This window comes from Rhinatrema bivittatum, chromosome 12 (assembly GCF_901001135.1).
Source record: "Rhinatrema bivittatum chromosome 12, aRhiBiv1.1, whole genome shotgun sequence".
Classification (NCBI taxonomy): domain Eukaryota; kingdom Metazoa; phylum Chordata; class Amphibia; order Gymnophiona; family Rhinatrematidae; genus Rhinatrema; species Rhinatrema bivittatum.
The window spans coordinates 13,608,444-13,680,201 of record NC_042626.1 but is presented as its reverse complement, the minus strand read 5'-3'; the positions used below and the strand labels follow the sequence as shown (position 1 = coordinate 13,680,201).

The 71,758-nt window shown below is 47.5% G+C and overlaps 2 protein-coding genes across 4 annotated transcripts in view; both read right to left on the bottom strand.

The window, feature by feature from the left end:
* The window catches only part of SMPD2 (sphingomyelin phosphodiesterase 2), a 15,418-nt gene extending 9,326 nt beyond the window's left edge, over nt 1-6,092 (bottom strand). The window contains exons 1-5 of one of the 3 annotated variants that reach the window (XM_029572854.1): nt 5,764-6,092; nt 5,512-5,600; nt 4,343-4,465; nt 3,646-3,742; nt 302-378 (exon numbers count right to left, since the gene is read on the bottom strand). In XM_029572854.1, the coding sequence (XP_029428714.1) occupies nt 302-378; nt 3,646-3,742; nt 4,343-4,392 (224 nt within the window). In that variant the 5' untranslated portion in view covers nt 4,393-4,465; nt 5,512-5,600; nt 5,764-6,092. The remainder of the gene's footprint in view (nt 1-301; nt 379-3,645; nt 3,743-4,342; nt 4,466-5,511; nt 5,601-5,763) is intronic. The other 2 variants (XM_029572852.1, XM_029572853.1) reach the window with 2 other exon arrangements.
* Nucleotides 6,093-14,052: 7,960 nt separating this feature from the next.
* Nucleotides 14,053-67,167, bottom strand: TEAD3 (TEA domain transcription factor 3). Its single transcript, XM_029573579.1, has 13 exons — nt 66,984-67,167; nt 34,341-34,405; nt 32,989-33,051; nt 32,795-32,857; nt 29,252-29,263; nt 28,075-28,218; nt 27,227-27,270; nt 26,500-26,561; nt 25,611-25,744; nt 23,827-24,000; nt 20,989-21,129; nt 20,750-20,902; nt 14,053-20,412 (listed from the first exon to the last, which is right to left on the bottom strand). The coding sequence occupies exons 1-13, from the start codon at nt 67,165-67,167 to the stop codon at nt 20,299-20,301; spliced, it is 1,353 nt and encodes a 450-aa protein (XP_029429439.1). The 3' UTR covers nt 14,053-20,298.
* Between the last annotated feature and the right edge of the window lie 4,591 nt (nt 67,168-71,758).

The following is a 71,758-nucleotide window of genomic DNA, read 5'->3' as shown; positions in this document are numbered from 1 at the left end:
GATTTTGCCTCCTCCAAGATGTCAGTGCTGTAAGTGACCGCCTCTCGTTTGCCTGGCCCGGTTAGGGTACTCAATAAGGAAATCAGATTAAAACCAGGACTGGCTCAGCACCCTCCCCCTGGACAGGGAGCGATCTGGTCACCACACGTATCCAGCGTTCCCGCCCACTCCAGCTCTGCACAAATTCACAGAAGTGGGTTGAGGGTCCAGATGGACCCGCACCACGATCTGGGTTTAAAGCTACCGGTCTGGTCGCCAGCGCTGGGGCCGGGATACATCAGCAGTGCCAGCTTGGTCGTACCTCTTGAAAAAGTGGGAGAAGGGGTGGCTGTTGGAAAGCTTCCTTTTTAGGCTGAAATAATCTCTCTCACTCCATATCTGGGAAAGAAAGAAGGAAAACACATTTAAAAGTGACTAATGGAGGGATTCCATCCCTCTGGCCTGCGCAGCCAGTTTTGTTAGGGATCTGCATTAGTTTCCTCCGATTCGGCAGTTTGCTTATGTCGCCAACTTTACAGTACACACGGGAAAATGGAACAGGCGGAAGCGAATGCACATCCCTAATTTTATCAACAAACAAAACTAATAATAAAATTAAGAGGTTCTGACTTATCCAGCTAAGTGACAGCATCTGAATATCCAGCCACTTAGGTGGATAACTACATATTTGGCTTAAGTGGTGGGCAGGATGGTAGTTGTTCTGGGAGGAGCTGCTCGTCCGGCTAACTCAGCCAGATCAGTAGCGATATTTAGACTTATTCCGCTAACTTAGCCGGATAAGTCAGACCTGCTCTTCAGCTGGATAAATGTATCTGGTGAACAAAAAAATCATCTGGGTTAATTCAACAGCATGGCCAATGCCGCTGAATATCTTGGCTAAGTTAGCTGGATGTGTTTATCCGGCTCACTGCCCTAACCAGCTAGGTTTTGAAAATCGCAAGCCATTTATGTCACAAACTCAATCTATAAATAATAAAAGTGGAGTAGCAGGAGCTCCAACAATGCGTTTCCAATAATTTAGTAGACTTCCCCTTTAAGTGGAAGCTCCTCCTACTTCAACACGTCCAATCATGCACCACCAATTTCTTTTGGATGCACTCCCCCTGGTTCTGCTCCATCTGACAGAAGCCTTTTTTAAAGGTGAAGGCACCCTTAGAGCACCCGCCTCCAGCAAATTACTGGCCACGCCCACCGTTACAGACCCGTTAGCCGGGGCGCTCCTGCGTTAACGTGCGTCACTGGGCAAGTCACTTCCCCCTCCACTGCTTCAGGGGCAGACTGTGAGCCCTCTGGAGACAGGGAAATAACCTGCAGCATCTGAACATGATCCGCTCCGAAGTGGCGAATACATAGATCAAACAACAGCATTTCCCAGTCTGAATATTAAGGTATGTGGATGAAGCGTGACCCAAGGAGCAGGTTACTCAAGACCAATCCACTAAAATTTTGCAGAAGGTAAGCGGAAGGAGCAGGCCATGCTGGTGAAACTGGGGCGCTCCAGCCGGAGCACCGTTCTGGTCCGTGAAGAACTGGGATTGCTTCAGTACTAGAGTCAAGGTTTGGAGGGACTCCTACAACAAACCCAGCGCCGGCAGGATTCTGCCCCCACACGCGGGGCTCTGGTGAGCTCCTCGTGGGCCTTGTTATGCCAAGATTTCGAACCAAAGCTAATGGGGGTTTGCTATAACAACGGGTGTGAAGACTTATGCAATCAAGACTCTGGTTTTTCATTCTTAAAGCAATCACTTTTGCAAAACTTCTAGAATTATTCTTTCAGCATGAAAGTGTAGAGGATGTTGGGTAGTGAAAAACTCCTGCTTTAATGAATTTTGGATTTGTATTTCTGAGGGAGCAGAATTTGAAAACCATACAAGGGTGTGAAGGCTTTTGCAAAGCAGTGCACTAACTATTTTAGATTAAAGTATTTACTGATGCGTTAGACTAATGATGCTGAGGTAGGTTTATTATTGGACTTTTTTTTTTCTTTGTAAACTGTTCTGGGTTGTCCTATGGGTTCAAGGTAGACACTGAAATTAACGAAACATGAGAGAAAAAAAGTCCACGTGATATTTTTAAACATTTTTTTGCAATGAATTTTAGAGCTCATGGTTTATGCACGAGCTGGACATTACGAGAGAGAAAAGAACCGTATGATTCACGGGAAAGGCAAAGCTGCAATTTAGAGAGGGTGGGAGGGCAGTGCCACAGTGAAAAAAATCATACCAGTTCTGTACAAGAGACAAAATTTGTCAAGGAAGATGTCTGCAATTTATAGGGCCAGCCAACAAGAGTCAGGACTCTACAAAGGAAAACATAGAATGTGGGCCAGCTTATCTTAGATTGCTACTTTACCCAAGGATCCCCGGCATCAGGGTCAGCCCGGCAAGCAAGTTCTGATGTTTACCTAACGCCTTTGTCACTCCCACATCTCGGAACGGAGCCCTGCAGTTTAAGTTCCGCACACCCCCGCCCCCCTGGGCTGGTTTTGAAATAAGAATTCTAAACATAAATCGCCGAAATGTAATCTGATAAACCTAACAATATCTGTAAAAATAGCAAGCAGCTGCTCGGGGTAGACCAAACAGAGACTATCACAATGCCCCTGCACAGATCCATGGTGGGACCGCACCTCGGAGCACCGCGCTCGCTTCTGCTCCCTCCATCTCAGGAAAGATGGTGAAAGGGGACGGAACGGCCAAGCAGCTTTACAAGAGGCAAATAGGGCATGGTACTGAGACCAGGGGATGCCCCGTGACAGCAATAGGTGGCAGATTTTAAACTAATCTGATAAAGCATTTCTTTCCTCAACGCACAATCTAGGAAGTGGTTGCTGGAGCATGTGGTCAAGGCATCTCGCATTGCAGAGTTTAATGAAGTCCCTGGAGGCAAAGCCCTTACACAATTATTAGCCGGATAGACTTGGAGGAAAGCCACTGCTTATCCCTGCAAAACGGATGACGGGGTGCTTCCTAGAGATCGGGATTGACCGCTGATGGCGATAGGACGCTGGGCTAGATGGACCCGCGGTCTGACCCAGCACAGCGATTCTTATGCTCTTCTATGGAAATGAAATTACAATCTTGCATTTCTGCACTGGCCCTAGCTTGTTAGGTTTTAGAATCTGAACTCCGCAGCTCACCAACCTGAACATAAGAAATTGCCATGCTGGGTCAGACCAAGGGTCCATCAAGCCCAGCATCCTGTTTCCAACAGAGGCCAAAACCAGGCCACAAGAACCTGGCAATTACCCAAACACTAAGAAGATCCCTTGCTACTGATGCAATTAATAGCAGTGGCTATTCCCTAAGTAAACTTGATTAATAGCCATTAATGGACTTCTCCTCCAAGAACTTATCCAAACCTTTTTTGAACCCAGCTACACTAACCACATCCCCTGGCAACAAATTCCAGAGCTTTATTGTGCGTTGAGTGAAAAAGAATTTTCTCCGATTAGTCTTAAATGTGCTACTTGCTAACTTCATGGAATGCCCCCTAGTCCTTCTATTATCCGAAAGTGTAAATAACAGATTCACATCTACTCGTTCAAGACCTCTCATGATCTTAAAGACCTCTATCATATCCCCCCTGAACCTGCTTTCATCATCAGCCGCCCCTAGCCCATCACCTGCCCCTGCAGGTTCTTACCTCCTGCAAAAGGACAAGGTCGAAGTTTTCCCGGCTCAGGAAATCTCCAATCAGCTCGATACGCTCCTCACGCAGCTTGCTCATATAACGGATCGCCCTGGCACGCAGAAACAGAAGGAAATAGCGTAAAATAGGGACTTTCTGGCTCATCCTCGGATAACTGCCCTAATGGGACACCCCCCATGCTGCATGGCGTTTGGGAAGAGGTGGGGGGGAGAGCAAGCTCCTCCTGTCTCTGGCCAGTATGAACTGGATAAATTACTAATTTTCCCATTCACAAAATGCTTCTATTTAATTCTGCTGGGAGACTGGCAGTGTCAGGTTACATGGTTGCCAGAGGAATTAAGGCACCACAGCTGCATTCAGTCCTTCTTGGACAGATGTTAACACGGCTCTCAACCACATCACCCCAAGATAGGCTCAACCTTCTCCCATACTGAAACCATGACCCTTTCCTACTGACACGGTTTCAGGATACAGAGACCTCCACGCACGCACAGGATGCCTGAATGACTGCTATGCAACGCCCAATAATCCGCCACCGTCCTCCGAGAGCAGGACAAGGATCAGAGACGGCCTGGGACAACAGTCGCATTCAGACTAGCGCAAGGTGGGAAAAGTGATCTCAAAAAGCTTGTGCACTAGGACATCGTTTTATGTTGGCTCCCGGCGAGCAGAGCGTGAACTCTGAACTCACCAGCAGTTCAAATCAAACACTCGCAGCTGGAGAGCGGGCTCAGTCTCCATAGCGAAGGGGTGTGCCAGCAGCTGTTCCTCCACCTCAACTTACGAGGATGCGAGAAGAGATCTTGCTGCAATCCTGAAGAGGGAGAAGTGTCGGTCAGAGCTTAATGTCCCCATTACAAGTCCCATGTGCCCTCACATGGAATACAGGATGGCAGAGAAAGACCCAACTGGCCCATCCCATGGAATACAGGATGGAATACAGGATGGCAGAGAAAGACCCAACTGGCCCATCCAGTCTGCCTAGCATAGCTGCAGAGGAAGACGGAGAGCACGGTTTTAGTCTTCCATTAAATGCACCACATCAGAGAATCTGAGGAGGGAGCGCAACCTGTTTTTTTTTTAGGTTTGGGGGAAGTTTTCAAATAAAATGGAGAAATTAATATGCTCCAATTGTACCCAAATGACTATAAGCTATCAGGGAGTGCCTTGGCCAAGCAGCTTGCTAGTCTTACTCATCACCTTCCCCGTCGCCCTCCCCCCTTCAGGTGCCCTTTCAGCAAAGCAGAATAGGACAACAGAGTCCACCCCAAGGCCACCCATTGCTGAGGCAACACTGCAAAAGCGCGCTCTTCTGCAGTCTCCACTGTAGACGCAGCAACTCTGACCGGTTTAAGGAAGCATAAAGCAATAAAACCAGAAGTGATGATGGTGCACGAGGCTTCACAGCAGCTCAGAATCAAGGTTTGATAACATGGGGCCTGTGGCTTTGACAAGCAGCAGTGCAAGAATGAAAAAACAAAAAGAAACCCAAAATATAGATAACAGAGCACTCACTTAAAAACAAACATCATATTTCAGCTCTTTCTCTTTGATTCTCAATTTCTCTTCTCTTATTTAACGGATCCTATCCTCATGAAGCTTACTAAACTGCGCACTCATCAGAGCCAATGCAGGAAAAATTAGGAATACAGCACGGACAGCTAAGGGTCTGGACCCCTTGAGACCACTTTTCAGAACTCGCCCCTTATTAAAACAAAAGTTATAAATAGAATAGGTGTAATACAAAAAGAGAAAGGCATGCAAAGTAATAGATAAAAAAAAAAATAAAGCAATACAATCATTTTATTTTGCAAAATATAAAAATCAATAAACATGAAAGTGCCATCTGGAAGACTCTACCTCAGCGCCTTCTCCTCCAGGTGACAAAGATTCCTCTTGCACCAGGACCCTTTAGACTGGTAGACAGCACTGGTAATGCGGGTGCTGCTCTAGAAGGTAAACACGGATATTTTCAGCAGAATGAACGGATCAGGCAGGAGATTCCTGCCCCTAAGAGCTTACAAGAAGTGGACTAAAGAGGAGGGCGAGGATGAGGCGTGATGGTGGGGGGTCATAGAGGACCGAGTTTGCACGCTACAGCCTGCTCGTTACCTCTTTAACGCCCACCAGGGCCTCTCGTGACTCGCGGCGTCAGGCTCCTGCTGCCTCCGGTACACCCAGTGCCGGGCTGCCCCTTGCTTGCGAGCCGCCCTTCTCGCGTCCGCACCGGCACTCCGGGAGCCAGCGCGCTGCACGCCGGAACCTGTAGTTCATCCCCGCCCACAGACGGTTGCGGAGGAAGGGCCCGTCGGAGTGCGGAAAACGACAAGCCCCGGCATGCAAAGCGCCAGCCGGCTCCTGGGCTCTGATAGGAAGAAGTGGGTAGGAGGAAGGTGCCAGCAGGCAGCGCGCTGTGCGACTGGTTCTGAGGCTGCACAGGGGCCCGTCTCTCCTCCCCTACACGAATATCCTGCTTGCATATTACTAACCTATTTGCATATTCATTTATCTGCTTCTCTAGTATTCCTAAATCGTGAGCAGAGCCCCATGCATCTGCCAATGAGAGGCTGGGCGATGACTGATAAACTGCACGGCAGCTTTGCTGGGCAGGGTGTGGCACATCTGGGCAACAATGCATGCACCAAACCTAACTAATGATTATCAGAAACGGGGATTTCCGGATGCTACTGACAAAAAAAAAAAAAAAGTTTCATTCATTAACGGTGGTAGAAACCAATGCAGTTGGGATTATTACCTGCCAGCGTTACTCATAGCGCGTGCAGATCTGTTATGAGATAGTAGCAGACAATCCACTTGCTGGTATTGCCTCATTTGAGCATAATAACAGGGTTGCCTTAACCCTGCTGTAAAAGACATGAGTAAAAACATGCTCTGAACTTCAGGGTTGGTTTTCTTTACTCGTACCCAAAAAAAAAAAAAAGTTAACTCTGGATGCAGTAAGCTAAGGGTATGTTAATGTATTGGTAATTTTTTTTAAAAGGCCAGCTTACTCAAAAATGGGCACAGAAAGACATGTATAAAATGTGGTTTATGCTTATAAACCTTGTTTTTCACTCAAATTGGTATAAACCATGTTTATGTGCACAAATTCAGGCCGATTTAATAAAAGCCTGTTAAAAACGGTCACTCATTTAGCTGCCTGCTGCCAGGAATGTGCTAGGGGCATACATTTGTCCCTAGCGCCTCCTTGGCAGCACGACCCATTTAAATACTCAATTGCGCGCCCAGGAGAAGTGGCTGGGCATGCGTTAGGAAAGCACAGATGTATTGCTTCGGCCCTTTTGTTAAATCAAGAGAAAAGCTGTGCAGACCCACATGCTATGTGCCCACAGCAGAACACACCTTACACCAGGACCTTGTATAAAGAGCAGTAAAGATGAAAGAACACGTCTTGCCTTTTTATTGGACTAGTTTAAGATATTTGTGAGCAGGTTATTAGGTCTCACTCATTTTGCATTACCTGATAAAGGGAGCATTAGTGCTCCACATCTGCTCACAAATGCATTAAATTAATCCAATAAAAAGGCATCACCTCAAATGTAGTTGTTGACCTTTCAATCTCCATTCTATTGACATAATAGGGAACTTTTGATGTCAACCCATCCTGAAATGGTCATCGATTTTTGGGCTGGGGGGCATTGAGAGGATGCACACATACTTTGTCTTCTCTCTAACACACTCACACATGCTCACTTACACCCTCACTCCTCTCATTTCCCACACATATGCAATCTCCCACACCCATTCACCTACTCTCCCTCACATACACATATTCACATACCCACTCATGTATACTTCCTCACACACACACATGGTTACTCACATACACTCCTTCACACAATCTCCCACACACCCATTCATCTACACTCCCTCACACACATGCCCCCTCATGTATACTTATTTATTTTTCTATACCGACATTGTTTTTCTATACCGACATTTTCTATACCAACATTCGACATTCACCTACTCTCCCTCACATATGCACACTCACATACCCATTCATGTATACTTCCTCACCCATACACATGGTTACTCACATACACTCCTTCACTCACTCTCTCTCACACACACTCACAATCTCCCACACACCCATTCACCTACGCTCCCTCACACACACACACACACACACACACACTCACTCAAGTATATTTCCTCCCATACAGATGGTTACTCAATACACTCCTTCACTCACTCCTTTACTCACTCTCTCCCACACACACTCACAATCTCCCACACACCCATTCACCTACGCTCTCTCACACACACACACACTCATGTATACTTCCTCCCACACACATGGTTACTCACATACACTCCTTCACTCACTCTCTCACACACACAATCTCCCACACACCCTTTCACCTACTCTCCCTCACATACACACACCCACATGCCCACTCATGTATACTTCCTCCCACACACATGGTTACTCACATACACTCCTTCACTCACTCACACACACAATCTCCCACACACCCTTTCACCTACTCTCCCTCACATACACACACCCACATGCCCACTCATGTATACTTCCTCCCACACACATGGTTACTCACATACACTCCTTCACTCACTCACACACACACATCTCTTTCTCGCAAACATACTCACTCATTCTCTCTCTCTCTTGCCCCAAACTCACAAGGAGCAGCAGCTTCCTCCATGGGGTCCGCAAGGCCAATAGAACTCTTCCTCCAGCCACGTAAACAGATGGAATTCTTCTTCCTGATTATGCGGCCAATGCTCCTCTCCTTTCTGCCTGCACAGGGCTCGCACAGACACTTCTCTGCCACACCCAGAGTTTTCTAGTGTTAACCTGGCAAGGCCTTTAGAATTCCAGAGTCTCTGGGACAAATCGGGAAAACTCCCAGGTAATTGTATGTCTATTGATATGACTAATAGTGCCCAAAGACCTTTTATGTTAAAACAATCTATAATAAAGTTCTTTTAAATCTGTGCAATGTTTTATCTAGATTACACATTGTGTAATGTACATGCTATAAAACGTAACATTAGAAATAAAGAGGATCGGTGGATTGAAACTCTGTTATACTGATAAAGGAGATACAGGTTAACCATTAAAAAACAAAACATATATCTGGTGATACCTTTTTACTAGCTTTCAGGAGCTAATACTCCCTTCCTCTGGTCAGAAGGGAATGTTAGATCCCGAAAGCTAGTCAAGAAATGTGTTGTCAGTCCAATAAAAAAGTATCACCTGATAACAAATAAAAGCAAAAAAATATGTATAACTTTTATCTCCGTGTATTCAAGTGGACTAACATGGCAACTTTATACAATGATAAAGAGCAGGATGTTCCCAGATCATGTAACAACTTCCACAGAAATCAGGTCCCCTGAAGCTTGATCTGTTCCTAGCATGTTATTTTCTGTACCTAGGAACTCCCTGGATTTTGCCGGGAGACTCCAGGAATTTGTATAACTTGCCAGCTCTGGCAGGGTTCTCCCTGTTTATTGCTTCAGTCCCTCCCTCCTGTTGTGGGTTGGGGGAGCATTGAGAGGAATGCACACTGTCTTCTCTCTAACACACTCACACAAGCTCACTTGCATCCTAGGAGTAGCCTAGTGGTTAGAGCAGTGGACCACGACCCGGGGAAACCAGGGTTCAAATTCCACTGCCTCTCCTTGTGATCTTGGGCACGTCACTTTACCTTCCATTGCCTCAGGTACAAAATTCGATTGTAAACCCTGTGGGGATAGACAAATACCTATAGTACTTGAATGTAATCCGCTTTGAAGTGCTGAAAAGCAGAATATAAATAACAAATATAAATCCCCCACATGCTGACTCTTGACAGGCAAGAAGAGGTGGTGAGGCAGTGATGGATGCATTAGAAAACAATTGCTCTGCTTCCCTGTCCAGCGTGGGCAGGCAGCATGTAGGGGGCAACAGGAGGTAGGGACTGGAGCAGACGCAGCCCAGCCTGCAGCACTCTGCGATCCCAGGACTAGGGGCAGAGCTGGGGAGGGGGCAGGCAGGCAACATATAGGGGCAACAGGACATAGGGACTGGAGCAGACGCAGCCCAGCCTGCAGCACTCTGCGATCCCAGGACTAGGGGCAGAGCTGGGAAGGGGGCAGGCAGGCAGCATGTAGGGGGCAACAGGAGGTAGGGACTGGAGCAGACGCAGCCCAGCCTGCAGCACTCTGCGATCCCAGGACTAGGGGCAGAGCTGGGGAGGGGGCAGGCAGGCAGCATGTAGGGGGCAACAGGAGGTAGGGACTGGAGCAGACGCAGCCCAGCCTGCAGCACTCTGCGATCCCAGGACTAGGGGCAGAGCTGGGAAGGGGGCAGGCAGGCAGCATGTAGGGGGCAACAGGAGGTAGGGACTGGAGCAGACGCAGCCCAGCCTGCAGCACTCTGCGATCCCAGGACTAGGGGCAGAGCTGGGGAGGGGGCAGGCAGGCAGCATGTAGGGGGCAACAGGAGGTAGGGACTGGAGCAGACGCAGCCCAGCCTGCAGCACTCTGCGATCCCAGGACTAGGGGCAGAGCTGGGGAGGGGGCAGGAAGGAAGTCTGGGAGCTGTCGCTTTAGGGGACTTATTAAGGGGGGAGGGGATAGGAGAGTGCTGGGGTCATCCCTGTGGGAGGAGAGGAAGGCAGGAATTAGAAGGGAAAATGATGGAAAAGAAAAAAGTTGCCCTGCTCCACTAATCAACAGCAATCTCAGGGCGAGCACAGCTGAGAAGCTCCCAGGTATGGTTTGCTGGGCACTGCCAGTGTCCCCAGGCTAAGTTCATTAGAAAGTAAGCACACCTAGTGACTCCACTCTTCCTTTTCTTTACTTAATATGTAAGGAGACAGCACGATTACCATATGCTAATCTAACTATTTCCAGCAATGCACAACCTTATATCATTTTGGGTAATTCATAGTGGAGAGCATCATCGCATTAGGTAGTACTCAGGTTCTAACTGGAGCTTGCACTCCTGTGTGCAAAATGTGGTCCCACATAAGGTCAAACTATGATTTAGTCCAATTACAGCTTAGTTAACTATGTTTCTCTGCATCTTATGAATAATAATACCATGCTTAGGTACAGTCTGCATTGTTTACAGCTGGCAGTAAGCAAATTCTATGAGATCTGCACCGTAGCTTTGGCTTGGAAAAAGTACAAATAGGCCAAAGGCCAGCTTTCTAAAATCATGGTGATTCACAGTGAATTTTCCTCCGACCTTTCACGAAAGTCAAGTTCTAAATGCTTTTGAAAAGCGTTTTCACTTTAGACAGCTATTTAATACATTAGCACAGCATTTTCCCTTTAGAAGACCAACCTGCAAACATTCCACCCTTTGTTCAAAAGGCAGAGAGAGATGTGCTGAATAATCATTCATGTTCAAACGGCTCAGAGAAGTGGAAAAGCAGCTTTCCCGTTTTTCGAAAGCTGCATTGGACAGGACCAAGGCTCTTACGTTGCGCGCTGTTCTGTCCTTGGAGGAAGCGCACCCCCTTGAAACCGGTTGATGTGCGTTTTCTGTGGCAGACCCCGCCCTCTGCCATGCTCTGACCAGTGGCAGGCTGCAAGTATTTATTTATTTATAATTACATTTATTTATTGCACCCAGCATGATGTGATCGTTTCATGAATGCCGGTATATAAAAACCTTACATAAATAAAAATAAATAAGTACATCTGCATTACTTTACAGGCCCTTTCAGAAGGATTCAGGATGCTGTACTGGTTGGATTAAAAAGTTCATAGTGCTGGGAGCTTCAGCCAGAATTGCATATTTTTATTGTTTGAGACTAATTATTTATCATCATGTAATTCGCCTGGCACAGCTGGTACGATTAGAGGCAGAAAATAAATCCATTTACATAACGTAAAATAAATAAACTTTACTATGCCCGACAGTCTCATGACAAATAAAACACGCTACATGAATTCCTTTTTTTTTTTTTTCAAAGCTCTGCCCTTTGCAATACTGACTCAATATTTTAAAAGAACACCCACCCTGCGTAACTAAGGCACTTTACTGCTAAATTGTTTTAAGGCAATTCTTTAAGCCAAGTCCCTTGAACTTGTGCCCTTTTTGGCACCTTACAGACTGACCAGGCGTGAGCTTTCCAGGGCAAGAGACCACTTCGGCAGTCCGACTTTCCTCTGCTCTTCGCCAGATGTCCTGTATTTCTTTATATCGAGTTTAATTTAAATGTTTTCTTGGTCAAGCCTGAGGCGGACATGCTTTCTCTCCTCTGTGCTCGTGTAATGTACCTCATCTTTCTCCTGGGTGTCGGGTAGGAGCTCCCTTTCCTTAAATCCGGCTGGAGGGGCTCCATGTTGGTAAACTCCCAAGAAGTGGGATTCTCAAAAATGGCTCTCAACAGTATTTTGCTAATAATTAGGAGACCTGTGGGCATGAGGGAAGTAGCCTGGATACTTAGGGAAAAATCCCTCAAGAATGTTGCACTGGTGTTGAAGCAGATTTGGTAAGGTGTTTGAGCGAGATGGCCCCACAAAATAAAATAGATGTTTGGCTTGAAATCCATGGGCAGAGTCCAAAGGCGGTATTTTTCAATGTGTTTCCTTCTTTTCAATCTTGATTTCAACTTTTTCAAATCAAAAATGGATTAAAAAGAAAAGCCTCAGGGCTGGCTCGGAGCTCAGTGGCAGTGCTGTGCACTAGGAATGTGCATTCGTTTTTGGGAAATAATGCACACCATTTCCCAAAAATGTAAAAGAAAAAAAAATTAGAAAAATAGAACATTAAAACAAAAAAAATGAACAAAAATCCCCCCCAAAATGAATTAGCAAAATGGAAAAAAAATGAGTGTACACATCCCTGTGTACTGCTTGCAGAGGGATCTGGGTTCAATTCCCAGTCCAGGGCTTTGCTCCACAGGTCAGCTGAGTCCAGTTTTGCTGAGGAGGCCCTGGGAAGAGGGCCTCATGATTGCAGGGTTCTGAAAGGAGCTCTAGCGCAAGACTGCGCTGACGCTGGTAGGGATAACATATGGAGGAACAAATTCTACCATTTGTTCATTTGGGAGAAGGAGAACACCTTTGTGTTCAGTTATACAATCTGTTAAAGAAAAGTCAAATTGGTTGAGGGTTGGGCCATGAATCTGGGTCAATACTTGAAATACAAAAAAACTGGGTTCTTTTTCATAGATAGCAAACTTTCATAGCTCAGAGCCCTGTTAAATTATTTTGGAGGGAGCAAGATTTGCCAGCAGCACATTCTGGCAGGAACCCCCAAAATATCAGTGGGTCCCACTGGAACGTCAGGAACCTCCAAAAAAAAACACAACGCACCCCACAAGCAGCCATATCTGACCCCATAGATTGTCACTGGGAATGGCGCGCCAGCATTCCTCACTGCCGCCACCACCGCAGCTGCTTTAGGTGCAACACGGAAATAGGAGGACAAAGAAAGAATGACAGGCTCATTATTGCCTGCCCATTTTTCCTTCCTCATAGCAGGGAAACACCCCACGTCCTTCTTAATCGATGCGGTACGGATGCTGTGTTTGCATATTGTGACCTCATATGTTTCAAATCACTCTGAACTGGTTCTGGAGGGGCGATGAGGCGGGATGAAGATCTCTGCTTTTACGTTCGCTTCCCCACTGCCAACCATCCACTGCGCTTGTCTTATATTTTCTCAAATTCTGGTAATACTATTGCCCGCCCATCCCCACTTCCGTTAGGAGGGGGCTCCTGGTGGTTTCTGTGCAGAATTTGCTCCTCTCATCATTAGCCTTTGCCCTGGAACTCCCTTGCCACCTTGACTCTCTTACAGTCCCACCTTCTACCTCCTCTACGGATTTCAATCCTTAGCCCAATGTGGCAGAAAGCAGCAAAGAAAAGCCCGACACGTTTTAGGCGACCCATGAAGAAATCATTTTAATGCTTTTTCAGCAGACATGTTCTCCGAGCTCCCTCACGTTCGCCAAGTTGACAGATAATAGTAACACAACAAATATATGATACAACCCATCACAGTTGGATTAAAAAAAAAATACACAAAATTTATAATACATTAAAAAAACAAAACAAAACCCCAAGGAGGACATTTTCCATTGTGGACTGACACAGTTCTATCAATGATACTTGGAATCCTGGCAGTTTTCCAAAAGTAATAAAAAATAAAACAAACATTGAATAAAACAGTAAGATTAAAAAGCAAGAACAGTACTTCATGTGTGAGTCATAAATACATTGGGTGGGGGTCTTTGGGACCCGGTAGCATCTCAAGGCCACGCAGCACCATCTGATAGAGTGGGGATGCGAGGGGAGGGAGAAGAGGAATTTGCTTGCCTGTGGCTATGTTGTCTCTCTCTGTCTCACTCTGATATTTGGGGAGTGGGGGGGGGCAATTTTGCATGGGACTTGTCTGCAATCTCCTTGGCCTTTTTTTTTTTTTTTTTTTACCTGGTACATTGCAGGCGGCTTTTCAAAAGGAAACCAACCCCATCATTTCCCTTTGAAATTAGCAGCTGCAAAGTACATGCGCTGAAAGCATCCACACACTTTGCAGCTGGTATTTGCGAGCTAAAAGCATCTGCGCATTTTGCAGCTGGTATCTGCATGCTAAAAACATACGCGCACTTTGCAATGGTATTTGCCACGCTAAAAGCGTCCGCACACTTTGCAGCTGGTATTTGCCACGCTAAAAGCGTCCGCACACTTTGCAGCTGGTATTTGCCACGCTAAAAGCATCCGCACACTTTGCAGCTGGTATTTGCCACGCTAAAAGCATTCGTGCACTTTGCAGCTGGTATCTGCATGCTAAAAGCATTCGTGCACTTTGCAGCTGGCATCTGCATGCTAAAAACATGCGCACACTTTGCAGCTGGTATTTGCCACGCTAAAAGCATTCATGCACTTTGCAGCTGGTATTTGTGCATAGGAAGGATAACTTTCAAATGGGCGCACGGGCACACATGTATGCTGGCACGTGGCACTTGTATATCCTGCACGCACATACTCGCACATGTTATAAGATTGCCTAGTGCGCGTATCTGTGCACATAATTTTAAGCTCCTGCGCACCCAGCAGCATAAGTCGGCTTATAGATGCACAACTGCCTGTATTTTAAGACAGATGCATGTCAAACCTAGGACCAGTTTCACCAGTTTTTACACCAGTTTGCCCAGCCTACAGCGGGGTCCTCCAAATCCCGATTCTTTACCCTGCACTCCCCCAAGTTACCCCAGACCCCTCACCCACTCACAGATGCCTGTAATTTTTTTTTTAACTTGCACCTCTTCCATAGCAGAAGTAAAGTTACGCGGTACTGGACCTGGTGCATGCCCGGGCACGTCGGGACTTGCGCGCACATCCCTTGGCCCCACTCCAGAATGCCCACATCACGCCCCTTTTTTCTCTGATGCGAGATATTCACGCATCGGCACACCTTATAAAATTGGGTAGCCATGTGCAAATGCCAGATGTGTGCCCATCTCCTGATTTCGGCAAGCAACTAGCTGGTATATGTGCACTAAAAGCATCCGCACAGCTGGTATTTGAACACTAAAAGCATTCACACACCTTGCAGCTGGTATTTGCATGCTAAAAGCATCTGTGCACCTTGCAGCTGGTATATGCACGCTAAAAGCATCTGTGCACCTTGCAGCTGGTATTTGCACGCTAAAAGCATCTGTGCACCTTGCAGCTGGTATTTGCACGCTAAAAGCATCTGTGAATCTTGCAGCTGGTATATGCACGCTAAAAGCATCTGTGAATCTTGCAGCTGGTATATGCACGCTAAAAGCATCTGTGCACCTTGCAGCTGGTATTTGCACGCTAAAAGCATCTGTGCACCTTGCAGCTGGTATATGCACGCTAAAAGCATCTGTGCAACTTGCAGCTGGTATATGCACGCTAAAAGCATCTGTGCACCTTGCAGCTGGTATATGCACGCTAAAAGCATCTGTGCACCTTGCAGCTGGTATATGCACGCTAAAAGCATCTGTGAACCTTGCAGCTGGTATTTGCACGCTAAAAGCATCTGTGCACCTTGCAGCTGGTATATGCACGCTAAAAGCATCTGTGCACCTTGCAGCTGGTATATGCACGCTAAAAGCATCTGTGCAACTTGCAGCTGGTATATGCACGCTAAAAGCATCTGTGCACCTTGCAGCTGGTATATGCACGCTAAAAGCATCTGTGAACCTTGCAGCTGGTATTTGCACGCTAAAAGCATCTGTGAACCTTGCAGCTGGAATATGCACGCTAAAAGCATCTGTGAACCTTGCAGCTGGTATATGCACGCTAAAAGCATTCACACACCTTGCAGCTGGTATTTGAACACTAAAAGCATTCACACACCTTGCAGCTGGTATTTGCATGCTAAAAGCATCTGTGCAACTTCAGTTAGTATTTGCATGCTAAAACTATCCACAACCTTGCAGCTGGTATTTGCACACTAAAAGTGTCTGCACACCTTGCAGCTGGTATTTGCACACTAAAAGCATCTGCACACCCATCTACTTGAAAACTGAACGTGCACAGAGTTCTTTTCCTCCCTGACCCAAATACGCCTGTGGCAACATCTCCTTTTAACTGGCTAAAATTATACCTGCTGTGGAAGCCGGGGCAAGTTTTTAACTGGGCAGAAGGCCCATTTACCTGGGCACACTGCTTTGTAAACTGCCTCTGCTAAGTCTGTCCTGGCCTCTTCCTCCTTAGTCTAATCCCAGTATGACCCTGTATGGCTGCGGTCTCTCTCTCCCTCTCTGGTTGTGCAAAGCTTTGTCAGAGTCGTGTCAGGAACATTCTGGACTCTGCCTCTTCCCATAGTAGGGGATCTTTTACATTTATTTTTGTTAAAAAGGGAGAAGAGCAAAATATATATATATATATATATATATTTTTTACACAGGATCATTTCTTGGGCAGTGCGTTTCTAGACCACAGATTCCTGCATGGGGAGTTTGTGTACACGTGTGTGCACAGTGCACACAGATACCCTGGGCATACAGTGTGGAAATGTGCCCTGGGATTGTGATCTGAGCACCAGCGTCAGGAGTGCAGATGTCTGCAATGAGGCAATCCCTTTTCCAAACTGAATAAAATAAAATAGTCCTTGTTACTTTTCACACACTGAGGCTGAGCCAGGCTACTACAGTCCTGGGGGGACTCTCTCCTCTCTTACACTACACAACTTTCTGTAACTTGCCTTTCTCCAGAGTTTTGAGATTACTTGCATGATGGCTTTAGCAGATGTGCAGAAGTGGGGCTTTCACCCCACCCTAAGCGTACAGGTATAGTGAACCTGTCTTACAGCGGGACCCTACAGACACACCTGCAGGTCACTCTTCACCAATTGCTCACCACTCAGCTCCTTCCAGGTTACTGCTCTTTCACTGATCAGTCATGCGTTCCCTTCTTTATATGGCCATCTTCTCCTAACCATTCACACATAATCTTCTTGTACCTGTCTCTTCTGGTCAGTCTCAGTCTGTACTCAGTCATTCCCTCTTTTCTTGGATGCTGTCCCTCCCTGTCCCCACAACAGTAGCTTACTGAATTATTATAAATCCAAACAAAGCCATGGATCCTTTCAGTACCTATTTCTCACCATAAGAGGGTGATCACGGTTAGATGCACAGCACCCCATCTGCAGAACCGAACAGTATAATCTGGTGCGGCAGAGCGGGCAAAAGAATACACTTCTCAACATTTCAATGCCAATAAAAGGGAATACTTCCTTTTCTTTTCCCTCACCAGATTTATTACAAATTAATGAGCACTCTTATCAGTATAAGAATACAAGGCATGGCACGAGCACGCAGTTTTGCATTGTACCTCTCCAACCTAAAATATAAGTGGAGCTGCTCTTATGCTGATAATGAGTGGGTCCCCTAGGTATTAGGGATGTGCATTTGTCATACCCATTTTGGAGAGTATGTGTGTATTTTTAATAATGAGATACACACACACTCTCCATTTTCCCGCGTGTACTAGAAAGTCGGTGAGGTATGTGTGTACCCGCCGAAACGGATGTGACAAATGCACATCCCTACTAGGAATCTCTAAATAAAAAATAAAGCAATTCAATTTGATAAACACACAGGAAGCAAATAGCTGAATGAGCTTCTTGAAGGCCAATCTATGCTTTCATGTAACTCTCTGGGCTGGGCCTTGATCTGTACAGCAAGGGAAGCTGGAAAGCGTTACATGGACAAGCACATGGCAGCCCAGCCTGATGCCCCAGAGATAAAACCGCAGGCCCATCCAGAGGACAGGGCAAAAACTGCCAGGGCAAACTGGTGCCCTACGGCTCCCTGCCTGTTACCCAACGCTCCTCCACTGCAAAGGAGTTTGCCAAATTCAGGCCTGGGGTTAGGATTCACCAGGGCGCGGGTACAATCTGAGGAACCCTTCTCACCAGGGGAAAATCTGGCTTTTTAATGCCCAATTCAACCCCATAGCAACCATGAGGGGGTCCAATTCACCTCATCCTTCCTCTCCACCCCCCCCCCCCCAGCCACCCACTGCATTTCTTTTGGCATTGTAGGTCATGAGGAGGCCATCAACCAAATCGGACTTCTCAATCTCCACTCGCCGCAGAAAATCTTATTTTGTTAGGAAAACCTCACAGGCAGGTCAGTGACAACACGAAAAGGGCCACCACTTCCTTAGCCACATGCAGAAACCTGGGGACGGAAAGTACCAAGGATAAGAATTAAGTGCTACTTCAGTTCATGAAGTGTTTAATGTCTCCCCAACCCCCCTGTCCAAAAATAAAGAGCCAAATTAAAATACAGATATAGCTTACATAAGAGGAAAAGAATGCCTGGCATAGAGAGAGAGAGAGAGACGCAGGGTGAAGTAAGGAGAGGGGGTGAATGGGATTCTGAGCTCCACCCCCCTGCTCGTACCGTCCATGCCATTCTACCACGCTTGCAGGCCAACGTCCATCGGACAGAGCCAACCAGAGCCACTGGCTCCTTCCCTTCTCCACCAGGCCCACATTCTCTCACTCACACCTCGTGGGGGAAGATAAAATCTTCTGTAAAAGTACCTGTCTTCCCTCCAAGATGATGCTGGCAGCACCAACTGGCTTCTTTCTTTTCAGAACACTTTCATCCAGGCCCGGGTTTTTACAACCACCCCCCCCCCCCCCCCACTGCACGCGTGGCCTCGCACTTTCATTTCTGGAAGAAAAGCAGCAGAGTAATTCCTTGCATGCAGTGGCGTAAAACCAGGCTTGGATCAGTCCGTTCCTCCTCTCTCCTCCAATTAAACAAACAAAAAAAAAAAAAAAAAATGGAAGCGGTTGCTTAGCCTATGAGTGGAGTCCTGCGGATTCCTTCCCTCCCGCCCGCAGTTCAAGGGTCGATCAACAGCTTCTCAGTTCTCTCAAACAGAATATCGGGAGTGGCAGTGCCTGCATCCAAAAGGTGCAGTAGTTGGTAGGGGCCACCGAAGTCATTAAGTGACGCCATTTTCAGTAACGAATGTGTGACAAACTGATTTGTTCACACCTTCACTTTGAATAAAAATGCATTCGTCACCGAAAATAATGTCTCTTAGTGACGCCGGTGGACACTACCAGCTGCTGATTTTCTCTCCCATTCAGGCAAAAAAAAAAAAAAAAGGAAAATCACACTATTCCAATAAAGCAGAGCTCCAGACAGCACAGCCAGCATCATCTCTACCAGACGGCAAAGGACGTCAAGGAATACTGCACTCCAGGAGGGTAGGGAAGAAACAGATTCATCTTATTCCAAGGGAAACAGAGGAGGTACAATGCTAGGCACGTCTGTCATAGAAAAAGCCTTTTTATTTAGCTAGCAATGTACCTGTGCTTATTCTACCAGCCATGGGGGGGGGGGGGGGGGGCGGCATGGCTTTGCTTATTCTCTATTTGTATGCATCACAACTCATTTCCTCTTTTTTTTTTGCCAGCCTCAGACTCTGAGAGAAGGGGCAACCACGGTTCTGATGATCCAGCAGGCTGCAGGCCTTGATACAGGACAAACCAATTGTACGATGCACCCTTTCGGGCCATAAGGTCTGTAAACAGGGCAAAACCACCGTATGCCGCCTTCTCCCACACCAACAAGTCAAAATCAATCAGCCAGGTACCTGCACAGGCTGCCGGGCCCAAACCGGGTCACAAATCGTAAATCTGCTCTCTCATGGGACACCAGCATGGCAGCAGCTCCCAGCGTCTGCAAGTTCATCCACCCTTAACCAGGGCAGGGAAGGTCTCGTTTCTCTGTCGGTATTTCTTTATAACTGATGCTGGAATAAGACAGAACTGCATTCGAACTGACGCGGGGGTCCCCTCATCCACCATATGCTGAAGGATGAAAGTATTTGTCTCCTTATAATTTCTCAGACTCTTTTAAATATTGCACCTAGGGGAAAAAAGTGCCCGAGAACTCCTGAGGTGTCTGCGCATTCTCCCACGCCGTCTTCCGCTCAGCTCCACAGGTGCGTCACCTTCTGAGGCTTCAAAAGGAGGCCATTTTCTTCCTTTATTTTTTTTTCTTTGCTTTTTTATTAAAAAAAAAAAAAAAATGTTCCTAAATAGAACATGTTTGTGAGTGAGAAACAGTTTTTTGGCATTAAATTTTTAAAATATATATATATATATATATATTTAGTCAGGCACTCCTTGTGGACAGCTCTTCAGAGGTCCTTCTAGTCTTTGATCAGCTTATAAACATGATGCTGAGCGCCGTGTTCACTGGTGGATACTTCAAAGACAAACGCGATGCACAGCAAAGTTTCCTGCGTGTCCCTGTTTGTAACAACCTGCAGGGCAGACACAGAAGAAAAGAGGAAGTCATGAAATGTGGATGGAGGAGGGCTAACGGACAACTGGACACATAGCTGAGTTGGCAGTTCCTGATTGCCTTCTACGGCGAAGAGACTAGTCTGTCTCCTCCTGGGAGGGGAAGAGATTATTCATTTCCCTACCCCTACTCCGCCGACCAGAACAGCAGTAGGATAAAATTCAGCCCGCGTACTGTTCACCCAGTAGGCGGGAAGGTGGAAAGAAAAGCCAGGCTGAGATTTTGACGCCTGTTTATGTTATGAGAGGAGGGCTTTGGTGTTGGGGAGTGGGTGCGCCTCTGCCTGCCTCTGTTACCTGCAGTATGGTGAAGTTTTCCAGCACACTGTTCATCATGTATTTCTCCGGGAGGTGCTTGAGCTTGTGGATAAAATTGATCATGTATTCACACATGGGCGACCGGTGAATCCGGTATACAAAGCGTCCGTTCTCCATCCGTGCGTACTCCGTCTGGAAGAACACATATCCATCACACAAAGTTGGAAGCACCATCTACTCCCCCGTCAACCTACCGTGCCCTGGGCGTCAAGGCTTACCTCCACCTTCTCGACGACCTGTTTTCCAAAAGAGCACACTTTGGTTGAGACAGTGATCGTCATGTTCTCGGCACTGCTGTATTGACTGCTCACGCCATAGAAGGCACCGGAGCCATCTTGGATTGTGCTATTCAAATCTGCCTGCAAAGAGCCAACAAGGGGTTTAAGAAACCAGGCATTAACATGGCTAAGCAAGGAAGAGATGAGAGAAAAATAGGAAGGCAGACAAGGAGAGATAAAGGAGAGAAGGGATAGGATAAGAGAGAATGAGGAAATGGAGAGATTTCAGACAAAAATAACTCTAGATACAACTGCAGTCTCTCAGTCCATGCGTCCGATACGTCTCTTCTCTTATGCACTCTCACTCTCCTGCACCCTTTCCAGCCTCTCTCGTCATTGCTTCTCTCGTCATTGCTTCTCTCGTCATTGCTTCATAACTTCTTAGTCTTTATTTTCCATTGTACTTATGTATATATTTGCAAACGTTGCTATAATATAATTTAATGTAAACTTTCCCATGTTATCTCCCACCCCCTTTTAATACCTTGTTCGCATGTTTTAATCGTTCAATGTAAAGCGCCATGCCTAGCGCCAGTTTATGTTACAATGTGAACCGATATGATATCCTGGATGAATGTCGGTATATAAAAATTTTAAATAAATAAATAAATAAATAACCCACTTCTTTCTCAAACAAATTTAAAAGGATTGCTTGGGAAAGAAGTGCGATACCCAAGGGGTAGACTCAGGAACATATCAGGAAGTATTTTTTCACGGAAGGGCTGGTGGATGCATTGAATGCCCTGCCGGAAGAGATGGTGAAATCAAGAACGGTAACAGAGTTCAAAAGGGTGTTGGATAAGCACAGAGGTTTCCTACTATGAAATGAGGGAACGGGATAACCTATGGTACCTTTTCACGTAACATTTCTTCTTGGGGATAACCTGCATGGAGCGGCAGTTACAAGCAGCTAGTGGTGCTTTTCAGCCTATCCTTCTGGGAAGAGCTGACAGCTGTTTCCATTACTTCAAAAAAGTCTAATCAAGTTCCCTCATGATGGTAACAGGGAAGGGTAAGTCCACTCTTATATAACATATGGGCCGGCCCATTTAAAAACATTTTTTCACCCTTCGGGACCTCCGACTTAATATCGCCATGCACTTTTCTGTGCACTTTCCCGGTGCCGGCAGAAACTAGCGCCTACCCAAAGGTAGGCGCTAATTTCTTAAAGTAAAATGTGCGGCTTGGCTGCACATTTTACTTTCTGTATCGCGCGGGCATACCTAATAGCGCCCTCAACATGCATTTGCATGTTGAGGGCGCTATTAGGTGCCGCGGGTTGGATGCGCGTTTTCCGCCCCTTACTGAATAAGGGGTAAGGGAAAACGCGCGTCCAAGGGCAGGTTACAGTACAAGGGCAGGTTACAGTACAGTGCACTCCGTTGGAGCGCACTGTACTGTATCGGCCTGATAGTAATAACAGCAGAGAAAGAACAGATGGGTTATTAAGTCTGCCCAGAAATTTGTTTACAGTAGTAACTGCCGTTCCGTGTAGGTTACCACCATGCTTCTGTTAAGGGTAGGAACTGCCACGCCGTGTAGGTTACCACTACGTTTCTGTTAAGGGTAGTAACTGCCACTCCATGTAGGATACGACCATGCTTCTGTTAAGGGTAGTAACTGCCGTTCTGTGTAGGTTACCACCATGCTTCTGTTAAGGGTAGTAACTGCCACGCCGTGTAGGTTACCACTACGTTTCTGTTAAGGGTAGTAACTGCCACTCCATGTAGGATACGACCATGCTTCTGTTAAGGGTAGGAACTGCCACGCCGTGTAGGATACGACCATGCTTCTGTTAAGGGTAGGAACTGCCACTCCATGTAGGATACGACCATGCTTCTGTTAAGGGTAGGAACTGCCACTCCATGTAGGATACGACCATGCTTCTGTTAAGGGTAGGAACTGCCACGCCGTGTAGGTTACCACTACGTTTCTGTTAAGGGTAGGAACTGCCACTCCATGTAGGATACGACCATGCTTCTGTTAAGGGTAGTAACTGCCACTCCGTGTAGGTTACTCCTGGCTAACTTTAGGACAGCTCTTTGACTCACCCAGATTTAGCCAGCTAAGTCATCCGGTTAACTCTCAATATCGGAGTTAGCCGGCTAACTCAACACCTCCCAGTTACGCCCCTACCTTATCCGTCTAAATTCTAGCTCCTAACTATTAGCCGGCTAGAATTTAGCCAAATAAAGGCTGAATATAACTGGGCAAGATATTTAGATGGATAATTATCATGTTATCCGTCTAAATGGTTTTTAAATATGGACCTCATTGTTTACAATTCCAAGTGCTGAGCCCATTCACTGGAGATTACAAAGAAAAGATGGAAGGAGGTAAACAAGACATAAAAATACCATTATTACAAAACTAATCAATTCTACTCTAAAAACATCGTACAGGTATAAAATCCCCATACGCCCTCACCATTAGGCCACGTACAGACCACCCAAGAGTCCCACCTGCAAAGATTTGGTGTGAAAAACACATTCTGAAAATGTCATAACAGCCCAGCTGCTGACATGAATGTGCAGGACACTTCCTAGCAATAAGCCGGAGGTGAAAGTCTTAATCTCCAAAAGGCCATCCACATCGCTCAGTCCTTACCATGAAAAGAAAATGTAGAAAGGCTCGTGGACCAGGGAGCACCACATAAACCCCCCCTCCCCTCCTCTGCTCGGCTTCCCCTCCACCATACGTGGCCCCAGGTTGCTCCACGCATCCTTTTCCAGGGCCCCAGCTCCCCCCTCGCAGAAAGCCGTGTAACGTGAATCTTACCCAGAACTTGACCAGGAAGAAGGAGTTTTGGGGTCCCTTCTCGTACAGCTCCTTCAGGCCTCCTTTCTTCTCAGGAAACTTGTCATAGATCTGCCGGATATCCACCGCCTCCAGCAGAGGGTCGCTGTACGAGGGATTTGTCTGGCCGATGTGGACAAAAAGATGTTTGCTGTACTGTGGGGGAGAAGAGAAGATGGGAGATCCTGAGTTAGGACGATTCTCCGCCTGGGACGCCCACACGCGTCAGCGACCCCCTCTCTCTCGCCTTTCCGTAGGGAGAGTCCTCAACTCTACCACCCGCTGCTGTCCGTTTGGGGGACCGGTCTTCCACCAGTCGATGGGGCCACTGAGGAAATTAACAGCAGCTGGCAGGTCTGATTCAGGGTTAACTTTCCCGGAGGAGCACAGGCCTGGAAGAATGCAGGGTGGGGGCCATTTTCAAAGGAGCAGGTGTAGTACCTGCAGCCAACTTTTAAAGAGAACGTACCCGGGGGCAGTTACTGTTTGATCACCAGCGAGTTCAAAGCACCCCATGCCCCTTGCAACTGCTGTTTCGCTCCCCCTAAACCGAACCAAGCTGCCGGGGACGCCTCGCTTTAACTTGGCTAACAGTATGGGGGCGCTGTAGAAGCCGGGGCATAGCTTCGGCTGGGCGGGGGAGGGTGGTTTGCGGACGGGTTAGTTTATCCGGCTCTGAAATTTGCCCTTTCTTGAGTTGGTGCTCACTCGCCCCCACCCGTTCCCAGCCGGAAGAAGAGATGGAGAGTTTGTTCGGGGTCTGTGCTCAGCCTAGGGTGGCTGTGCTGGAAGAACAGTTTAAGGCAGAGAGCTGCAAACAAATCCACAGAAACGGTGTCACATGCAGGGGTGAGGAAGGAATCCTTTCATAGCTCATGTGCATCCCTCATCTTTGGATAATTCTTATGAAGGGTCCAATAAAATGTATTATAATCTAATACAGACTGATGACAAACTATTATGGCACCAAGTTAATAACAGAAGATTCGCTAAACCAGGCCTGGGCTTCAGTTGCCCCTCCCTGAACATTACATATCCTCACAGGCCCGGAGGTCGTGGTGCGGGGAGGGAAGTTACATCTATGAGGCCTCTCTGCATCTATGCCCTGGCCAGGTCTGTTTGCTGTTTTTAGCACAATATACGATACTAAAAATCTGCATCTACTGTTTTGAACCTTCATTGATTGACATAATCCTTGCAATAGATGCTGCTTCTGTGGCTTACTTAGTAGCTTATGAGAGAGTAGATGGCACCACAGGTCAGCCTTGGGCCCTGCTGGCTGTTTGGGCTTCCCTTGCAGATCTGTAAAGCCTCGGGACCAAGCTTTGATTTCATTCAGGATTGTGCCTGGCGCACAGTGACTGCACACTCATTCGTGCCTGGACACAGTGACTGCGCACTCATTCGTGCCTGGACACAGTCGATAGCTGGGCAGAGACTTCTGTGCAACCATCCATGCCTGTACTACCAGCAAACGGTAGCGGGGAATCGTTCATCCATGCTTGCATGAAGTCATCAGAAGGCCCGTGGGTAATGGCAGCTCTTGCACAACCCAGGGGTGATTTTTCACCTTCCACAGATTTGCCCAAGTCCATGGAAATACTGGAGATCCATGAAGCTGTAAGGGAAAGCCATCTGCCGCATCGTTTACTGTGGGTCTCAGGAGGGCAGAAGGGCAGAGAGGTTTGCATCCTTACTGGAAGTTACAGGCCTAAACAAACAGCATTTGAAACCTGAATAAAGCAGGCAAGGGTTGTCAGCATTACCGTGTCAGGATCCCGCTGTACTTCCATGAAAGCGGAGTACTCAAGGAGACGAAGCTTGGCAGAGGCAATGGTGCGATCCTGCCAGACTGGCACAGCAGATGCGGATGGTGGAAGTGGTGCCAGGGGCTCAAAATCTGAAATAAAAGAGAAAGAATCCAGACACTTTCAAACATTATCTACTTCTGTGTTTGAGAACCCCATGCCAATTCTAAAAAAAATGACCCCATATCCTTTTTAAGATGTCTTTTCCAATTTCTCTATATTTTCGCATGTCAAAATAAATATTGTTCTCATGGCTGAGCTATGACGTCCAGAAATTCTTGTACCCCTACAGTCATTTAGGGGTTTCCACAGGACTCCTGAAGCAGCACAGCTACAAATTATGAATTTAGTTTGTAGAAACAAATAGGCAGAGGATAACTTTAATTGGACCAACAATATATGTTTGCGACTCATTTTCTAGGGTTATACCCCATCAGGTCGATGCATTTATCCTAAGTTTAGTAAAGTAATTAACTTCTAGAGATGGTTCTGTGGTAGCTCCTGTTTCAGGAAGAATCATACATCCCAATTCATATCGGACAGTCTGTAAATGAGGCACATTTGGACAGTGCAAGCAGGTCCAATATTTGCATGGAAGCAGTAAAGCATACGGATGAGTGCACACTCACATGTGCCTGTGAGTATACGTTTGAGCATGTGATTGTGCACGTTGGCACTGTTGTGGGCGCCCGTGTTTGTTAACACTCATCTTTGAGAGAGCACGGGCGAGTTTCTGAAAGTGCGTGCCTATCAGTTTCGCCTTGGAGAGGGGCGGAATCAGAACGCAAGTCATGTTGCTATCTCCTTCCACACGCACACAAGAACGGTCCCTAAGGGAAACACTTACTGGCTAGGGATGGAGGCATGGATGCTTGGATGGGGTAATGTGGTTGTGCAAATGGTTTAATGCTGGAAAAAAAAAAAAAGAGAGGCGGAAACATGTATTATTACCAAGAAAAAAGCAGGCTTCATCCAACCCCCATATTACTTGCCTACGTCCTATTACTGCCATAAAGTCCTCTGCTATCTCGCTCCATACACCAAACCTCCTTTTCTTTAGGCAGCTCCAGTCTCTAGTTTGATCTATCTCTGCCTACTCCTTCCATGTCTTTAGGACGTTTCCTCTAATGGCTCTCACTCCTCCAATGTACGATACTTGTGATCTCCTTTCCACACTGCTCCTTCTGCAAGAGCCCTTCCCTTTCTCAGTGCATCACCTTCATAACAAACCAAGTGTCTTCTTTAATCTTGGTATTCAAAGTTTAGCTCATGCTTTTCCTGTTCTTAAAATTACTTGGTGTAGAAGAGCCACACCAAGGCCCTTGGTGAGGTGTAGGTGGAGTAACATTGCTTTAAGGGGCCATGCACCAGGGCAAGCTGCCGTCAGCCCAATAAGCAGGGGTGGAAGCGGCCATAAGCCAGCCCCCTGCTTAATTCTGCTTTCCACTGTAAAACAACCTGAGGATCTTTATTCTTATGACATTGTCCCTCATTCTCCTCTCCTCTGAGTCAAAGGATCAATACAAATAAAAAGGAGCAAGGGGAGAGAGACAAAGAGAAGATTGTTTACTCACTCCTGAGAGGGTCCAGGCTGTCCTTGGATGGGACTACCCCAGTACTGCGTGCAGAGACAGAGGAAAAGAACCAGGAATTACAAACAGAAATATGACAACAACAGAAGGCCCTACGGCCTATCCAGCCCCACCAACTGTTTCACCTCTACAATCCCTACTACTCCCTCTAAGGTCCCCTGTGCTTGTCCAATGCTTTTTCCAAGACAGATGCTGTTCGTGTCTCCACCGCCTCCATTGGGAGGCCGTTCCATGCATCTACAAAATACTTCCTTAGATGTGAACATTAACGACAAATCCTTCCTAAAGCATAATTCTATCATTCCCTACAGTGATTGCTGGCAGAATAAGGTAGGGCAAACTGGGCGATAAACCCTTCTCCATCCCCCCAGCAGCATTCGTACCCTATATCTACATTGATTCCTACTGGGAGCAGGTGACATCAGTGAAACTGGGAGCTTCTCCACACCATGCCCTGCACTAACCCTCACTAAGATGGGTTATCAGTAGGGGACTGCACAATATAAACTATTTTTGATTGAGACAGACTGGGATTAATTGAAATTGGCTTTGGGCAGTTGGAAGAAACTGGGAAATAAAGCCCTCTCCTCGTTAATCTGTCCCATGCAGTAATTAGCTGGGAAAGACTATGAATGAATGGAAGGGATTGGGAGTAGCTGGTCTGCCCAGTGCTTGTGACTGTCTGGAATTGACAGTCTCAGCAAGGCTGGAAATAACCAGTAGAGACTTGGATTTAGTACAAAAGACCGGGAATAACAGGAAGAGGCTGTGGCTGGTTGAGACCTCAGGGGTCGGTGCTTTCTTCTCCCATTCACACATCTGGCTCTTACCCTGGAGGCAGCAGAAAACACAGCTTGCGGGAGAGGAGGCGGCGGGGGTGCACTGAGTTTGCTCTGGAGAACACTGGCCGACACTATCTGAGCCGATGACATGGAAGCCATACTCTGTAGGGCCTTGTCCTTGGATAACTGATCCTATAAAAGGGGAAAGCACCAACAGTACTATCAGCATCTTCCTGCCAAAAGGAGGGAAGAGAGTGAGAGAGGCAGAGGAAGAGATGTGGAGCATGGGAGGGAAGGCAGAGAGAGACAAGAAATACAACCAGGTCCATATTCAAAGTGAGTTCTTCCGCTACGTCCAGCCTTAACTGGACAAAACTGCAGAACTTGAATTTCCCACCGTGCCGATCGCCACCGATGTATCTGGGTGAGACTTTAGCTGGATAAAACTTACCCGGATAAATCGGAGGCATTCTGGGGTGAGGCTAACTTATTCAGTGTTTTCTGTCTAAGTCTGGTGGTTCCAGAGAGCAGCCCTAAAGTTATCTGGATCATTTTATTCAGATAACTCAGACTTTTATCCGGGTCTATTCAGCGAGAATGCATAACCGACTGCATTCCACTGAACGTACAAGTAAAGTTATCCAGGATAACTTACCTGCTCCCTGCTCTGCTGAATATGGACCTCAACAGATATAAAGGAAGAGAAAGGACAGGGGAATTAAGTGAGCAAGAACGAGAGAGGCAGAGGTCTAGCGATAAGGGAGAAAGCATGGGGAGAGAAAGAGTCAGTGAGAAGGAGAGGACGGAGAGAAAGGGGCACACTTCTGGCTGGATTTTCTAGCACTTTTCAACTTTCTCTCTCTTGGATCGAGGGCTGTGCTCTACCTAATCCCCAAAGTTTGCAGAGGTTATTGTGCTTCCAGACAGACGAACGGATGGATAGAACTGTCCCCTTAATTTTTTTTACATGGAGTTGAAAAGTCCTAAAAAGTGAAGTAAAACTTCTGAGGGCTAGAGAGGATGACAAAACCGAGAAACCACAGAGAAGGGCAAAGTGTGAGAAAGAGTTCAGATAATTTGCAGCATCAGAAAAAAAGGCATGGAGAAATTAAAAATAAGTTACGAGGTCCAAAGAAAGCAGACAGTAAGTAAAGCTGAAAGACGACAGAAAAATGCAGGGGTGGGGGGTATGTAACACGATAATTCTTGATCACATCTTACTTACCAAATTCATAGCCTGTGTAAAAAATAAAGTGGAAAGAAATATTACAAAAAAACGCCACTTCAGACATTAATCTCTGAGCTATTAGATTATTTGACAGTTCCTATTGTTCTTTACAGATGCAAACTGCAAGGGCCTGGTCCAACGGGCTCAGTCATGCGCGAGACCATCTCTGCCCCTGTTCAAATCCTGACCCCGGCTCCTTACACTGGCGGAGGCTGGGGAGTTCTGTAAAGGAGGCACTCACAGCCAACTCCTGCACCAACCCCCACCTTCTACCGGGTACCCTTCCCCCCAGAAAGGAGGGAGTCCCAGCTGTCACACAAGGGTGATGATACCTACTGGATGGATTCAGGACGTGTGCACACCAGGTTCTGGAGGGAGTAGCCCCTGGCTGAGGGCTGTCACTGCCATATGATTGGTCAAGCTTGGGTGCGAATTGGGGTGGAGATGGTTAAAAATAAGGGAATAACTGATTTAGAAGGGCAGAAGCTAGGGGCAGGAGGCAGGTAATGGTAGTATTCCATGATCAACAGGGATGTGAAGAGAGGTGTGGGGGGAGGGAGAATTATTAGCCCTGCATGAATGTATTCCTCTGTCAAAGATAATGTCACAGTATTACAGGTAAAGACAGAAGGCTGGTGTACACAGAGACCTTCAGAGAGGAGAAGGCCCGAGGTCAGCCACAACGGGTGGGTCAGGGAGGACCTGTTCTCCCCCTCCCCCCCCACAACTGTATATTACAGAGCTGCCACCCCGACCAAGTTCCTAAAAGGCGATCTTATCAGAGTGGGCTTCTTGACTCCCTCTTCCTGGTACATTCTGGTACAGAGGTTAAAACCCAGGGCTGAGTTACTAAGGTGGGTTTGATATTGGGACAAAGCCCTAGAGAGATGTTTTAGCTTAGGCTTTGCACCAAATTTTCAAAGAAAAAGTATGCGTATAACCCCCCTCCCCCCCTCCACTCAAGATCTCAGTGGGAGGCGTAGCTTCATGTCGCCACCTCTGACCGGTCCTGCTGAACTGGGTCTGTCCTCCCTGAGCTTTCAAGACTGCACAGTCTCCCCTTTCCCTTGTGTGCTCTGAGGAAGCTCACGTACATCAGCCTTGGATACATTTTATGCTGAGCCAATAAAAGATCCGATGGCCTGTAGAGAATCTGCGCTTTTTCCAGGACTAATACGGTCAAAAGAGCAGTCATGGAAACCCCTCCCTTCTCATGTACAGAGTGGACCCCACATTTCTCAGCAGTTTCCTCGCTCTCTTTCTGGTCTTCCAGTTCCAATTCAACTCATCTGTACTCGGCTATGGCACTGCCTTTGCAACTACCTGGGGGTGGGGGAGGGGGATTTCCCCTTGTTTCTATATAGCTCTCCTCCCCCAACTCGGCCTGACCATGGCAGTGATGTTCCTCTGCTGGGGGCCACACACTGGGGGCTCTCTCTGGAATCTTGCAATGTCAGATCCCAAGTCTGGCCACTAGGTGTCACTGTTGGGCAATAAGTGGGACTCTCTCCCCCACAGGGACCATGGACACTGCCTCTGCAGTATTCCCAGCCCCAACCAGCCATGGGAGCGGAGTCAAACCCAGGTGACCCCCTCCCCCCTCGCACCGCATGACACTGCCACTCAGCTACCAGGCTGGCTCACATATTTTACACATGCTATTACACAAATGCAATTTTGTTTATGAAGATATTGACTTGTGATTAAGTTTCAGGCTGTTTTGGGTTGATTTTATAGCAAACAATAACATTGTGATCCCTGTCTTTCATTCCAATTTTCTATTTAATTTCAGAAGATCAAATCATGTTTGACAGCCCCTCCCAGTTAGCCACCGCTAAGCTACACAAATCAAAGGGTGCTGCGGTTCTGTTTGTCATCAGAAAGATCCTGACCCTCATGCAGGTGTCACACTAATAATTTACAGCACGAACACAACATGATCAAGGGTGGAATCAAGGAAAACTATTTTTTTCATTGTGTGTGGGTTTTCTTTTGTTTTTTTTTTTTTTAAGGACATCAAGTCTGGTCACAATAAAACTTGAACGCTCTTTGGAATAAAGAAAGTAAAAATGGAAGACCAACCCATCATTAGGACAAAAAAATAATAGAAGAGGGACTTAAGAATAAATATGAAAGTGGAAACACAATAGCCACTGAAGAGTCAAGCCGGTATTTGGGCCGCTCTAGCTTGTCTCTACTGCTTTAAGTGCGACAATGGCTTTGAGATGTCATTAACCACCGCAAACAGCAGCTGACGCCATGGCACCCGATTGCGCCTGATTGGTCAGAGGTGCCGTCTTCCATTGCATCGCCTCTCCCCACCCCCCCCTCCCCGATGGAAGAACCCAAATTTACACTCTGGAAGCCGATCCAGCTCCTCGGCAGGCCCGGCTTTGGAGGGTGCCCGGTGACAGGGTGCACCGGATCCCGTGACACGGCACAGGCTGTGAAGGCGGCCGCGCCAACCCTCGACGATGACATCACCAGGTCACCGTGCTTCCCCGTAACCCAATCCAATTCAAAACGTGATTCAATTCTTTTTTCCAATGCATCCGTTTTGTAGTTGCAGTGCGATATATCACAAGGCTGACTGTAGTGTAATTACACACAATTAAGTGCTTTTAATTGCACCTGGCGTATGGCCCATGCTTATCTACCTGCATATATGCAATTACACTACAGCACACATCCTGTCACGTCACGCTTACGTGGATTTGATTTTTTTTTTTTTTTTTTAAGAATTTTCCCTTTCTGTCGGGACCAGCTGTGACACATTAAGTTACCCTCCAATTACCACAGATACGGTGAAAACTCTTTATGATCCATGCTTTATCCCCAGCAGAGAAATCTCAGGGCTAAGTCTTCATACATCTCCAGCAGGGACATACGAGGCACCTGCTGCCCCTCTCCCCAGTACAGACAATGGCAGGGGTTTATCAGGGAGAAGAAGAAAGGTTAAGCAGAGAGAGAGAGAAAGAGAGAAAGAGCCTCAGCTGAGCACTCAAGAGACAAGCGTTCCTGCTTCCTACCTCCCAGGATTGCAATAGCCTCCCTTGGGGAGTTAGCGCTCTGCCAAGCCACACGGGCTCCCCCCCTTTCACCTGCAGAAGCTGCAGGTCCTCTTCCTACCCGGGAGCGATCTTTAACATGAGCAGCATTTAAGGGAGGAACGCACACACGATACGGAGAAGATCAAGGGAAAAGTCCTTCCCCCAGTATCCAGTGTTACAATATTTGGGAAGACAACAGCCCCCCCCACAATCAACTCATCCACTTTAAGCCAATGGCCAGGCCCCCGTGCAGGGCTATCTGGGAGGGGTCTGGAACCACGAGTGATGCAGATCTATACTGTGACACCCCCCCCCGCCCCCCCCCGTCTCGGTGAGGCCAGCTGGAAGCCAGGATCTGGTTCAGGAAGGGAAGATATACGAGAAGATGCAGCAGGAGCAAAGCCCAGCCCAGAGGCGAGTGTGTTAGTTCTCAGTACAGCCAGTGGCTTGTGGGGGGGGGGGGGGGGGGTGTGGCAGGGGAGGCCCGTACCTTCAGCTTGGACTGAATCTCACGAGACTTCCGTCTTGCTAGAACCTGCAAGTGGCTAGAGACCTGCAGAGAGAAAAGCAGAAGGAAAGGGAAACAGCAGAGCCGTAAACCAGAGGAGAAGAAGAGGCGGAAGGGAGGGGCTGCCCATGCTCGCACGCCAAGGGGGGGGCCCATGGGCAGGGTGGCCAACGTACCTTGATGCCAACCTGGTACTCGCGCACCTTCTTCCGTGCTAGGACCTGTATGTGGCTGGACACCTGGGGCCCGCCAGTGCGTTCAGAGGAAAACACAAACAAGAATGGAGACATTAACCCACACGGCTGACACACTGGCTAGCACCCTGGCCTACGGGGGCCACCTGACTCTCAGACCACATTTTTCTGAGGCCACTGGGGAGAGGCCGAGGGCGGCTGGCGCAGCCGGACACGGCAGGCCGCTCGCATGAATCCTGTCAAGGCATTTTAATCCTAAATTCCAGCAAGTCCAGATGTTGACACAACTCAGCCAGTGACTCTCAGTCCTGTCCTGCATCACTTTGTGCCTCTTCTAGCTGCACTGTACCCAAACATCTTTGTGCACTGACCTTGTTGGTGGTAATGCTCCATTATTATTTACTTATATTTATTTATTATTTTTGTTATACCGAGTTTCATGACTAGCATCACATCAACCCGGTTTACAGATAACAATGTGTGTAAAGCATAGCGTAACGTAATAATACTTATTAACGTATTAATACTTCTTGGTAAAAGCACTTCTGTTGCAAGTTCTACAGAAACTGCGATACAAGAAAGCAAACCTCTCCCCCCACTGCCAGTGCACTTCTGTCCCAGTCTGCACCCCTGGCTATTCCGGATCTAGGCTCCTGTAACAGTACAGAGACTCAGTTCTGCCAATGCACTTCAATCCTGACCTGCTACTCCAATACAGACATCCTGACCTCACACGCAGCCCCTGCCAATGCACCTCGGTCCTGCCCCGCAGCACCTCCTGCTGTTTCAATATGGACACCATCAATCCCATATACAACTCTGCCAATGCAGCTCAGTCCAGCCCTGCAGTGCCCTCTACTATTTAGGTACTAAGACCCTCACACACACAGCTGCTCTTCAGCCCTCCCTGCTATTCTAGCACTGTGAGCTCTGCCACTGCACCTCTAATCCTGCCCTGCAGCGCCTCCTTCTGTTCCAGCACTGAGACGCACACACTGTTCTGCCAATGCACCTCCACAGCCCCCCCCCCCCCCCCCCCCACCTTGGCTATACAAGTGCCTGGAGTTTGCACAGCTTGGCCGTGACGTATCAGTCCCGACCTGCAGTTCTCCCGGCTGTGCCAGCATGAAGTCCTTGATTTCTCATAGAGAAAGAGCTGGTGTGTGGTCATGGAGGAGACCGAGAAATCCTAGACTCCCTCTGAACTCCAGATAGGCTAGGAGCTCGGAAATAGCTCTGCTCTCCTCCGGATGCCCAGACCAGATCCAGCAGGTGAAACTTAGGAATTCAACAGACAATGTTGGGAGCAGGTGCAAAAGCAGCTCGAGGATTACCTGTTTTCTCGTCCGTGTCTTCCCCGTCCGTAACTTGATGTACCTTGCGATCAATTCATTACGGCCTGCAAGAAACAGATCAAGGTAAGAAAAAGCCTGCAGCTCCTCTCGTCCCTCTAGGGATAGCTTTTTAGAATTATTTTTTTTTTAACTAGGTTCAAGGGAATGGAAGATGGGGGGGTGTGGGGGGGGGGGGGGGAGAGTGAGGCTTCCCTCTGTAGAAGCAAAACACGTCTCTTAACAAAACATTTCTATTCCAACTTTCTCCCTCCATAACTGTCCTTTCTCCCATGTGTTTGAGGAAGACATTTCTCTTGTTCCCATTTCATACTGGAGAAATTACTTCTTACCTGATCATTTTGTTTTCCTTAGTGTAGACAGATGGACTCAGGACCACTGGGTTTATGCTCCCCTAGCAGCAGATGGAGACTGAGCAAGCTGAGGTCACAGTACATATACTCCCGCAGTGACCCCAGCCCACCAGTATTCTCTTCAAAAGCAACTGTGGACAGAATAGCAAAAAACTTGAATAAAAACAGTCAACCATTACTGTACTCAACCAACAAGAAACACTGAACTCAAGTAAGAATGTATGTACCCCAATCTAGGGACTGGATGAACACTTACTAGTAACCCCCTGAGGCCTGGAGCCCTACAGGGCAACCATTGACACATCATTCGACAGCCAAAGGCGGGAAGCTGAGTCCATCTGTCTACACTAAGGAAAACGAAATTATCAGGTAAGTAGTAATTTCTGTATTTCCTAGCGTGTAGACAGATGGACTAGGACCATTGGGATGTACCACAGCTACTCTCAAACAGGGTGGGAGGCTGCCCATGGTCCAGTCAACACTTCATGTGCAAAGGCTGCGTCCTCCCGGGCCTGCACATCCAGAAGATAGAACCTGGGAAAAGTGTGTAGGGAGGACCACGTCGCAGCTTGGCAAATGTCAACAAGAGACAACAATCTAACCTCCGCCCATGACCTTGCTGAGCCCTAGTGGAATGAGCCTTAAACTGAGTAGGCAATGGCTTTTCATCATTCACATAGGCGGCCGTGACTACCTCCTTAATCCAGCGAGCCACAGTAGCCCGCAAAGCTGGTTCGTCCTGCTTCCTCCCACCACGAAGGACAAACAGGCGATCCGTCTTACAAAAAGGTTCAGAAACCTCCAGATACCGTAAGACAAGCCTCCTGACATCCGCGCATCTGTCGTGAGAATCAACCAGTTTAGGAGAGGTCAAGGAAACCCCTTTTCTCAGATGATCCTCCCACAACCACCACTGGAGGAGAGAGCAAATTTCCATCGGCAAGTGGAGGCAAACTGAATAATCCTGAGCCTGCGGGTTCCAATGAAACAGCAGGGAGCGCTGAAGAAGACGCATATGCACCTTTTCCCACAATACCATTTCCAGGGTTACTGCCATCAAACTGAGTACCTATAGATAGGACCATACTGTCAGGCATATAGTGTTCACCAGAAGATGCACATGCGACATCAACTTCTGAATTCGAACAACTGGCAGGAATACTTTGTCGTGTCGAACTGATCCCCCAGATACTCCAATGACCGAGAAGGCTGAAGACTGCTCTTGGTCAGGTTCACCACCCAACTGAGCTCCTGCAACAAGGAGATCACCTTGTGGGTCACCGGGCGGCTCTCTGCCAGAGACTTGGCTCAAATCAGCCAGTTGTCCAAATACGGGTGGACCAGGATCCCATCTTTTCTCAGCTCTGCCGCTAGTATCACCATAACCTTGGAAAAGGTTCCGGGAGCAGTGGTTAGACCAAAGCGCAGCACTTGAAACGGATAATGGCGTCCCAAACACTGCAAAACACAGAAAACGGTGCTCCAAACTGATGGGAAAATGAAGGTAGGCCTTCGACAGATCCAGAAATGTCAGAAATTCCTCCGCCTGCACAGCCAGCATCACTGAATGCAAGGTTTTCATGTGAAAATGAGTCACCTGCAAATGACGGTTGACTCCCTTGAGATCCAGGATGGGATGAAAGGAGCCCTCCATCTTGGGCAAAACAAAATAAATGGAATATCGCCCCTACTTTCTTGAGACAGGGGCACTGGGACCACAGCCTTTAGACGGAGGAGCTTTAATAGCGTAGATTGCACTGCCTGCTTCTTCTGCGGGGAGTGGCAAGGAGACACCATGAACACGTGCCAAGAAACACTGCGAAATTCAATCGCATATCCTTCTCGCATCACCTCCAGGACCCACTGATCCGATGTGATCTCAACCCACCTCTGATAAAAGAGAGAGAGGCGCCCCCTTATCTCTTGTTCCTGAAGGTGGGTCGGCAAACCTTCATTGGGAGGCTCAGGTGGATCTGCTACCCGAGCCCGCTCCTCGCCTGGGCTGTCTGAGAAAGAAAGGACTGAGACCTGCCGAAAGGCCGAGTCCTCTGAAAGGTTGACCCCTCTGTAGGGACAAAACTGCTTGGAACCCCGGCAACGACCCCTCATATCAAAGGGGAGCTGCAACTGCTTCTTATCCTCCGGTAACCAAGGAACCAGAGATTCGCCCCACTTACCGGCCAACTCGCTCCCGAACAAACGCGAGCCTCTAAAGGGCAATTTCCTAAGATTACCTTTGGAGGTCGCATCGGCTGACCAATTCCACAACCATAGCTGACATCTGGCTACTACCATGGAAGCCACTCCTCTGGCCGAGGTACGGGCCAAACCGCAGCCCGCATCAGCTAAAAAGGCAGCGGCGGGTTCCATAACTGCTCTGGAATTCACCCCCGAATCATAATCCTCCTGCGAGGAGCAGACAAGAGCGAGCCACTAAAGCGCATCAGGAAGCGATCTGTAAAGTCATCGCCACTGCTTCAAAGGCCTCAATCCTCCCATCATGCACATCCTTCAAGGCTGCTCCTCCCTCCATGGGGAGAGTCGTCTGCTTAGAGACGGAAGAGACAAGCGCATCCACTTTCGGAAAATGCAAACGCTCCCTCACCGCCTGAATTATTATTATTATTTTTTTTTTTTTAAACTTACTGGAGCTCAGCCTTACCTGGCTGAGTACAGAGACAGTTTCCAGCTGTGAGGGGAGAGGACACCTGCTATCACCACTGCGCTCGGCTTCCTGCACCCGCTGCCTTTAAGCTGTACAATCAAGTAAGCCCATGCTGGCATAAAGCAGCTCCTGGACCAAGGCACACATCTGAGGGACCACAGAAATCACCTCAGGAATTCTCAACTGGGGGAGGGAACCATCAGGTATCACCACAGGAGAGCGGGGCTTTTTGTACAGGGTGGCCCATGGAAAAGTAGCCCGCCTCCAAATGCACTGTTATTGGAGGCGGGCTACTTTTCCATGGACCACCCTGTATTTCATTTCTAAAATTCTCCTTCCAAATCTGAAGCAATCCCCATAGGGAGATGCACGTCCACCATCTGCTGGAGACGGAGAATACTGGCAGGCTGGGGTCACTGCAGGAGTATATATATATATATATATATATACTGTGACGTCAGCTTGCTCCGACTCAATCTGCTGGCACTGGTCCTGAGTCCATCTGTTTACATGCTAGAAAACTCGCTCTTGTACTGGGCGTGCTTCCTTGTAGGAACGCTGGGAAGGGACCCCGACTAGCAGTATAGCCTGTACCTCCTAATACTTGCAGACAGCTTCTCTCCATTGTTCTGAAATTGTTACAATGTATTTGATTTATATACATAGTTAACATAGTAGTGACGCAGTAAAAAGCCAAATGGTCCATCCAGTCTGCCCCAGCAAGTTTCTTAAGGTAGTAACTGCTGCTCTATGCAGGTTACCCCCAAGCCTCAAATCAGGTCCTGTAGGTATTTTCCTGTCACCAGAGGCCTCTCAATCTAAGTTTGCACTCGAGACAATGGCGGGAGAAGTGACTTGCCGCAGGTCACAAGGAGCGGCAGTGGGACTTGGCTGCTCCTGCCTGTCCCTTCGTCCAAGCAGAATCTGTCTTGGCCAGAAGGTGGCGCTTTTGCACAGAAAGTGGAGAAGAGAGCTGGGGCGTGCTGGGGAGCCCTGCCAGACGTGGACTGGTCACGGGACACAGAAAAACAGGGGGATGAATTAGCCTGAGTCTGAAACCTGTATTTTTCTCTGGAGTTTGCCACCTTACCCCCAAGGTCAACCTGAGCAGACTGATGCGCTCCTGGTTTTGACCCATTCCGTACCTGGATTTCTGATTCCAGATTTCTCAGCGACATCAGTGAGGAAACCTGAGCTCTACAAATCCCTGCGTGGAATAGGGGCCAAAGCAGCTGACCCGGCGTGAGGTCACCCTGACTGTATTACCCCCTACAAGGAGCGAGGAAGACGGTACGGTCCAGTACAGGTATACGCCCCTAAGAAGCGCCACATCGAGCCCAGCATCCTGTCTCTGTCACGGGCAAGTCCTAAAAGCAGATTGCGTTTCCTGCTGCTCATTCCCTATGACAAAGTGCTGGGTCTCCAGGTCACCTGCTCAATAACTCTTTCCTTCCTGGGACTTGTACGAACCCTTTTTAAGTGCAGCGATGCTAGCTGCCTTGACCACATCCTCCAGCAGTGACGATAGCTTAGCAAACGCAAGGCTCATTCTCCCTTCCTACCGGCTTTTCCCATCACTAAGGATCCCCTGTACTTGTCCCAGAGGATCCTTTCTTGAATTCGGTTCTGGTTTTTTGGCTCCATTTGGACTCTGTCCCTTGCTTGTGCAGACAGACATACTTCCTAGGCAGCTAGGTCCAAGCCGAGAGGCTGCAGGTAAGGAGGGGCAGTGCTACAGCACCTTAAGCACGTGGCCTGGACTCTGGAATTGGGGATCTTCTCCATGCTGGATCACAGAATCAGAGCTCCCTCACTGCTTAGGCTGAACGAAGGCCAGAGGCCATCAAACCCTGTACGACTTGTCCAACAGGTATCGCTGCTGGATAATCCGGAGCAGCCAGGGAACTACAAAACAAAACAAAAAAAAACCCCTTTGTGTATCTGTCATGCCAGCCTGGACATATGATCGTAGGAAAAGAAGGGAAGTGCCATCAGTAAAACTGAGTATCACAGTGCAAGACAGTTACTCATGTGTCTGAGTATATCTGTCTGTCTGTCTGTCCATCTATGTATCTCGAGAGAGGAGGGGACCAGTAACTGACCATCAAAACTGGAACAGAGAAAAATGCCAACACAGCCTGCCATGTAAAGGGGATCCCCGGGGCACGAAGGAGGCCATTTCCAAATCTGCTGCTTTCCTTCACCTGTAAACAAAGGAGATGCAAAGTGTGTGGGGGACGTTTGTGCCCATGCACCAAAACGAAGCCCGTGGCTCGTCTCTGAGAATGGCCTGCCCGGTCCGCGGGGTCAGCAGCACCCAGGGTCCCCGAACCACATTCACACCCAAATAATAAGGCATTCACCTTCACAGGCTGGAGGAGAGAAAATGCGACCGCACGGGAGGAGGAATAGCCTAGTGGTTAGAGCAGTGGGCTATGACCCAGGAGAGCAGGGTTCGAGTCCCGCTGGTGCCCCTTGTGACCTTGGGCAAGTCACTTTACCCTGCATTGCCTCAGGTACAAAGTTAGATTGGAAGCCCTCTGGGGATAGGGAAATACCTACAGTACCTGAATGTAAACCGGTGTGATATCTCAGATCGAATGTCGCTATATATAAAAATAATAAATAAATAAAATAAAACGGTAAAAGCTCAGAGGCACTTGCTGTTGGTGGCTTTTTTGGGTGTAATTCGTGTGCTCCAGAAACGAGGTCTAGGCAGGGTCCTTTCTGTAGCTGTGCTGGCAGCAGGTTACTCAGGCAATTCTGCTTTTAAAGGGCTCTGATTGCTTTAAGTAGAAAAAGGGGTTTGTCAGAATCTGCTAAACCTTTCCAGCGCACCTTGCATGCATAGGAAGGCGTCTTCCTAACGACCCTGCTCTGCTGTTTCTTCTCCTTTAATCCCTCGCCTTCCAGGTCACATTTTACATCCTTTATAAGTATTTTTTATTTTTTTTTGTTAAAGCAAGGCCAGGCGGCACCATGTTAGGTCACGGCAGCAAGCTCCTCCCCCTGAATTCAGTGATGTCACACTGACGCCATTCAGGGCCAAGGCAAGGGGAAGGGTGAGCAGTCCGGACGCCGGGGGGGGAGGGGGGCACGACGCCAGGAGTCGCAAAGGGAAGAGGAGGGCGGCCCGTGGCAACCCTTGCCCAAGGCGCCATTTTGTCCAGCACTGGCTTTGCTAATTTGCTTTGGGAACCTAAACGAGCAGGGGGGGTTCATACACGTCCTTAATCATTAGAGCGGACTCATTTAGCAAGGTAACAGCAGCAGCCGCGCGGGTTTGCTGTTCCACCTGTGTCAACGCCTCTCCCTACAGTGCGATTTCATACCCATTATATATATATATATATATATATATATATATAATGGGTATGATAATGGGTATGATATACATATATAATGGGTATGATATATATATATATATATATATATTATGATATCATACCCAATTCATACACCATATAGATATATATAATGGGTATGATATATATATATATATATATATCATACCCATTATATATATATATATAATGGGTATGATATATATATATATATATATATATCATACCCATTATATATGTATATCATACCCATTATCATACCCATTATATATATATCATACCCATATATAATATATATATCTCCAACATAGAAAGTTGCAGGCTCTTCTGTTTGGCTTTAGTTTTTTCCAAAATCTGAGTTTACATTATTGGGACCTCTAGAAAGATTAGAAGGCAGCTTGGGTAAAGGGATTGTTTTTTTTTAAATGTACGAAATGTGCCCTGCGGCCCAGCTTCTGGCACCGCGGGTGATCGTACTGGCCCGAAAGGAGGTTTCGTCCTGAATTACCTTTCATCCTGCTCCTTTCCCTGGTACCTGGCACGGGATGAGCTCCCCTCCTCTTCTCCAGAGCCTCCTGGCACCTCCCAGGAGTGGGCTCTGCCCCCCTAATTCAAGACAAACTCTAAAACGAAAGGATTGCTGTCCCCAAGGAATTGCACCCCTTTGCCAGACTCTGGATCCTCTTTCTCCTCCTCCTCTCCAAGGACAAGGCCGGATTTTGGGGAAATGTTGCCCTGAGCGAAAAGAGCAGCTCCCCACCCCCCTCAAACTGATGGCACCCACCCCCAGTCCTCTCTTCAGCCACGATGGGAATGGGATCTGCCGGGGCCACGCCACCACAGGATGCCCAGGGCACACCCCCCCTCCCCAGCTCACCCACCTAAAAATCCGGTTTGCCTAAGGTGGCACAACCCTGACACATTGAAGGTGGCAATGCCCAAGCCACAGGATGAAAGATTCATGGTGGGGGCATCGGTGCCTGCCCGAGAAAATAGGTGACCCCAGTCCCACTTAAGGACTTGCCTGACGCCCGAACTCTCGCTCCTGTGCCAAGTCCCGGGAGAACAACCTCTCGGGGCCCCCCTCTTTGTAGGCCTGCAGCGCTCCGCGGATGTCCCAGCTGTGCCGAGGAAGGACATTTTGTCCCTCGGAAACCACCCCTCGATCCGCCGACCTCCAAGAGCGAGCTCACGAAAGGCAGAACCCAGTGCAGCCGCGGTCAGTTAACAAGTCAGCGATTCTGCACCAGAGGGGGTGAAGCAAAGCCTTTAGAAAAAGATAAACCCCAGAATGCAGTGAGAGGCGCTGCAGGCAGAAGAGAGCAATGAACTGCCCAGAGTGCCACAGTGAGGGAGCGGCGCTGACGGGATTCATACCCAAGCCTCTGCTGTAACTAAGGCTCGAGCAAATCAGTGACCCCGACAAGAGGAGGAGTGGAAGGGATGAAGCCCAACTTCCTGCCTCTTTCGCCGCTGCCTTAATCTCTGTGCATCTGGCTTTTTGAAAACATTTTCCACTCGCTTCCTCTTAATTTGAAGCAGGAGAGCTCCTCACGGGCCAGCTGCGGCCAATCAAACTCCCCACGTCACCGCAGCTGGGGAGGGCACAGGCTGGGAATTGGTTGCGATGCCCCGGCGCGGGATCTCGGTCTCGTGACACCTTCATGGCTTCCGCGGCAAAAGGGGTGAAATCCTTCCCAAAGCAAGGAGATGGGAAGTAGGGGCCGGAAGGGAAAGGAGGATCCGGGAAAGGTAAAGGTGAAGAGGGAGCGAGGGCTTCAACGCTATCCGGAATCCCTGGAAAGAAAGCAATGAGATTTTCCCAGCTCGTCTGTGGTTCACGACTTGTGAGATGTAAAGAGTTCCCCGCTTTTGCTTATCCCTCGCAAATGAGATCCCACCTCTAGTCAAAGGGCCAAAGCCTCATCATTTATTTAAAAAATGCATACACCACATAACCAGTGTAATACAATAGAAGCGGTTTGTAAAACAAAACACACAATAAAAACCACAAACCAAAAAGAACGCAGTGCACCATCACCACTGACCCTTTGTCGGCACAAACGAGGAACGAACGTTCTACTGGTGCGTGGAGAGCACAGCGTATCGACAGCAGGCCCACAGGTTCCTGGGCTGCTTACCCTGCAGAGCGCAATGAGAAGTGAGGGCCCGAACTCATAACACTCCTAATCTGACCCCATCCCCAATGACGCCCGGATAAGAGTACGAGGCTACAGTCAAAAATCAAGGCCCCCGCAATGTGATCTCCCCCCAAAGGAAATGTAGAAATGCGACACGCATGTGGCGTTGCAGCTCAGCCACACTGCAGTGTCGTTACACAATTTGTTTGACAGGTTGAGCCAGTCCTGCTTTTACCCCACTGCATGCTGGGATTTGTAGTTCTGACTTCCCTATGAAAAGCAAAACTCTTAAGTCCCTTCGGGCCATGGAATAAAACCAGGCCTGGATCAACTTGTCTGAATATCTGGAGCTAGCTGGCAACCCTACACTGAAGAAATGCACGAATTATCCAGAGACGAGGATGCTTTCAAGACCCCCCTTCCATGCTCGTAAGATATTAGAGTCTGCGTAGAAAGGTATCTTCCAAGGTTATGTCTCCTACCATTAAAGATAATATTTCAACGGAGCCCTTTCCTACTACACTGAAATTTTAAAAAGTATCACTATTTCTCTTTGGGTTTTTTTTTTTTTGCAGTGTATACCAAAAAGAGAAATCGTAAGCAAAGCACCACATCAGATATAACCCGATAATAAAAAAAGGTTCAAAAGAAAAGAAATGTGAAAGCATTGCAGATATAAGCACCATAAGTTCTGATGCCAAGCTCCTTAAACATTTCTTTTGGAATGATTCTATAAGAGTTTTTGCATTGAAGAAGATTTGTTAAATTTAGTACATAAGCATTCAAAAATTGTTTTGTTTTTTTTGCACCTTTATTTATTATATTTTTTTCTGCATACATTTAGGAAATCTTTGAATCTGGCCCTTGAACGGAAGCAGCATTTATTGATAAGATGACACTCTATTGAGTTTATACAGATGATTTTTCCCACTGTCATAAACCAAAGGACCTTTAAGAAAAAGGTTTGGGTGTGATAGAGTTTTGAAGAATGGGATCTCTCTGATCTCAAAAACTTATGCACATCAAATGTGGAGAATGTTTACATGAATCCAATGGAAGATGTTACAGCCTGAAAAGAACCAGATTGTGAAGATGACCTTCATTAGAGAGGATATTAGGTGTGTGTGTGTGTGTGTGTGTTACTGATGTCAATAGACAATGATAGCAGGTCAGGAGCACAAGGCCCACCTAATCTCCCCAGTCCTAACAGGCCTTGGATTTCACTCCCATTCCTCCAAGGATCCTCTGTGCTTATTTCAGACTCCCTCAATTTCTGTTATGGGTTTGGCCTCCACCACTTTCACTGGGAGGCTATTCCTTGAAGAAATAATTCCTTATGTAGCTCCTGAATCAAGACCTTTTCTTCTACTGGAAAATGCTTCAGTGTATCATTGGAGCTTCATGAGATTCTCCTGCCCGAGAATGGTGCCAGACGCTTTCTTTTGGAGTTGGAAGTCTACATCTTTGGTTTCCTCATGAAACGGATGCATGTTGCACCACTCATACTGATAAGTTAGAGGGTTTCCTTAAGCTCCATTAACAAACAAAATGAAGGATGGTAGGAGAAGCAATAAAGAGACTCATGTGAAGTCTAGAAAGAGAGACATTGCTAGAGGGAAGCAAATGACATGAATTGTCCATTGATGCTCTTGGGGAGACGATCCAAGGTTATTCCTATTTGCAGCATATCACAGTAGAAATGATCATTGCCAAGGCAAGATGATCTCGAAAAGCATCTAGAAAAATGGCTTCTCCTTGACCAGGTTTGTAGAAAGGGTTGAATGAAAGAGTTCCAGACCAACAAGTCATGAGAACCAATATGAAAGTTCTAATTCCCCTTCCATATCTGATTTTCCAGCTATGGGGAGGGAGGGGGAGCAAGTCGCTACGTATCTTTGTGTCTCAGTTTATCCAACTGTAGCTCATTCCTTTGGATGTTTTTATGCAGTCAGAAATGTGTCACTAGATCACTCACTCCAAATATGGCTGCAAGAGTCTTTCTGAAATAATACACTATAAAGCCCACTGGCGTCCTGTTACTATTCAAAACATGATATAAATCAAAATTATTACTACCCAAGACATTCAGTTTAGCCTTTTACAAATCCTTATTAGGATACTGGTGTAGGTCACAGATGGCTTCATTGACATCTTGGCTCCTGTAGGGTGAACAGTAACAAAGGCATACACAGGTGGAGTCTCCAGTTCTATGAAATACAAATTGGCTCACAATACGACATGTAACATAATCCTTTATTTCATGCTTGCGCTACAGCTCTCAGTTCTTGTTCCTCTTTGTCGCTGAATGCAATATAAAAATTAACAGCTTCACAAAGAAATGGGGGGGGGGGGGTGGGTTTAACCAAGACAACCAGACTTAAGCCTTGGTTAAACCCATGATCTGTGGGCAAGCTGTTATAAATATCAGTGGCTGCCCGACCACGGAAGGCTGTGAGAAAAGCAAAACAGCGCCTTTTATTCCAAGAGATCACAAAAAAAACCCAAGAATATGCCTCCACTCCTGACACGTGAACATGCCTTCTGCTCGACAAGCTTGGACTGACTGGGTTAATAACCGGGTCACCACCCGGCTCCACTGCATCTAGGTTCTTGACGTTCCAGTTTAAGACAGGCAGGAGCTACAAGTCTAGAGATGCAACAGTGGGTAAAAATCCAGACTGGCTCGGAGTGTCCAGTTTATGTGGCTGTAATTCATGGCCGCCCAAGATAACCAAGTTCTCCTGTTCACCGGTATTCCTTCACATACACTGCAAACACTTTTCAATATGTTTAGCCATTTCTGCATGGCTTTAGTTTTCATTCAGAAGTAAAAGTTTATCAATTAAAAAGGTCTCTTTTTCTTCTGGTAGGTCAATAGTTAGTTGGCGCTTGCAAGAATCCAGCTGCAGGTCAGGCTTACAGGGGAAATATTCTTTTGAAGAGAAACACATGCATTTTTCCAAGAGTCCTGAACATCTTCCAGTTCTACATTTTTGCTCGTTAGCAGGATTACAGTGATAGGCTAATAACCAGGAATATTCAAGTTCATCAAAGCATGGCTTCTGAATGAAATGAGACCCTTAGCTTGCCCAGTGAAACAAACAGCTATGTACAAACAGGCGGTGACGAACTTTGGGTATTTCCCGCCCCCTAGACACGGTTGGTACCATGGCCTACACCACCTTCTTAAGAAAGGAAGACATGGTCTGGGCCAGGAGCCCATGATAGCCTGGCTCTTGTGACACAGCATGTGCCACAGCATGATATGTACCAGTACATGAACATCGGTATATAAAAGCCCGTAAATAAATAAATAAAAAATGTGCCATGCAGCAAAACCCATGGAGTCGGCAGGTGGGCTGATACCACCAAGAACCTCCCCAGCCCAGCACAGTCCATCAAGGCTCGGAAACTCTGCTTTCCTCAATGGCATATTGAACTGTATCATCTAACAGGGCAAGCAATTGGGCACTGTGGCACGGATCCATTTTGCAACCCTCAAATATTTGCCACCCTAGGCTCGGGCCTAGTAAGCCCATAGAGAAATCCAGGCCTGCTCACAGGTCAGAACCATTTTCAATCCATCACGAAGAGAACATATAACACCCATACTACAACAGCTTCATTGGCTACCAATAACCCACCGTACTACATACAAAATCTTGTCAACTATCCATAACCTGTTATACAATACAACTTCTGTTTGGCTTTGCTCTTTACTACATATATACAGACCATCGAGACAACTTTGATCCATGGACAAATGTATTTTGGAGATTCCCTCAATCAGAACAGTAAGTTTAGCACTAACCCGAAAACCGGCCTTTTCCGTGGCAGGGCCAACTCTGTGGAACGCTCCCCCTGAACACATCCGTTTGACTGCAAACTCTAAAGATTTTAAGAAGAAACTGAAAACTCACCTGTTAACAGTGCATACTGTATACAATTATAGTAGTAATATTGCCAATCAGAATTAATAATCTGCTTTTTAATGTTTTTACTTGTTATTTTTCTGTGAATGTTTTGACAATTGGTATTATGAATGTAACATTGTAAACCGCCTAGACGGGCATATACATGGCCTCATTTGTGCGGTATATAAAAACTTTTAAATAAATAAATAAGAAGATTGAGGACGGGAAGGTCTGTGGTTGAGCAAGTAGGTAGAAATGTCTGGGATTGGCAGAAAATAGTCCAGTCTCTGGCCTCAGCACAAACCAGCACCAGCTCCTCTAGGGAACAGGGTTATACTGGATGCAATAGCGGTTTCCAGGCCCTTCATGGCTTTCCTTTACTGCAAAACATCCAAGCGAAGACACCACTGCAGAAGGGATCCTTTAAAACTCTGCAAAAACAATCTAATTACCTACTACACGCATGATACAAATGCGCCGTTAACAAAAAGCCCTGGAATCAGTGAAGTGCCAGCACATCGCAGGACTTGTAAAGTTATGGCTTCCATTACTTGGTCTTTTAGGAGAGCGGGGGAAGAGGAAAAGGAAAAAAATAGCACAGTACCCCTACCCGCTAGAGCAGCGTTGAGTAAACTGAAACACAAGGGAGCATGAAGTTAGCATGGGGCACATTTAAAACTAATCGGAGAAAGTTCTTTTTCACTCAATGCACAACTAAACTCTGGAATTTGTTGCCAGAGGATGTGGTTAGTGCAGTTAGTATAGCTGTGTTTAAAAAAGGATTGGGTAAGTTCTTGGAGGAGAAGTCCATTACCTGCTATTAAGTTCACTTAGAGAATAGCCACTGCCATTAGCAATGGTTACATGGAATAGACTTAGTTTTTGGGTACTTGTCAGGTTCTTGTGGCCTGGACTGGCCACTGTTGGAAGCAGGATGCTGGGCTTGATGGACCCTTGGTCTGACCCAGTATGGCATGTTCTTATGTTCTTATGAGCAGTTAAATTTTCAACCAATTCTAGGGTGGGTGTGCTTCCAAAGTCAGGACTAGCTTAACGGGTGGCCCCTTGAAGAGCACGTGTCTACACGGTCAATGTAACACGCATCTGTGGTGCTTGGTTACAAGTCAGTTGGAATCTAGGTACAGACTACACCCAGAGACTCTCCTGTTGTGTGTACCTACCCTCATCAAGAGGTGCCTGTCACTCTGCAGAAAGAATGAATCGTTTTTCTACCTGGCTTCCTCACACTATCTGCAGTCCTTTTTCTCCCTAATGACTGCATGAAATTCTCTCTCCTTGGTTACTTGTTGGCAGTCCTGCTGCCTGTCTGGAGCCTGGGGTAGACACATTTTTCTACAACTCATTCCTGCGGGTGGTGCCGTCACTTTTCTGTGCTACTGGGCAGAATCCCTTCCTTCCTTCCAGCCCTACATCCCATCTCTCGGTGCAGAAGTGTTTTTCTTGGGCTCTGTGATTCACCAGAAGCCGCGCTGATCCCTCTGGGAGGGTATGCCCTCCTCCAAATTACCACATTCCCCAAATTCCACTCCCCTGACACCATAAAAGTCAACCAGTTGGATGGCTCTGTTAAAAATAACCTAGTGGGACGACTTCCTATCCAATCAGCATGGGGCAACGTACCAACCCATGGGTGACTGGAACTCAAGTTACACCTGCTGCCTGGAGTTCAGCCCAAAGCCTCCATAATACTGCACACTCTCCCCATCATGAGAGGAATGCCCTTCCTCTCTCTCTCTTCGTTCAGTGTTGGGCCTTGGTCTGCTGTTTTCTATCCATCGATGCAGGGCACCCTCTCCAGCCCTGGGCAGGTTAGACACAGGTTATCACAGGTCAGGGCTCTCTCTACTGTCAGGCTGGAATCAGGGAGTCTTTGCTGATGGGGCTCTGAGTCATACCCTGTATATTCCGCCTGTTCTAATTTTGCAAGGACACAGGGAATATCTGCCCTACACGTCCAGCCAGATAGCTCTTTCAGGGCTTAGATTCTGCTCAGAGATTCTGTGGCCGGCCCCTAGGCACAGATGTAGGGCACAGCCTTATCCAATTTGGCAGGCATGCAAGATTCCTATGCAAATTTTCTCTAGAATGCTGTTTATCTCTTAGGAGAAACTGTGGTGTGCCTATGGACTGGGATTTTCCCGCTGCTAATCTGGATAGTGGCCAATCTTAAAGATGCAGTATGTAGTAGGGGCTCGGTTCTCCTTCAGTCTTATTAAAATCTTAGCGTGGGGGCACACTCAGTCTCTTGGGGAGACTTGTGACTAGTTATATCGCAAACAGATTCAGGATCTTTGGCGTTTCAGTAAACATTCAGTTTTGCTAAACCCACAAGAGCCAACTGTACTACCTTTATTCCCTGTTTCTTCACTGAACAAAAAGAAGTCATCTTCAACTTACCCAAGGTGCATAGGAAAAAGACCAATTTTTTTCCATTGGAAAAACCTTTCCTAGCCTAGGATTTAGCCATCTGATGCCTGGTAATGAATACGTCCTATGTAATCCGTAATTATTTGCTGATTTATAACTCTGAATGTCATTATTGTAAACCGTTGTGATCTTTACATGGAACGACGGTATGTAAAATGTCTAAATAAATAAATAAATAAAACAAATACACAGAAACATAAGTTTGCCATGCTGGGTCAGACCAAAGGTCCATCAAGCCAAGCATCTCATCTCTAACAGTGGCCAGTCCAGGTCACAAGTACCTGGCATATTCCAAAACGTAGATCTATTTCTTGGTACTCAATTACAGGGATAGCAATGGCCTTCTCTACTCTACCTGGCTCATAATTTTTTATGGAATTCTCCTCTAGGAGCTTGTCCAAAATTCTTTTAAACCACACTAGAGTCATCCTGACCACGTCTTCTGGCAACAGATGTCACAGCTTGATTGTGCGTTGAGTACGAAAGTATTTCCTACGATTTGTTAGTTTCATGACACGATCCCTTCGTTTAGTATTGTTTGAAAGCACAAATAACCGTCCTCTATTTACTCGTTCCAGCCCACTCCTGATTTTATAAACTTATATCATCACGTGCCCTTCTCAGCCATCTCTTCCTGAAGAGCTCTAACCTAGGCAGACTCTCCTCACAGGGCAGCCATTCCACCCCCTTTAGCATTTTCATTGCCCTTTTCAGTATCTTTTCTAGTTCACTACGTTTTCTTTGAGATGGGGCAGAGCTCTGCACAATACTCAAGATGCAGTTACACCATGGCTCGATACAGAGGCAATACGATACTTTCTGTATTATTCTCCATTCCTCTTTGGATCATTCCTAATATTCTATTTGCATTTTTGACCGCCGCCGGGCACTGAGCTGAAGATTTCAATGTACTGTCCACAAGGAATCCCAGGCTCTTTTCCTGGATGGTGACTCCCAATATAGAACATTGGGATTATTTTTCCCTATGTGCATCACTTTGCACTTTTCCACATTAAATTTCCTCTGCCATTCAGTTGTCCAGACTCTTAGTTTCACAAGGTCCTTCTGCAGTTCCTCGCAATCCACTGCTGTTTCTAGCAATTCTGAATAATTTTGTCTCACCTGCAAATTTGATCACCTCACTCACTGTTCCCTTTTCCAGATCATGTATGAATATAAATAAATATTAATCAGCGCAGGTCCCAGTATCAATCCTTGTGGTACGCCACTAATGACCCTTCTCCATTTAGTCCAACTCTCTGATTCCTGTCTTTTAATCAGTTACCAATCGACAGTAGGACACCGCCTCCTATCCCACGACTTTGTAAATTACTGAGGAGTCTCTCATGGGGGACTTTGTCAAATGCTTTCTGAAAATCCAACCAGCTCGCCTTTATCAATATTATTTACACCTTCAAAGATTCTAACAGATTTGTAAGACAAGTCCTCCCCTTGCTAAAACCCTGTTGACTCTTCTTCAAGGAGTCACATCTATCTACGTGGCACGTAATTTTGTTTTTAAGAATGGTTCCTACCATTTTGCCCGGCATGGTAGGATTTTGCCCGGCATGGGCGCCTTGCTCATCAGTCTATAGTTTCCCAGATCACCCCTGGGTTCAACTTCCACCCAGGACCCTGAACCTCGATGCTTTTCTCCATATTGTGATGCCATGCAATCACAGGGTGCCCAGTGGCCAACACAAGGTGTTCGGTCATGGAATACTGAGAACATATCCGTTCAAGCTTCCTCAGAATACAACACTGGATTTCCTTGCTTTTGTTCCACATTCTACTCAGAGATATCATATTGGAATCTAAACCCTGACCGAAAAAGGCAACCATTTTCATTTACTCTCTGCTTTTTCAAATTCTGCTTTGCAAGCGTTAAGGATATAGCAAAGCTTATTGCTTCTGGTAGTGGGGTTTTTTTTATTTTTAATGTTTGTGTCTACCTCCCTCAAGTGTCTATGTTTTGGTTTTCTACTTCCTCGGTGTCAGCCTCTGTATGTCCCCTTTGATCCCTGCTAATCTCTCTGAGCTACCAGTATGGCCCCTGTTTTTTTTCGCTGCCAGCCTCTCTGCTCCCTCCCCCTCCTCAGCAGCCTCTCTGCTCCCTCCCCCTCCTCAGCGAGCCTCTGAAAGCTCTTTTCACCCTTCTGCCCATCGCTCAGGCAGCAGATTAGTGCTGAAGGGTTGGGCTGGGATTTCAGCAGTTCTGGGGACTGAAACCTGACGAAAAGCGAAAAGCAGGTCCGGACTGGCCCTGACAGACGGCTTTTCAAAGCAGACACGCCCGAGCCTGAGGAAAGAGGGAAAGGGAGCACAGAGATTGAGAGAGAGAGAGAGAGAGAGAGAGAAACCACAGGGGAAAGGCAGAAGATGCAATTGAGGAAAGAACAAGAAAAATAAAGAGAGCAATGCAGAAAGAGAAGATAAAACGAAGAAAGAGCAAGAGTTTTCGTACAGAGAAACGAATCAGGCAGAAGTAAACTGCTCCACGACTGCCAAAAAAAAAAAAAAATCAATATCATGAAAGTTTAAAGAAACCCCCCCAAGTAGTTTTCTAGAGATAATAGCTAGTGAAGGCTGACAAATGCATGCTTTTGGGACTCTGAGGGTCCCTTCCTCAGCCCCTGTCCTGAAAAGGACCCCTCCTCCACCTGCAGTAGTATAATCAAATCTGATTTTCAGCTGCTTTGGGTTCGCTTTATTTCTGGCCCCGATGCCTGAACAGCATCCTTGCACGTGACAAAAAAGCAGAGACTCGTTAGAGCAACAAGTCAGCAACTAAAGATGGCGGCCGCCCTTCTCACGACCCCTGCCCGTAGTGCGCGCTTTCATGATTTATCACATTCAGGCTGTTGCTTAGGTTTCAAACAGTTCAACACAATACAAAACCTTGAATCAAATGGCATATATACACACATATGTACACGTACACACGTATGTACACACCCGCACAGTTGCGTGCAAATGTTTAGGTACCCTTAGCCAAACTGTAGGCTTCAATTAATCTCTAAGTGAACAGAAGTTGACATGACCTCTATAAGATGCAAAGTTAAACACAACATCTTTATGCAAATTTTAATTGTGATACATTACAGGAGGACCTTGCAAGACTGGAAGATTGAGCATCCAAATGGCAGATGAAATTTAATGTGGACAAGTGCAAGGTGTTGCATATAGGAAAAAATAACCCTTGCTGTAGTTACACAATGTTAGGTTCCATATTAGGAGCTACTACCCAGGAAAAAGATCTAGGCATCATAGTGGATAATACTTTAAAATCATCGGCTCAGTGTGCTGCAGCAGTCAAAAAAGCAAACAGAATGTTAGGAATTATTAGGAAGGGAATGGTTAATAAAATGGAAAATGTCATAATGCCTCTATATCGCTCCATGGTGAGACCGCACCTTGAATACTGTGTACAATTCTGGTCCCCGCATCTAAAAAAAAAGATATAGTTGTGATGTAGAAGGTACAGAGAAGGGCAACCAAAATGATAAGGGGAATGGAACAGCTCCCCTATGAGGAAAGACTAAAGAGGTTAGGGCTGTTCAGCTTGGAGAAGAGGTCTTTAAGATCATGAGAGGTCTAGAACAGGTAGATGTGAATTGGTTATTTACACTTTCGAATAATAGAAGGACTAGGAGGCACTTCATGAAGTTAGCAAGTAGCACATTTAAGACTAATCGGAGAAAATTCTTTTTCACTCAACGCACAATAAAGCTCTGGAATTTATTGCCAGAGGTTATGGTTAGTGCAGTTAGTGTAGCTGGGTTCAAAAAAGGTTTAGATAAGTTCTTGGAGGAGAAGTCCATTAATGGCTATTAATCAATTATACTTAGGGAATAGCCACTGCTATTAATTGTATCAGTAGAATGGGATCTTCTTAGTGTTTGGGTAATTGCCAGGTTCTTGTGGCCTGGTTTTGGCCTCTGTTGGAAACAGGATGCTGGGCTTGATGGACCCTTGGTCTGACCCAGTATGACAATTTCTTATGTTCTTATGTACCTTTTTTATTTTTATGGCATGTACAAAGGTTTGTGCAGCCTTTCAGTCGGTACTTTGTTAACACGTCCTTTGGCAGAAATAGGAGCTTCCAAACGTTTCCTGCTGCCAGCTCAGAGTCTTTCTATTCTCGCTTTTGGACTTTTCTCATCACTCCCCTCGTCCCTGCAGAACTCTTCCAGCTCAGAAATACTCTTGGGTCTCCCTGCTTGCGCTGCATGCCTGAGATCTCCCCACAGATCTTCAGTTCTGTTCCTGGAAGTACTTTTGTGGTTGATTTTGAGGTAAGCTCCAGATTGTTGTCTTGCTGAAATATCCAACCTTTTTACAGTTTCATCACCGATCTGGGACATTGGCTTCCAAGATATGCCGATATTTAGTTGAATCCATTCTTCCTTCCTTCCATCCACTGCCACGCAACTCCAAAGCAGAACAGATCCACCTCCGTGCTTAACGGTCAGCTTCGCCCTTTTTTCTCCAAATGTATCTCATATGGCTGTGGCTGAACAGTTCATGTTTAGTTTCATCGGTGCAAAATGCTTTGTTCCAGAAAGATTCAGGCTTAGCCGGGCTTTAGGCGATGACTTGTGAGGAGATTGTAGAAAAGGTTTCCTTCCGACGACCCTCCCATGCAGATCATAGTGTGTATGCAGTTCTTGGACCTGTGGACGGCTTCTCCGATGTCTACAGGACAGTAAACTTTCAGCAGGGCACTTGCTGTGATCCATGAGTTTCGGTTTCGCGGATCTGAACTGTTTTCTGCTGGAAGCTCTATCAGAGATTTCTCTTGGTTCCAGATCTTGTCTTGACCTTAACAGTTCCGTGTAACTTACATTTCATAACGATATTTCTGACAGTTGAACTTGCTAGCTGGAAGCCTAACCCCTGCTGTGTAAGAGTGAATTATCTTCATTTTCAAATGGTTACATAGCTGTTTAGAGGAGCCCACAGTTGTTGAAAGCAGACACAACAGCAATCACAACCTGAGAGGTTAGAAGAGTCGGAGTAGTAGTATGTTGGAATTTTACACCTGACTAATTGAAGGCCCTAACGAGTTTAATCAACTTTTTGGGTCTTATTAATAACTTTTTTTAAAGTAGTATATGAATGATGTTCAAATGTCTGCACATACTATATTCACCATCTTATTATTTTCAATCTGTCAAAATCTGCCAAAAAATAGTACATTTGCATAAAAATTGCAGAAGGCAGAAAGATATTGTGTTTAACTTTGCACCATGCAGAGGCCGTTGTCAACGTCTGCTCATTTAGAGATTCATTCTAAACATACAAAATTGACTAGGGGGTGCCTAAACAGAAAAACATAAAAGTAAACCTGAGGACAATATTCCTATTACTCGATGTGCAGAGCAGGAGACCAAAAAAACCAAAGAATATACTTCCATCAAGGAAGAAGACCACCAGAAGTGGGCAAAACTATGGCATGCAAACGCCCCGTCTTCTGGCGCACAGCAGCAGCATCACTTCCTGCGGGGCCAGGAAGAAGTGACATCTGCGGGCCAGAATTGCAGATCAGCTCAGGACGCTTTGCTCTGAGCTCCACCGAGGGGGATTCCTCCCCGCTCCTCAATCAGCAATCCAAGAGAAACACACACCCACACACACCCACACACAACAACAACAGACTGGCCTGCCATTTAGACAGGGTCCCCAATGTGACCTTTGAGCCAAAATGTTTACCCTCCGCCGGAGCAGACAAAAAGAAAACTCAGTTACAATAAGAAAATCCTGTAGCCAGCAGACTACGTGTTGACAAACATGAACATCAGGTACACTGGTAAAATCAGAGAAAGAGTCACATTCAGTTATTTTATCAGAAAAACACTATCTCCTCCTGCCCCCTATAAAAAAAACAGCTAATTGCGCAGGCTCCCAGAATGTGCATGTGTGTATGTATACACACACACACACACACACTCACACCCCTCTATATTTCTTTTAAATAAAGCCCGCATTTTCAGGATTCTAAAATGCTTTCCTAATTTATTCACCATGGGCGACTCCTTTCACCTAAGCCTTCTCCCAGTTTTATGCTTGGTTGGGGGTGGTGTGCAGGCAGAGGACCGATATATTGGAGAGCTGGGTTTAAGATTGTGGCCTTAACTGACTGAGCCATGACTCTTAGGTGTGCGTTAGCTCGTTGTTAACCGCCTTCTGGAGCTGCAAGATCCGTTGGGCGCAGCTTTCTAGAGCTGCCATGTGATGGTCAGGCCTGGAAAAGGACACTTTCTGGAACAGGCCCTCCATGTTGGGATGAGCTTCCGGATGCATTAAGGGGCAACTGAGTACTTCCTGTCATTCAGGAAGCAGGTGAAAGCCCACTTTTTCAAGCATACGTCTAGGCCTGAATAAGAGAAAATATGCCGATTTCCTTTTGAAAGTGGGAACCGACCACTGTAGTCAATGCAATGACGTGGTGTAGTAGTTCTCACTGGTTAGGATACATCAAGGAGGTTAACTGTTGTGTGTCTGTATTTATAATTATTGTGTATTATTTCGTATGTACGTGTGTTATTTACATTTAATGTGTTTCTCGTAGGCATGCAACAGTTGCTTTATCTGCCGACTGCTTGGCTCGTGCGGAATGTAATTTTAAATAAATAAATAAATAAATAAATAACGCATAAGGGGGCGAGTGCACGCCCCCTTCTTCCATACCAATGCAGCCTTCCAACTCTTCTCCTCCACGCCAACCCCACCCCACTTCAGCCAGGCACAGTCCTCTCTCATCCTCCTCCACTCCACCTCTGCAGCCCACTTTCTTCTCCCTCACTCCTTCCACCTCACCCACACTCTCTCCTCCTCTCTTTACACCTGGCAGGACCTCTCCACTCTGTCCACTCTCCTCTCGGGCCCTAGACCTCCACCTCCACCTCCACCTCCACCACCACCACCACCACCACCACCACCACCACCTCCTCCTCCTCCTCCTCCTCCTCCTCCTCCTCAGGGACCTCCCCCATCCCCCGCCTCAGGCTCAAAAACGTCTTCCTTTCAATCTGGGTGGCAACATCTGGGTCAGGGTGAATTTTAACTCCAAGAAATAAACGGCCCAGTTTTTGTCAAGAAAGTTTCCACACCCTTAACCTGATTTCATCAACAGCCTGATACGAATATACATTGGCCAAAATGTACGACACGAGGGCAACAATGAGAGAATGCAGGCTAATTTAAATATGTTCCTGTATGATTATTTAATATTTTGGATAAAGATTGCAATACGGGGAGGGTATATACTTTCATTTTGGTCCTAAAAATGAGAGAGAGGTCTTAATCTGCAAGGCAGGGGAAGGGGAGTGGATATTTCTGGCCCTCTGCTATTCCTTCCATTCTTCCTGTCTCTTTGGGTGCTTGCGAATAAAAACCGTACCCGTGAGGGAAGTCTCCACGCCGCCTCCCTCACAGGAAAGAGAGCGCGAAGGAAGCATCCAAATGTTTTGCACAACCCATGTCCACCGCTAGCACCGATTTCTATAGTACTACAAGAGGCACGCGGGTGCTGCACATTACATATGGACGAGATGGTCCCTGCTCGTGGAGCTTTAGTATGTGAGTCAAGGTAAAGAGAACGATCACAGAAGGGAAATCCTGCAATTCAAAGGGTGAGGAAGAGTAGGACTGAGGAGGGACAGCGGCAGGTAATCTGCCTCCCGATTGGCGGTACCAGATTCCTTGCTCATCTGCACATTAATCTCAATGTATTCTCCACGGGTCCCTGCTCTTTTCCTTATCATTTGGTGGCCTTTAATAAACGTTATATTCACTTCTGTAATTAAGTCAGGTTGGACCACAATCTGCTTCATTTCATCCTGAATCTTAAGCACAGCCTCCCCCTGCCCCCGGTGGAAACGTGGGTTTTTTAATTCAGAGAAGCAGCTTTCCAGCAGAATTAATCTGGCGGAGTCTCTGCCTAATATCCAAAACCCCACGCCGTATCTTGGATCCAGCTCCGTCTCTCCCCTCAGAGAAATGTGATAATAAATCATGCTGAATTCATTCTGAAGCAGAACGGCAGCCTTTATCAGGGGCAGAATGGCCCCAGGACGCGCCCCCTGCTGGTCTCTCCATTTCAGCGAGGAGAGGAGCGTCAGAATCCGTCGTAGAAAAGCCCCCAACAGGTCTGAAAGCTGCGCAGGGGAAGCGGGGGGCAAAGGAGCACCTCTGGGATTGCGTCTCCACCGACGCCGACATGGCAACACGCGAGCACCGGGCTGGGGCCGCAGCGGCGAGCCTGGATTCCCCATTGCACCCTGGGAGATTCTTTGGTGGATGAAGCTCCGCCTGAGCCTTCCTCATACGCGCCCTTCCGAACCCGAGCTCAAGGCGAGCTGCATTCAGGCACTGGAGGGTACTTTCCCTCTCCCCAGAGGGCTCCCCTGAGGCGCTGGATGCCCAAGCCAGGCTTGCCCAGGGCCACAAGGAGCATCCCTGGGGACCTGAACCCTGGGTTTCCCTGCTCTAGCCACAGGCTTACTCCTCCACTCTTTGGCCATAACCGAAAAGAGCAAGCAAGAAGAGCGGCTGCAAGTATTTAGGAGAGCGCCAGATCTGTGCTGCTCCGCAGACGTCATCTGCCCCGCCACGGAATCAAATGCACCAGCGCTATTAAGCCAAGCAAGTCCATCCGTGGCCCTGCCCTGAGAGCCCAGATAAGTGCAGCCTAAATGCAGACACTGAGGGCCAGATTTCAGTTACAGGCAATGAGGAGGGATTTTGCTTTTCAAAGCATTTAAAAAGAGGTTTAAGGTTTGAAAAGAAAAAAAAAAAAAATGTTTCTAAACACCAACCCTGATTGCAGAATGGGGCCCACAGGATGGAGGGGAAGGGGGGGGGGGAGGGGCAGAGAGGGTGCTGAGAGTACAAGAGAGGAGCGCGCACAACGCGTGTAAATTACATCTGAGTCTTTCCCGTCCTTTCCCCCAGGCTGCGATGCTCCTCTGGCTCAATGGCCAGTGAAAAGCTCGGCTTGGTTTACACTAACACCCACCGTTCTCCTCCTCTCCCCTCCCCACCCCCCAGCAGCAGAGAGGGTGACTGCTTCTGCAGAAAGGAGGAAATCTGAACTGAAAAGACAAAAAAAAAGATAGATAGATAGATTGAGGGGGGGGGGGGGGGTGGGTGGGAGGGGCAGGGAAACAGCGCCACTGTTCTTTAAGTCGCTGCCAGATGTCTCTAAGGAGCGATGGGGCTGGAAAAACTGGTTTGCACATTCAGTTTATTGAAATGAGGCCAAATTTCCCTGCACTCAACTATTCCTGGAGAATCCAAAAAATGTGCCATTTTATGGAATCCTCGAGAAGCATCCACTACCGCTGAGTGATGAGGGAGGGAGAGTAAGGGCTGCGTTAGGAATATCAGGGAGGGGGGGTGGTGGGAGCCCGTCTGCATGTGCACTGCACTCACGGGAAGAGAAGCCCGTGTCACGCTCAACGCAACTTTCTACGTGGAATTCTCATTCATCTGGAGATTCGTTTTCTGGGGGGGGGATGCCGCGACCGGGTCAGGACGCTACCGACAGCAGTGCGAGGACTACAAGAAGGGCGAGCAAAAAAAAGATCATAAAGCTGGAAATGGAACGGCCACGCGTATAAAAATTAAACAGTTCCCAGCGCCAGCCGAGCGTGCCCTCGCCAGACCCAAGGGCTGGAGGGAGGGGGGATCTTTCCTTCAAGATGAACCCTCAGGGCCACGTTCTGTGGCCAGCAGGGGCCGCCACAGTTGAGGCAGCCACCTTCATCCCCCCCCCCCCAGGTTCGAGCACGGTCTCTCCGTGTCCCCAGCTGGGACCCCCTGACAATCAGCAGACCTCGGCCGGTCCGTTCTGCCACGCTGCTGTGGCTTGAGCCGCAGGGTCCACTCAAAATGGTGTCCTCTCGCTTTTTTTTTTTTTTTTTTTTTAATCTTCCTTCCCAGGCTACGTACTCAGCCAGCTCTGGGGAAACCTCGCCCGCCAGATGGCTGAAGGGCAGCCTCCTCCGAGGTGAGCCCTCAAGGTCGCTCTCCGCTCAGCCGGGCATGCAGTTGGCGCTACCTTCGGCGCGTGCCTAGGCCCCATCCACCCAATCCCCCACCCTACAGCGTACACCGACAAAAAAACAAAAATAAGGAAGGCTGACCGCCACAAAGGACCACCAACCTCCGCTGGGCTTTGCTCCCTTAGATAAGGCGCACTGTATTTTCAATAAAACACGTTTAACAAAGGATTCTCAAAGAGAAAGCAGAGGCCCCTGCTACACATTACTGACTGGCTACCAAAAGGGCGTCCTTTAAATACATTTTGGCTAAAGCTGTCTACAGGTGGTGGGCCCCGGTCAGAAAAATACTAAGAGGGCTTGGCGGCCATGCATTGTTTACTTATTAAAATTGCTTATAACCCTGCTTATCTCAACCCCGGTTGTGAACCTTTGGAGGGGGAGCAGGAAACACTGGGACACAACAGGAGGAGAGAGGATGCTGGAGGAGCCCACTCTGCCGCCCGTGCTGTCGCAGTTCTTACTCATTCTGCACTCTTCTCCTTCCCTCCACCACTAAGGGCCCCCGACTTTTGACTCCATGTCAGGCATCACATCTGCGGGGAGCTTCAGGATACGGCGTTCTGGGATAAGTAGCCCATGACGTGGTTTGTTTGTTTGTTTTAATTCGAGGTGGAATTAATTTACTCCAGACAAAGGTGCATGACAGGTCAAACTGATGGAGGTTCTCAGTCACGCACCTCTCTCTCTCTCTCTGCTGCTTTGGTAAGCAGGTAATCTGTGTGGTAAAAATAACAAGCAAACCAGCAAATCAAGGTAAGCAGGGAAAGAGAGAGGTGAAGACAAGCACACACAGGGGTGAGAGGAAGAGAGAAAGAAATCAGGGAGAAAGGTGCACAGGAGGAAAGAGGCAAAGATTGTACAGAGACAGCCCAGGAAAATAAAATGACGGGAGAAGAAAGGGTGAGAAACATCCACAGGGAAGAACGAGTGTAAGAGGACGAAGGAAAAGAGAGTAAAAAAGGACACAGGTACAATAGCAAGAAAAATAACCAGACTACACACATGGAGCCATGGAAAAGGAAAAGAGAGAAAACAAGCAAGAAGGAGATGCGCACATAGAGTAGAGGCAGGCAGGTAGTAAGTGGGAGACATGCGGATACAGAAGGTGGTGGAAGACAGGTAGTAAGTAGGAGACATGCAGATAGAGAAGGTGGTGGAAGGCAGGTAGTAAGTGGGAGACATGCGGATACAGAAGGTGGTGGAAGGCAGGTAGTAAGCAGGAGACGCGTGCATACAGAAGGTGGTGGAAGCAGGAAGTAAGCGGGAGACGAGTGCATACAGAAGGTGGTGGAAGGCAGGTAGTAAGAAGGAGACGCGTGCATACAGAAGGTGGTGGAAGGCAGGAAGTAAGCGGGAGACGAGTGCATACAGAAGGTGGTGGAAGGCAGGTAGTAAGTGGAAGACGCGTGCATACAGAAGGTGGTGGAAGGCAGGTAGTAAGTGGGAGACGTGCGGATACAGAAGGTGGTGGAAGGCAGGTAGTAAGTGGGAGACGCGTGCATACAGAAGGTGGTGGAAGGCAGGTAGTAAGTGGGAGACGCGTGCATACAGAAGGTGGTGGCAGGCAGGTAGTAAGCGGGAGACACGTGCATACAGAAAGTGGTGGAAGGCAGGTAGTAAGCGGGAGACATGCAGATACAGAAGGTGGTGGAAGGCAGGAAGTAAGCGGGAGACATGCGGATACAGAAGCCAATGGCAGGAAGTAAACGGGAGACATGCAGATACAGAAGGTGGTGGAAGGCAGGTAGTAAGTGGGAGATCACAGATACAGAAGGTGGTGGAAGGCAGGTAGTAAGCGGGAGACGAGTGCATACAGAAGGTGGTGGAAGGCAGGTAGTAAGCGGGAGACATGCAGATACAGAAGGTGGTGGAAGGCAGGTAGTAAGCAGGAGACATGCAGATACAGAAGGTGGTGGAAGGCAGGTAGTAAGGGGAGACATGCGGATACAGAAGCCTGTGGCAGGCAGGTAGTAAGCGGGAGATCACAGATACAAAAGGTGAGGGAGGCAGGTAGTAAGCGGGAGATCACAGATACAGAAGGTGGTGGCAGGCAGGTAGTAAGCGGGAGCGGGGGGATACAGAAGGACGTGGAAGGCAGGTAGTAAGCGGGAGACGGGGGGGTACAGAAGGTGGTGGAAGGCAGGTAGTAAGTAGGAGACATGCAGATACAGAAGGTGGTGGAAGACATGCAGATACAGAAGGTGGTGGAAGGCAGGTAGTAAGCGGGAGACATGCAGATACAGAAGGTGGTGGAAGGCAGGTAGTAAGAGGGAGACATGCAGATACAGAATGTGGTGGAAGGCAGGTAGTAAGCGGGAGACATGGGGATACAGAAGGTGGTGGAAGGCAGGTAGTAAGCGGGAGATCACAGATACAGAAGGTGGTGGAAGGCAGGTAGTAAGCGGGAGATCACAGATACAGAAGGTGGAGGAAGGCAGGTAGTAAGCGGGAGACAGAGTGATACAGAAGGTGGTGGAAGGCAGGTAGTAAGTAGGAGACATGCAGATACAGAAGGTGGTGGAAGGCAGGTGGTAAGCGGGAGACGGGGATACAGAAGGCAGATAGTAAGTGGGAGACACGTGGATACAAAAGGCGGTGGCAGGTAGGTAGTAAGTGGGAGACGTGTACATGAGAAGGCAGCAAAGGCTGGGTAGAGAGGACCCTTTGTGGTAGGGAAGTGAGGGTCTGCGGTAGGTACAGGCAAGATGAACCTGGAAGTCTATTATCTGTCATTTGTTAGGCAGCTTTCAGTGCCATGGTGCAGGTTACAAAGTACCCACAGACTCAGAAGCTCATTTTGATAGGAAACCTCCTGTGGCGTTTCCTTCTGGGAATGCTCTGGCACGGACTTCGCCTCTGCTCAAAACTAATCGCCGCGCTGACCTCTCCTCCTGCCACCTAATCGTTACTCTCTTTTACCCGCAGTGAGGTGGGGGAAGGCGACCCTCAAAAGCCGTTTGTATGCATGTGAAAAGGTGAAGAGTACCCGCCACTACCTCCACGCGTGCCGATACAAGGCCATGGCCCCCAACACCATTCCCCTGCCATGTGGCAGGTAGTAAGCGGGAGACGGGTCATGGCGAAGACTTCGTCGATGATGACAGACATACTCCGAAAGCCTTCCCTCTGCTCATGCCAGAGATTTATTTTTTTTTTAATTAAAATACAAAATGCTCTTCCCATTCTGAAATATAAACCAATACATAACTAAAATCTCAGAATGCTTATGCATTTGATTTAGTATTTCCTACTTTTCCCATGGGACATTTTTTTGTTTTTAGATTCATGCACCCTATGGCCTCATCGCACTATGAGTTACCGGCTTGGCAGGTTCGTAGCTTCTAGCGCAGCTAGAAATTTTTCGGCCACCGTGAGTTTTAAAGAGCAGAGGTAGCAAAACGAGGCTTGAACGGATTATTGTTGTTTACGAAAGGCTTTGGATATATTTTGCCACAAGGCTTTCAGAGGAATAGTTTCAATGTTTTGTGTACAGCGAAATCAGAAATGGGGGAATAAGAAGGGAGCTCGGGAATGCAAAAGCATCATTCTATGCCTTGTTAGCAGAAATGGAGCAAAGTAAATATACACAGTGCACATATACACACATCTCAATTTCTGCTAACAAATCATGGATCTGCTTTAGAATGAGCTGCCAACGGATTTTGGATGACTTTGCATGTTATATGAGTGCGTTGTCTCTAAATTACAAACAGCCCTGAATACCCATACATCCCAGAAAGGCCGCCCTTCCAGAGTTCCCTGGGAGCTTATGGGCCAGGCCAGAGCTCTCCAGCTTGACAGGGCTTTAGTACTGACTCTTCTCCACCAAGAAACATCTAAGTAATTCCCGGTTTTAATTCATGGCTATGACTGTAAAAAAATGCCTTCTCCTTCCCGCCCAGACAGCCCTAAAAAAAAAAAAAAGCCCAAAAAAAAAAGGATGATCTAGGTCTTCCTGAAAGATGGGTGGCTGGGAAAGTAGAGGAAGAGCGACTGACCCACACATTATTGGAGGATTTTAGAGGTTGGCAGAGTTAAGCTGAATAAACATATCTGACTAACTTACTGGTGCAAGAACGCCGCTGAATATACCCGGCTATCTTAAAGTTATCCAATTCTTTAGGAGCGCTTTTCATCTGTCCTAAAGAGCCGGATAATGCTGAAAATTAGTGTTATCCAACCAACTTAGCCGAATAACAGTGTTCTATTTCTGACCGCCCCAAAATAGCTGGATAAGATTTTAGCTGGATAACAAGTTCCGTCTATGCCGGGGGTAGTCAGACTGGCGAGATTTTTAGATCCTGGCATTTGTCTGTGAATATGGACTTATTAGCGTTCGAGTGTCTCCGAGCATCATGTAAAAGTAATGAGAATGACCAGTTAACCTGGGGGCAGGGGTTTACCAAATCATTTTTCAGGGGCCTTTCTACCCTCAAAGGCTCCTCCTTGCACAAATATTTCTGCCAGTTTCATCCATGAAAACTTGGAGGATAGCGTAAAACTAATAGTATCTGCAGGCCACCACCCAAGGTTACTACTAGAGATGCAGAATTTGTCCAGCTTGGAAAATAAAACTGCTTGGTCTATTGAATTTGATAGAAAATAAATAAATAGCTTATAAGACTGACTTTATGCACAGCACTTCTGCAAATCTTTTCTTATAAACTTCTCCCTCCCAGCCCTCCACATTCACATCAGAACATAGGAAGTGTCATGCCAGATCAGACCAAGGGTCCATCGAGCCCAGCATCCTCTGTCCGACAGTGGCCAATCCAGATCTCTGGGACGTACCAGCAGACACCAAAGAGCAGATCCATTTCTTGTTGCCCATTCCCTGCAGATCTGCAATTTCATATTTGAACTCCTTTAGAACCCCTGGATGGATACCATCAGGTCCCTGTCATTTGCTCCTGTTTAGTCTGTCAGTTTGCTCTAGCACTTCTTCAAGGTTCACTTTGATTTGTTTTAGTTTCTCCTGCAAAGAATGGTTCTGGTGTGGGTATGTCCAAAACATCCTTCACAGTACAGACTAAAGCAAAGAATTAATTTCGTTTTTCTGCCATGCCCCTATCCTTCTCATAGCCCCTCTTATTCCCTAGTCATCTAATAGTCCATCTAATTCTCTTGCAGTTTTCCAATTTGTAATGTACTTGTTCAGGTCAGTTTAGATGTGCAATGAAATGCTTATGATACTCAAGGAATCTGGCTTATATCAGATTTTTTAACCATAAAGTATGTTTCTATGGGGTCAAGATCTCTAAAAGGACCCCCCTGCTGCTAAAGGTCAAACAATGTCAATCTGTTAATGAGAAAGGCAATGCAGCAGGAATTGCTGGAAATGAATTTGCTGTTTCAGGCCAGGACATCTTAGCACCACGGTTTCCCCCAACTTTTCCTGCACTACCTCAGTATCTAAGGCAAATAGAAAAGGCCAAGGTGAATGTGCTATTGATAGCCTTAGAGTGACCGAGAGGTTATGTTACAGCCCTCCGAGCCTCTATTCTTCTGTGCCCAGCAGGGAGCATCTTTTGCTTTAGGATCTGATAACGGCACCAAAACACATCGGGCTTTGTCCCATAATGATGGTTTTTGAAAAGCCAGCTCTCCTTCAGAAGGGGTATTTTAATTAAGTACGGTAGGGGGAGCCTCATTATAATTCAGAAACAGTGTAGGGCGAGCACAACACTCTGCAAAGATTGCACAGTGAAGACAGTCCAGCGTAATGAAATTATCTATCGGTAAGTACTGTAACAGTTCTAAAGAAAGGGACGCCATCAGCTGGACAGGAGGCAAGGTGGTAAGTTTTCTACGGAGAGCTGCAAAACCTAAAGCAACATATACACATTCTGTTCTTCCATGGGAAGGGAACAGGATACTGATGTCGCTACGATGTATTTTATTAAACATTCTCCTTTTGAAAGTGCCACTCCTGCCACCGTGGCTGGAAAAGGCTGGGATGAAAGAAAGCAGAGAGCGTCCGCGTCAGAATAAGGGATATCGGAGTGCTGTCTCTCAGTGATGAAATCCCTCAGAGCCACGAAATGGCTCCTCTTCACCTAACGCCTTGGAACGCTGATTCCCTTACCTTCACGTCAAGGGAGAGACTGGCATGGATCCAAACAGACCAAGTCTTTCAGAAAGATTGTTTTATATCCACATAGACAGAAACACAACTACAAAACACTGCCTCTATATGGGACGTGCACAAACTAAAGGAGAAGACAAGAGGGTACGCGGGGGCTTCCTGCACGGCGTGGCAGATACCACCATAAGAAGCTTGCTGGGCAGACTGGATGGGCCATCTGGTCCTTTCCTGCCGTCATTACTACCAGTGGAGGAGACGGAGGCCAGCGAGCCTGAGGCAGATCTAGAGAGCAGTGGTAGGAACAGGGTTGAGGAGGTGGGTAAAAGAGATGGGAGAGGGAGGCATTAGTTCAGGCGGTCACAGCCCCTGGTGGAGAGGGAGCCTCAGCTATCGCTCAATGGTGACCCCTATGGTGCAGGGGAGTGGACCCTGGACAAGCACCATCACTGCAATGGCTGAGTTAGGCAGGGGGGGGAGGGGGGAGGAACTGGTTACAAGATAGAGAAAAAACAATCCCAGGGTAATTGCAAAAGATGAGTCCTGGTACCATAGCTCAATGGAGACTGGTTCTGCTTAGAGAACAAGAAAAGAAGTCAACTGTGTAGACTGGTTGAGTCAGCTGGACCTCACCTGCCATCCCCTAATATCCAGACAGGCAGAACTATAATCGCCAAAGCACATCGCTACCCCGTACGGAGTCTGCCGACAGGAAGCTTTCGCACATCCCCAGAGCTGTCTCCTGGGCACCCCTTCCGCTGAGGCTCTCAGGGGCCCACACACTCACACCCGTTAGTTTAGGAAAAGGGGCTCGTCCGGGGATTGTAAGCACTAGCGCATTCCTCCCATCATGCAGCTTAGCTGATACTCCCTCCCTCCCTCCCAGTCTGTTTCATTTTCCCGTAGTTTTGGCTCTGCTCTGCGTCCACAGGACTGTGCTATTATGGGGAACACCCGAGAAGGGGAGCAATTGCTTGCCGTGCTCTTTTGAGTTTGCCATTCCTCTGCCTCAGGAATGAGCATGTGGCATTTTGAACGGTTCGTGAAACAATCTAACTTGGGGGCCGGCTGTGTGAACTGCAAGGAGCGACTCGCGGCGAGCGGCCTAAAGATATCCCGGCACATTGCAACGCGGGTCCAAACATATGTTAGTGGGTTTTAGGTATTCAAAGCCATGGTTTTTCTTTGAAAAACGCTTTTAAGAGTAATTTCAGCTTCAGAGGAACCAGAGCAGAGGTGGAGGGGCTGCTAAGGTTATCCTTCCGAAATAGCTTTTGTCTCTACCTGCTGGTTCTGGTCTACAGTTCTATGCAGGAACGCCGAAAAAGTGAAAAAGAAACACTCTTTTATTGTGACAAACGATCTGGTCACTAGTGTAGCTAGTCTGAAATGCAAATCATGAAATCGAAGCCTGAAATCCAATCTGGTTAGTGTGAATATGGGCACTTTTCTCATAGACCTAGAAGAACCATGACTGCATGGCCCCTACAGCCCATTCGCTATGTAACTTATACGTGGATCAGCGACCACACTGGACTTTGCAGAGGGTCTCAGAATGCGCCCCGATCACCATTACGGTTTCTTTGCCGAGACAAAGGTCGTCCCACTCACCGTACATCTTCCCCTCATCGGACAGGATGATCTTGCGCCTCCCGCAGGGGGGGTAGATGGCCAGCGCCTCCTGGAAGCTCTGCTCAATGTCTGGACTCCACACCCCTTCGGCGTCGTTTGTCAATACCCTTTCCAGTCCATCCTGCCCATCTTCCCGCCCCTCCCCGGGGCTGGCCACTGGCATTCCAGCTGTTGGACGCTATTGTGCTGGCTTACTCTGGGCTCCGACCCTGAGCCCCGAATGGGCCAAATCAAGAACCTGACGAGGAACGCAGGGAAAGAAAGGGTTACAACAAAACTGCAGTCACTGGGTACGAAAGAGAAAACCATTATCTTCAGTCTATGAATCTATAAGCTTGTGGGGAAGATAACAATTTGTGGTTGGCAATATCAGCCACTGGCTGCCTTGTAAGTTGGTTGGATAAACTTACCCAGCAGCAGAGCTGCACCACTGCATATACTCGGCAGATAGCGGATAATTTTATCTGTCTATCTTTTGGGACTACTTTATAGAAAGCCTAGAGTGAGGCAGATAACTTAATTCTGCCTCCTTTATTCCAGCTAAAATGTAGCCAGGATAAGTGCCCAAAATATTCAGCGTCGGGCATTTAGCTGGAGAACTCACAAGTTATCCATCTAAATGCCTCTTTCAAACCTGGCGCCCCTTGTAGTCCTGCCTTTTTAGCTTCCTGGAGCAGCAGGGGCCTCCTGATCTACAACGAATGGGGTTTTTTTTGTTTGCCAGAAAGGAGGGATTCCTCATAAACAAACTAGGTCCCCCGCGAGATAACCTCGCCACGGTATAAAAAGACCAAATATCGTGTTGGTTGGGCGAGACTGCTCCTAAGTGACGATTTCGCTCTCTGTCGAGGACGTGCAGTTAGAATACATTATTGGTTGTCAGTAACTGGGGCAACAACAAATATACAAGGAAAAAAAAACAAAATAGGAGGGCTGGTTGCCATGAAAGATTTTGCCGATTGCTTCTCAATGGGCTTCTCGCCGGCTTTGCTGTGTCTGGTAACATCGCTCTAGCACGGTACCGGATCAGCTGCCAATCTATCTCCTCTTAACGGCGCAGGCTACAATCCCGCCTCCTACTACACCTACAACCTCGTGTCGCTATTTAGGTGGCCAGCGGCGGCTCCCATAGTTCCCGGGTTATGGGAGGGGCAACGCTGCCAGAAAGCGCGCGTGGGTTCGACAGGAAGCGAAAGCGCTCGGGGACAGTTTTAATTCCCGTTTTCGAGACGCAGCTGGCCACGTCGGCCTCAGCGGCAAGGAAAGAGACGAGAGCACGCCAGAGGGTGGCCACTCGTGCATCTGCGGGACAACGGAATGTGCCACTGGTAGAAGCCACGCTTAAACAGCGAGGAATAGGCGGTGGCGTGGTCTCTGCGCCGGTGGATGAAGCGCAGCCGAGGGGACGAGGAAGACACGCTGAGCCTGCACTGGAGGAATATACGGAGGGAGGGGGAGATGGAGAGACCCCGGGGGGGATGGGGGGATGGCACTCAGGAGAGGCAGGGAAAGCAAGAGAGGGCACATAGGAAAGACAGAAAGAAGCTGGGCAGGAGGGGGAACCGAGCCAGCCTGGAGGGAGGCATAAGAAGGACCTGGAAATAGCAAAGCCAGAAGGCCAGTGGTTACTGACCAGGCCAGGTGGCATTACACACGTGTTGGAAGGAATGCGGGTGAAATGGCAGTAAATGCAGCTGCGCGCTGGATATTATGGCGCCACTGCCTCTTTGCAAGCAGAGGTTTCCTGCCTTTTTCACTTTGCTCTATTACCCTGTTCTCAGCCTCCAGCTACAGATTTGGCCTGGCCCTCTCCTGTGAGAAGCCATTAAGCAGAGTACGTTTGTTTCTCCAAATGCAACAAACTTTACAAAAAACATAAAATACGATTCCCTTCCCCTCACTCAGGGAGGAGAATAAACCCTCTATGTAACCAGCAAGCATAATTTATCTGCTTCTGACATAACATATGTGAATGTCACATGCTGGCAGATGCCTAGCACAGCCTACAAGCAGATGCCAGGGGAGAACGTAAACATGCCTGGGACAGATTACAGCAGTCACTGGTAAAGGTAGGGGTGAGGGGAGCCTGGGGTGTTGGTTTACGGATGGAAACTTTGATATTCAACCCTCATGAAATGGCAGAGGCCAGAACGGGGAGAGACGATGAAGCTGACTTAATAGGGCGGCAGTAGGACTGTTTTGTTTTTTTTTACCCCCAGGGTTAGGTGCATCACAGAGTGCTGGTCCGACTTCAGAATACTCTCAGATACAATGGGTTGGTGGAGAAGAGTGGGTCTCAGGGTCTGGGCAGTGGGGCTAACCTGGCAACACTACCCAGCTACGGCAGAAAGGAGCAATCTCTGCAGGCAGACGAGCTGGCTGGCTCTTTGGGTAGTTTTGGTTGGTTCTGGGCTTGTCAATGATTTGGGATGTCACCGGACCCTTCTCAAAGCAGCCGGCTTGCTGACTCTGGGCCATGCCCCCCGAATCTTACGTGCCTCCGAAAGGCCAGAGCCAGCCTCCGGGGGTCACAGCATTCCTGTCCCACGGAAAAAAAAAAAAAAAATCTAAAATCTCAAGATTCCCGCCAAATAAAAGACACGTTAAAGAAAGCATTCAGTCGTTCCTGAAGTTCATGCAATAGATCCCTGATTGCTCAGGGGGTTTTGTGCAATGGTTACTGGGCTCACGCAGCGCCATCGCTTCCATCTGCGAGCACTGGCACCAGCTTTTCAAAGAGCGCAAAGACATTTTGCAAACGTTTCGTCTGTCGTAAGTCGTCACAAGCTTTACGTATTTCCTTATAACCCTTGCTTTAAAATTTCTATCCCTTCTCTGGGACCAGAAGCGAGGCCTGCTTACAAACGTGCTTTCAGAAGTGTGGGCATGCATTTTTGATCACAATTTAAAGAAGACACAAAACAGCCACACGGACACCTTCAAAGCCGCTCATGCAGCAGTTGGAAGAATATTGCAACTGGCGCAAAACCCTGCATGGCACTTTTCTGGGCATTTTTCATCACTGAAACCTTTGCTCCCTGAATGTCTGTGACATGCATGGGAGCTTTCCACCCACAGAATCTGTGACATGCATGGGAACTTTACCACTGAATCTGTGACACGCATGGGAGCTTTCCACCCACAGAATCTGCGACATGCATGGAACTTTTAACCACTGAATCTGTGACATCTACAGGACCTCCCATGGAAAATGCAACATGCATGGGAAGCTTTATTAACCCACAGACTCTGTGACACCTATGGACCTTTTACCCATGGAATCTGTGACACACCCAGAAGCTTTTACACAATGGGACCTGTAACACGCATGGGAGCCTTCTACCCACAGAATCTGTGACACGCATGGAAACTTTTAACCACTGAATCTGTGACACACATGGGAGCCTTCTACCCAAAGAATCTGTGACATCTACAGGAACCTCCCATGGAAATGCAACATGCATGGGAGCTTTTAACCCACAGACTCTGTGACACGCCTGTGAGCCTTTCACCCCTGGAATCTGTGACATGCCCAGAAGCTTTTTACACATGGGACCTGTGACATGCATGGGAGCCTTCTACCCACAGAATCTGTGACACGCATGGGATCTTTTATCCATGGAACTGGTAATACGAATGTGAACCTTTAACCCACTGAATCTGTGACACGCCCGAGAACCTTTAACCCACAGAATCTGTGACACCTATGGGACCTTTTATCCATGGAACTGGTAATACGAATGGGAACCTTTTACACGTGGAATCTGTGACACGCATGGGAACTTTAACCACTGAATCTGTGACACCTATGGGACCTTTTACACCATGTGACATGCCCAGAAGCTTTTTACACATGGGGCCTGTGACACGCATGGAGAACTTTTAACCACAGAATCTGTGACACGCATGGAAACTTTAACCACAGAATCTGTGACACGCATGGAAACCTTTAACCACAGAATTTGCACTCATATTCAAACGAAAAAATTAGTGTGGAATTTTAGTTTGAAAATTGCCTCCAGAAAAAAAAATGCACCCCCCCGAGATTTCCGCTCGCTTTATTACGGATACAGTTTTCTGACCACAACAAGGTGCATAGTTTTCTCCCCAAGTCCTAAGTCCACCCCGGCAATGGCTCCATGGTGACGTGGGATCTGTACACGTTTCCGGGCGGATGATTTGCCGGCAGAAATTCCTTTCAAAATCGCCCTCGCAAAGGGAAAGAAAGCGCTTTAAGCTGCAGCAAAACGCTGTCCAGCAATTTTTGCAATAGCATTTTAAGCTCTTGACTTCTCTCACTTTTCTCTCCCCCCCCACCCCGTTCCCCCTCATCTCACATAACAAACGTTTGAGTAGGACGAGCAGAACCTTGAATAGGAAAGGATAAACGAGGGGCACGAGAGCGCCGGAGAAACCCAGGAGCCCGCGAGAGATCTCTGGCCATTGCCCCCTGCTGAACGATCACAGGGCCCCTCCCCCCTTCTCTTAGAATCCCACTGCCCCCACCACCTGCCACCCCACTAGCTGAGTGAGGAAGGAGGGGAGTGCATGTGGCGCTTGATCTGTTTTGTTAGCCCTGCCCGCCCGCTGGTCTCTCTCTTTCTTCTGTCTGAATAGTGAGGAGGCGGGGGGAACGCGTGGTAATGACTGCATGCCAGGAATGGGGACAGCTGGGCCCTGAATCACAGGGCTTGTATTCCTCAGCACCTGTTTGACAGTAAAACAATCGCTGGTCAGACCACTGGGGCTCGTGC

Bases quoted from the DNA above. Each gene is read 5' to 3' on its own strand.
- TEAD3 (XM_029573579.1), bottom strand. From the start codon at position 67,167: ATGCCAGTGGCCAGCCCCGGGGAGGGGCGGGAAGATGGGCAGGATGGA. The intron at 33,052-34,340 runs GTAATCCTCGAG...GGCGGGCCCCAG, and splicing joins AGACACGGACGAGAAAACAG to GTGTCCAGCCACATACAGGT. The intron at 32,858-32,988 runs GTACGTTGGCCA...TTCTCTCTGCAG, and splicing joins AGTACCAGGTTGGCATCAAG to GTCTCTAGCCACTTGCAGGT.